The following is a 72,089-nucleotide window of genomic DNA, read 5'->3' as shown; positions in this document are numbered from 1 at the left end:
CTGTTTCTTCGGCATAGTTTAAAGGTCTTCTAACTGTATATTTTTAATCTCATCCATACTTGTTAAAACTGCTGCCCTTTAAGACCCACTTTGAAATGTTTATACCACTTGTATGCCCTTGGTTTACTCATAACAAGTTCACCAAAAGCAATATTCAATATTTCTAAAAATTTCATACATTTTATTCCATTCTTACAACAAAATTTGATACATATTATCTGATCTATTTTTATACAAAACAAATAATCGTTGATGCTACCAAAACACATGTAATCTTTTTGACAACTGACAACAGAGTAAATAGCCAATATGCATAACATTGTACACATACTTTAGAGACATGTTCACGAAGACAGTGACAAAAAAGTAGTGCAAATCGGACTAACACATAAAATTATAAATTTCTGCTTACTTTTTTAACACTCTTCATGTTGCAAGAATTGTTAAGTTTCAACACAGTCCTTCAATGAAAACTTCTACCTTTCAGTAGAAACACAATGTAAGAACAAGCCATAAATTCTACAGATTTATTGAATTATGTGCGGTTCGTTTTACGAATAGCAGTGGAGGAACATATACCATATTCACATGAACAGGCATTCGGTTCTATGTTTGTAGTAGAATCCTGACGTCAGTTCTTATGTTAATATTGTTTACTCTATTGTTGTATTTCGAAAGAAGCTATCGTCTTTTGTATTCCTTATGGTCTTAATGCATTTGTCTGAAAATAAACGCAGCCGAGACGTATCTGAGTACGGTGTCGCCACAGATTTAAATCGCGCGCCGCGGCAGGGCCGGTACTACGTTGTGAAACAGCTTGTAGAAGTGCCTTGTGACGTAGCTGGGTTGGCAGAGTGGGGACTCGCTCGCTCGCTCTTCAGTTTACAGACAGACTATACCACTTTTTCTTTCAGTCGTTGCTCGGGTGCGAAATGGCAGACGTTCAGAAAAGTGATCGAGGAAGGAAACCATGTAAAATGACTCAACAGAGGAACGGGGACTGGGCCTATTGGGATAGCTATGTGATTCTACAGGGTAGGGTGAAGCACCTACAGAAAGCTACCCCAAATATGCCCAGAGCGAGTAAATATTTCGAGGTGCGAGCTTCGCTAAGTCACAGCGGACAACGTGACGAAATTTCTGACATACGCAAGTAACTTCCAATGCTTACAGCTGCGAATTATGACAAAGCCTTTATTCTTTCAACGGAACTACATACTTTCTTACGCGGCATAGGAAACAGCCTTTGAAGATCACTTCTGCGACATTACATACCTGCGGAACTTGTTCAAGTAGTGACAAGGTAACAGCAACGCAAAACGCTGCCCCAGCGTCAGGAGAAGACGTCCCGCAAACGACTGCCCTACTGTACCAAATGTAAACAAACACGAAACTCAGGTATGGTTAGTCGGTTTATTATTATGACTACCAAATCAAGTTCGAAAAATGTTGACCTTGAACACTGATAAATGCTACAAAGTGAATTCAAACTTACAACCAGTAAACTTCTGATTCTCTGAAAAATCGAACTCCCATGTATAAAACAGCTTTAAATACTGATTACTGTGTAAATTAATTGATGTATTGAATATTTGGCGTTAGGCATGTAAGCGACATAAGGTTTTAAATTTATGTTAAAATTTGTTGGCACTTAGTGTGTTCTTTACCAGACACCGCATAAGCTTTAAACAAAAGATAGTTTTTCATGCACCTCAATGTTTATGACATATATCCTAAATTATGCGTGGTGCAATTATATAATTTTGCAGGTGCATTCAATGGTAAATGGGAATACTCTTTGAAAAATATGTTGCGAATATAGTTAGTAGTAAACAAGTAATAAGTTTAAAAAGTCATGCTTGACGTGGTAGTTTTACGGCATGAACAGCGAAAATGTTGAAGACAATAAACTTTTTTTCCTTTAATCATTTTGCGGGGCAGTCAGTGAGAAGAAGTTTCGAAAACATTTGAAATTCTTTGTTTAGTTTGCTGGAAGTCTCTAATTGCTCTCATTTTCCAATACTGGATAAATCAAGTCTGGGTAATTTCGCGCCGCGGGGTTACTCTACCTCCATACTTAACAATTTCTTACTGTAATACCTGACTTTTTGTATCAAACTTTTAACACAGGACTATAAGTTATTAAGGAGTAGATTATGACAGCATTTTACAATTTTAAATTCGGTCAATAATTATGAAATATTAGAATCAAGTTTTTATTGCCCTTATAGCAGTACTGGCGCATATTATACACATTTCATGTCTTTGGGAGTCGTTGCTGTTTCTTTGTAGATCCTTTTTTTTTACTTTCCCCACAGATGAAAGTCCAGAGACATTAAGGACACGTGGTAATGCTGAATGATCGAAAAATCAAAATTTTTTATTACTTTATTAAATTCTATAGTCTTTCGTCATTACACTGATATGTACTTCATTGGGTTTAGAATGAAAAAAGACCACTAGATACTAAATTTCAAAGTCGCAGTCATGTACACTGCCATGCTCCCATTATTTAAATTATAAAGTAGAAAACCATAAGTATTTCATATACAAATGGAAAATTTTTGCTTTCACCGATTCTGTTTGGGGCATATTATGTACGTTGGTGACACTGCTAGTTTCCAACATTTGTAAATAATCATCTTTGCTTGAGTTTATTTTCGCTTTGATGAAGCGTGTTGTTTACATTCTACTGAAAGTTTTTGTCCAGGAGCTACAGATATTTGTGATTCAAGATGTTCATTACTGTTCAAGAATACTAACAATGTCACGCATCAATAAACGCAATAAAAGCAAATTCAGGGATACTAGTTCAGATCTTTGAATTAACAAATGGTTCAAATGGCTCTGAGCACTATGGGACTCAACATCTTAGGTCATAAGTCCCCTATAACTTAGAACTACTTAAACCTAACTAACCTAAGGATATCACACACACCCATGCCCGAGGCAGGATTCGAACCTGCGACCGTAGCAGTCCCGCGGTTCCGGACTGCAGCGCCAGAACCGCTAGACCACCGCGGCCGGCTTGAATTAACAGTGATTCTATTTGTAGTGTAGGCTATTTTAAGTAGTTCTAAGTTCTAGGGCACTGATGACTTCAGAAGTTAAGTCCCATAGCGCTCAGAGCCATTTGAGCCATCTTCCACCTGGATAACTGTCTATAGAATAAGGCCAGAATCCTTCAACGATGTTTTGAAGAGCACTCGCATTGATGCCTTTGCCATCGATTTACCGGATCTAGTCCCAGTGAGATATCAGCTTAACGCTCGCAATTTACTTGAATTTCGTATACATTTAGTGCTACAAATCTCTGGAAGCGTATCAAAAGCTTGTCAAATCAATGCCACGCAGAAAAGCCGCTGTATTGCCTAGTGTTCACTTTGATCCTGACTGCATGTTAATCAGCTACATCTCCACATTCCCCAACTGCCTCCCAAGTCACGAGACTGTGTAATAAAGTTAAGGTCTGCCTGTAAGCGTCCTACAGATTTTTAAGTCATTACCTCGCTAGCTCGGACAGATGGAGTTCAAAAGTACTATAAATTTTGTACTCACTATTCATACGAAATACACTGGTGTCCAAAATTAAAGCAACAAACTGCTATTTTCCGGTCCTGTGTCTAATTCAAGACACAATCGTATAAACTGTCAACAGATGTCGTTACGATCGTGTTCTGCATGGAAGATGGCATTACAATCAACAGACAACAACGCCAGCAATGACGTCAGGGCACCTATCAAGAGGGGTAATGTTTGCAGGGTAGTGACACATCTACAATCGCTGCGTACACAGTCACAGACGGTGCAGTATGGCACAGAGAAGACGTCTACAGACTCTCTGCTGTGGAGGGCCACAGGAAGAACGGAAGTGGGGGAGTCGCAAACTGATGTGACCCGATGACTTAATTTGAATCGTTCTGTTGTTTATCGGATGAGGCGAGGGTGGGGGAGGACTTATCATATCAGATTCGCGTGTTTGGAAAGGTAAATGGATGGTTTTGGGATGTTTGCAGGTCTTGGTTTTGTCTTAATGCTGTTACACATCGAGATAGTATGGGAACGGGAGAGTAAAAAATTTTCTAAGTGCCCAAATCCCAGCACTGTTTCAGCGTAGGGATGTGTCAACACAAGCCAGCCATAAGGTGTAAACATTACAACATGGTTAGTTGGTCACCAGGAGTGTGACATTGACACTTCTGTGACAAGAGTGTTAGCGAGCTCAGTGGAGAAGTGTAAGACGAGCGCACACTGAACTGCCTTCATTGCCATTATCATATTATGTAAGACTATCTAGATAGGACACAGAAATGCCTATCACAGACCTAACAGAGCAGTTACGGTACTGAAACAAACCTATTAAGCAAATGTAGCAGGACTAGAGAGTGCTGACCGGTCGTAATAAACTGGACCGATTTGATCATTACGAATGACATTGCTCAGCAAACCCTCTCCTAAGTTCAATATAAATAAGCCGACCAGCTAGCTTAAAGGCAGACGATCAGTAGGATCGATGGCATCCATGTTGTTCGTGATCAGTTCTCTGATTATTGTATTGTACCGTCTTGGGTAAGACTTTTCCAGTACTGCCACTCTGTGTCAGTCATACTCTCATTGCCTGGCGTAATGACAGCAATTCCGTGACCATTGTAAGACGTGTATAGTTCTATTGTCTATTGTCAAACCACAATTTATGAAAGATGTTTATATTTTATTAATATGATTATGTAGGAATAATTAATATTTGTCGTGTTGGAAATAATTGTGGTAGCAGGGAATGTCTGCACCAAAGTATTGTTAGCAAGAGAGACCGCAAATTGATATAATTTTAAAAAAGGGCGGGAGAGACCGCGTATGGATACATTTTTAGAAAAGAGCGGGAAAGACCGCGCATTGATACATTTTGTAATGGTAGCAGGGATTGTCTGCACCAGAAAGCATTGTTGGCAGGCGAGACCGCACTTTAGCGTTCGTAGGAAGTCAGTAGTAAGCGAGAAGTGAAGCGAGTCGGTAGCAGATCTGAAGCGAGAGGTTGACAGGAGCGGTGTGCCTGCCAGCCACCAGCTATGATTTACAAGAGATTATAAACGGATGTACAGAGACATCAGCTAATTATTATCATAAGAGGAAGTAATATTACTGAATTATTTTCTTTGCGAAACTCAAGACTACCGAAGGTATGTTTGCGCAATGCTAGTTGTAAGATTACTGTAGAAAGTAAGTCCCATTTGAACGTTTGTAAAATCATTTCATTACCAACAGTAAATAGTTCAAACGTTTTCAGAATATAATTAATTTTTGCCAGCAGTATTGCATTACTGATTATAATCCATCCCAAAAACCATCAACGTAAAACTTTGCAAAAAATTTATTGTTGTCAAGAAAACGTGTAACTATGAATTACGTAACTTCAGTCAAATTAATTAAAGAGTAACGTCAGCTTTGCTATTAAAGAAACACGTCAGCTTTGGTAATAAATACAGCCACTTATTATGAAAGCCCACCAGCAGCTAATAGAGTATAGTAAAACAGAGTAAGTATATTCATGTCGCAGTTAGATGTAGCAGTCAGATGGCAATCCAGTAACAGTAAAAAAAAGGTAAGGAACAGTTTTGGGTTATTGCAGATAACGACTGAGGGCCATGACGACGACACATTCTATGTTTCGTCGAAATAATCAGAAAATCACTTTTAATAAGCAGCAATTAAATTTGTATGCGAAGATTGAGAAAGAGAATAAATTTCAAAGGGAAGATTTCATTTGTTATTATTAAGCAAGAGATATAAATCCTAATGGAAGGTTACATAGGTTATTGTAAAAGGGAAGGTTATCATTAACGAAAGAGATATAGGGGAGATGGGAAGGTTTCACCATGGATAACGGATGCTGGATTCCGCGGTGGAAACTACCATTGACGGGTAGTCCATCGCTCCAATGACACTGTTCCAGATCAGGGCCCCAGCTGCTCTGATACTCTGGCACAGTGCAGACAGAGGGTCTACCTAACCAGCAGGCGAAGATCAGCATACATAACGACGTCAAATATCACGGCACCTGGCAGTGCAATCCATCTGATGAGACAACATGGGCAATAGCAGATAGGGACAGAGCACTCTCAGGGCAGCATGTGATTCAATCATGCATGCACCGAGGTCACGCCACCTTCGCAGTGAATCTGCCACATGGGAAGTACCTATGGCTTGGTGCATGCAGCTCGCCGGACACAGGTCACCTGCCTATGATATGGGCTGATGCAGCGACCTCTGAGCAGCCTTGAGCCTGCCACAATGACAGCAGATTCCCCTAAAGCCTGTATAGCAACTGGCCACAGCTATGAGATGTACACTCCTGGAAATTGAAATAAGAACACCGTGAATTCATTGTCCCAGGAAGGGGAAACTTTATTGACACATTCCTGGGGTCAGATACATCACATGATCACACTGACAGAACCACAGGCACATAGACACAGGCAACAGAGCATGCACAATGTCGGCACTAGTACACTGTATATCCACCTTTCGCAGCAATGCAGGCTGCTATTCTCCCATGGAGACGATCGTAGAGATGCTGGATGTAGTCCTGTGGAACGGCTTGCCATGCCATTTCCACCTGGCGCCTCAGTTGGACCAGCGTTCGTGCTGGACGGGCAGACCGCGTGAGACGACGCTTCATCCAGTCCCAAACATGCTCAATGGGGGACAGATCCGGAGATCTTGCTGGCCAGGGTAGTTGACTTACACCTTCTAGAGCACGTTGGGTGGCACGGGATACATGCGGACGTGCATTGTCCTGTTGAACAGCAAGTTCCCTTGCCGGTCTAGGAATGGTAGAACGATGGGTTCGATGACGGTTTGGATGTACCGTGCACTATTCAGTGTCCCCTCGACGATCACCAGTGGTGTACGGCCAGTGTAGGAGATCGCTCCCCACACCATGATGCCGGGTGTTGGCCCTGTGTGCCTCGGTCGTATGCAGTCCTGATTGTGGCGCTCACCTGCACGGCGCCAAACACGCATACGACCATCATTGGCACCAAGGCAGAAGCGACTCTCATCGCTGAAGACGACACGTCTCCATTCGTCCCTCCATTCACGCCTGTCGCGACACCACTGGAGGCGGGCTGCACGATGTTGGGGCGTGAGCGGAAGACGGCCTAACGGTGTGCGGGACCGTAGCCCAGCTTCATGGAGACGGTTGCGAATGGTCCTCGCCGATACCCCAGGAGCAACAGTGTCCCTAATTTGCTGGGAAGTGGCGGTGCGGTCCCCTACGGCACTGCGTAGGATCCTACGGTCTTGGCGTGCATCCGTGCGTCGCTGCGGTCCGATCCCAGGTCGACGGGCACGTGCACCTTCCGCCGACCACTGGCGACAACATCGATGTACTGTGGAGACCTCACGCCCCACGTGTTGAGCAATTCGGCGGTACGTCCACCCGGCCTCCCGCATGCCCACTATACGCCCTCGCTCAAAGTCCGTCAACTGCACATACGGTTCACGTCCACGCTGTAGCGGCATGCTACCAGTGTTAAAGACTGCGATGGAGCTCCGTATGCCACGGCAAACTGGCTGACACTGACGGCGGCGGTGCACAAATGCTGCGCAGCTAGCGCCATTCGACGGCCAACACCGCGGTTCCTGGTGTGTCCGCTGTGGCGTGCGTGTGATCATTGCTTGTACAGCCCTCTCGCAGTGTCCAGAGCAAGTATGGTGGGTCTGACACACCGGTGTCAATGTGTTCTTTTTTCCATTTCCAGGAGTGTATATTGAACAATAAATTGAATAATAACTAATCTTGTTTTATTGCAGTCAAATGGCGCCACACAAGTTCTCGGGCCACCCATCCTGACCAAATAGTAGGAGCTTCCAGCCACAAAGTGGGCAACTGCCACAAACTGAATGTCAAATGTGTTATAGCCCTGAACTGGTATAAACTAGATGGCAAGCAGTGTTGAACTAGCCTAAGAAACACTTCAACCCTGGAAGTGGTTGCGACCCAACACACCAATGGAGGGTTTTCAGCAACCAACAGCTGTGACAGTCAGATAGGGTGAGTTGGAAAGAATCATTGTTATTTGTTCACAAGAAATTGTGTTTTTGCCATGTCCAGAATAGCACTCAAGGACTGGAAAGTAATTTTTGCAAGGACAAGTGAACCAGTGGATATGTTTCAGTTTATGGGAAACAGTTGTGAGGAGCATCTTGTTCTGGCACGTTGCAGAATTTCGAGTTTAACAGCTCACAGTGCACCTTGCAGTAAATTCATACCTACATACAGGAGGTATGGTCACACATCAGATGATTCACAGAGTGCAATTTCAAATCGTAGGAGGGCAGAGTCATGCTCAGGGAACCAGAAAAGAAGACATTGGGAGTTTTCTTATGAGAAATCCTCCAAGACTATGTGCCTGACGAAGGTTGCTGACGCGGGAAACTGCTCTTCTGTATTATTGTTAATGTATTCGACAGTTAATGCGATTTTATGGTTCGACATAATTGACACGTGACTTGATTAGTCAATTTTTCGTGGCATATGATAGTCATTGACTGAAGCTGGTAGCAAATTAACAAATTGTTTTAATGCAGTCAAGTGCCATGAGTTTCCTGAAACGTGCATCAGATGCTGAAAATAGCCTGAAGAAAGGACTTGACCTGATATATCCCTAATTTTCTTGGGACCACAACTGAATTGGGTGGTAGATCAGTTCAAGAAGAGGAAAACGTCACAAGGAAGTTGGATAAGATAAGAGGCTTGTCTGGGGCTCAGAGGAGAAAATTCTCAGGGAATAAAAGGAAAAGGAAGACAAAGAAGGGCTTTCTGGATATAAATGGCGAAAATTAAAAAGTCTCGAACCTAGGATCTCCAGAAAAAACTGTCTCAGAATGATAGAGATACGCAGACCCCTTCCATCTTTGAGACAGGAAGCAAGAGAACAAGGGAGGAGTCTATTACATCCACTTTTCAGCATAATCAGATCCTGAAAACGCTGAGGCAAGAAATAGGGAAACGAACTTATAGAACTGCAGTCTAGGTTTTTAGGATGACATTTATCCAGCAAGGATATCCACTAGTCAACGTTACCATGCAAAGGAGGAGCTAGTTCAGATGACTTTCAGAACATTACACAAGACTAGGAATAAAATTCAGGAGGGTCTGTCTGGACAAATGTGCTTGGCTTTTGATCAAGGCAACAGCTGAGTTCTCCAAGACCACAATGATATCAGTTTAGGTTCCAAAACTTCTTAAGGACGTTTCTCTAAAGACTCTATCTTAAAAAGTGCGGTTGCAGAGGTAGAAGGTCTCGACAAAGGACTGGAGGGTAATCAAGTGGAAGGTTGTATCTGCAGGCCAAACGCTTACGGTGGAAGACGGCGAAGAACCCCTCAGGGAACTGCAAGAACAGGCCCTGAAACCGTATTTAGGGTTTTATTAGATTAGATTAGATTTACTTCATTCCAATTGATCCGTAGTGAGGAGGTCCTCCAGGATGTGGAACATGTTACTGTCCAAGGTAACTGAGGACATCGTAAACGACAAAACTTCTACACAATAAGGGGCAAGCGTCACCCTAAGTTGTTTTCTGGGCAGACAGCAAGTGGACATAGCCGTTATTCAGAAACCCTGTTTATGTGAAGGGGCCATGCCAACTCTCAGAGAAACTGGAGTCGATATATCCTAGAAATTTAAAAATCACAGAATATGTTTTTACATCAAGAATGGAATTTCATTCAGGTCGATGGTGTACGTTTGTTCCAGGAATCGTCAAGGTGACGCAGCATAAGTAAGGAAGCAGAAGGGAATTTGTATTGGCCTCAGCTTACCTTCTTTATGAGCACAGTGCTCCTTCTCCTGAGGAAGTGAGGAGACTAGTTGGCTTCCGCTCGCAGCTGAATGACAACCGTTTGTTGGTTGTGATGCAAATGAACAGCGATACTAACAGTAGGGGCGAGTACCTAATTGAATATATATTTGAGAGCAGTTTAGAGAACTTGAATTGGGTGGGAAACTACCATCAGCAATAGAAGAAGGAAAGAAGTAAATGACATGACTTTTGGGTCCATCGTAATGGGTGGCTATGTCAATAAAGGCATGTTGCATTAGAGCTGTCCTTATGTAACCACATGTATATTAAGTTTGGAGTTGTTGGGTGTTAAACAGACCATGACCTATAGGTATCCTAGGATAACAGACTGGGACTAATATAGTAAAGACCTAAACTCACGCCTATCTGAAGTCGAAACTTCGATAAGAAATCCAGTAGCTCTTGAGGAAATGGCAGGTGAAGTGACATCTGACATTATGATCTTGTACTTAGAAAACTGTCCAGTCATTAAAAAGTGCACAATCGTGAATGTACCTTGTGGAACAATAAATTAGAATTGCAAAGGGAGTAGATAATAAGACTGTTCAACTTTGCAAGAAAGAAACAACAGTGGCCAAAATATCAGGAGGCCCTTGCCAAATATTGCCTTGTGATTAAGCAAGCAAAACTATTATCTTGAAAGATATTCGGTGAGGACGTGGAAGGTACAGCTACTAGGGCCATAAAGTACTAACACGAATACCAACTAATCCAGGAGATACTTTAAAGAAGTACTATGGCTGTTATACAGGGGCATGGCATGAGACACTGGTTGTTTTCTCAAGACTCACTTCCCTCAGTGTACTCTGACAGATAAAGACCAAGGTTCAGTCCTTTAGAGGTACTGGTTTACATGTATCCAAAGAAAGAATTGGGAATCTGGCAGAGAATGCATTGATTTTTTAAAAAAATCCGTTGGGTGGTGGGAATGTTTCAACCATTCAAGAGACCAAGCCCAGATAGAATCTTTCCACCTCTACTGAAACAAACAGGAGAAGGATTAATCAGATTCCTATGTAGGGGTCACTCCTAATGCTTGGAGGAGAGTGAAGGTTGTTTTTATTCCTAAACTGTGGAGAACAGTCTGTCCTCCATTCCCCAAAAGACATTATAAAAACTGGTTAATGTACACATTAGGAACAGAAGGTTAACTTTGGTCCCTAAACTTGAAAACCAACAAGCCTATCAACCAGGCAAATCGTGTGAAACAGCAACTTGTTGGACAGATGAAAAAGCTCTTCGCTGATAAAGCTCAACACTTTCAGGGAATTGCTGTCTGCTTCTTCCTGAATGCTGGGGCGGCTATTAGCAATACGACCTTCGAATCTATGGTCAGAGCTGCAGAAGAGCATGGCGTTAAGAGCATTAGGCCTATATGCAGCTGGATTATAACAATGCTAAGTAGAAGAAAGGTAGAAGCTTCCATGATGAATGAGAAAATGGCGATCACCACCATCAGCAGGTGTCTGCAAGGGGTTTTGTCCCCAATACTGTGCAACCTAGTGGTGAATGAAATCATTGAAGAGTTAAATACTAGAGACTGCTTTTGCCAAGAATACACAGACGATTTAGTCATAGTAATAATTCGTACATTAGCAATTACCGCTACAACAATGGCTCAATGCTCCCTGAACGTCATGCAAAATTAACCTATCTTCGAAACTTCCACTGTGGGGAGCTTCTGTGAAGTTTGGAAGGTAGGAGACGAGGTACTGGCAGAATTAAAGATGTGAGGCATGTTGTGAGCTGTGCTTGGTTGGCTCAGTCAGTAGAGCACTTGCCCATGAAAGGCAAAGGTTCCGAGTTTGAGTCTCAGTCCGCCACATAGTTTCAATCTACCAGGAAGTTTCATATCAGCGCACACTCTGCTGCAGAGTGAAAATTTCATTCTGGAGACCTATGGCAGTTATGGGGCTCAGTATAGTGAAATTAAGTACAGCAGAAAGGGGCCAGTAAGGAGCTTAGAAAGGTCCAGAGACTGGCCTGCTTAGCGATGGCAAGCGAAATTTCACCTACTGCTAGCATGGAGATCATGCTGGACATGTCTCCATTACATTTTTGGGTTACAATGGTGGTAGTAGCAGTAACAGGAAACCTTTCTTATATCCAGAACCCCACACCATTATCATGAAAGTGGTAAACAACGGAATAGTTGGGAAAATGGCAGCTGACTATATGATAACTTTCAGCTGCTTCAATAAACCTTGCAAGGTAACAATTGTAATTAGAGAGCAATGGAGGAAGGAACCACAATACCGTTACGGCGACATAATCTGGTTTATTGACAGGTCGGAAACAGACGAAGGTGCTGGGTTCAGGTATACAGGGTACAGTCTAGAATACAGAGATTAATCTCTCTAGAGAAGCCGGCCACAGTATTCCAGGCGGAGATCTTTGTTATCAGAGTGTGCAAGGAGGAGAATCTGTGCAGGTGTTACAAGGATCACAGCATCTATATTCATTTAGACAACAAAGCAGCTCGAAAATCTGTTATCCTCCGCAACGAGATCGAAAGATCCTTACGAAATGTCATGAAGCCCTTGGGCAGCTAGGGAAAAGCAACAGGGTAACCCTGTTATGCGTTCCTGGTCGCTCAGGAATTAGTGGCAATGAATAAGCTGACAGGCTTGACTGCACAGGACTGATGACTCCATCTGTTAGAGCAGAAGGTGCCTAATCATACAAAGGCGATGGTAAAATCAAAACTATGTAAATGGATCAGTAAGCACAACACAGGATATTGGACTGAGATCCAAAAACAAAGACATGGCAGCCTAATGATGCTGAAGTTCTATAATTCTGGCTTTGAACAGCTGACAGATTGAAATAGTGGTAAGGCTACTGGCAGGCCATAGGAACTTCAGGAAACACCTATAAGCGATGGCTATAGAGGAAGAAGCTCCTAATCGTAAATTGTGAGGCGAGGGGGATGAAATTGCATCACATTTAATCTTCCAATGTGAAATACTAAACGCCACAAGAATGAATATTTGGAATAATTAATTCCCGAAGAAATTGTGTCTAATAAATAATTAGTAAAGGGTCTCCAACCACTCTTTAAGGTTGCTGACTGGCTTCACTATGATGACAGAGAGAGAAAAACCACACAGTAAACTCAGCTTTGGGAAATAGCAGGCTAAGACCACTGCTCTTTTGTCTCCCTGAATAAATCAAATCGAATCAAATGCATACAGAGGCTTTCAGATTAGACAGTACAACCTTCAAAAAGTGGAAGGCCCAAATTGAAAATGATTCTGTTCCAAGTTTATAAAGCAGCATGCTTCAAGAGCAATTAAAGAACACATCTACAAAGGAGACTGCTTACAAAAGAGACCTGTGTGTTCCATCTTTGTACATTCGTTGAGCATGCGGGACTAATACCACATAGGACTAACAGGGGATATTAACCTAACCTTAGAACTGGCGTGTCCAGTTGAATGAGGACTCTGTACCCTGGTGCAGCTTGTCATTTTTCTTATTAAATTGTTGCCAGAGGTGGAAGACAAGATAAATGACAAAAAAATATATCATAGCATGAATGTTTGATTTAACTGAAGACCTTTAGTTAATTTTCCAGTATCTACTGACTGTACCACCAAATCCACCAGTTAAATATATAAATAGAGAATTTTGCTAATGAAGAATTTGTTCAAACCATAATCTCACGTAAGTCACAAGATAGAAGCCGGCAGGATCTCAGTTATGAAGTAAGGAAAGGCAATAACACTTTTCAGAACTGGAAGTGGCGCCAGAAACTATAAGGAGCTGCAGCTGTACTTTATCTGCTAGAATGGCTACCACCATTAGGATAATGATACCCTGATCGTAGACATATCTATTGGTTAGTGCTTAAAACCAAACTGCCTTTCCTATGACTCCTGAATGTTAGCCAATTAGCAACACCTGTCCTGCAGGGAAGGTAGCAGTGAGAGCTTATTTTCACAGTATTTCTGTTCATGTGTTCCATGTTGGTTCTTATATCACAAAAGTTACATCTGTAGTACAGTAGGGTTTGGATCAATGAACATCCATGACCTACACTGGGATTATTAAGTATGAAAAATCCCAGTAACAGAAATTATATCCACACTGAGAAAGCAATTTGCATAAGACTGGTACAATAAATGGATAAAACATTTAAAAACAAAGGTAATCAAATGCATTAATTCATGAAATAATTCCATCAGTACAATGGTTTGATAAGATGAAAAATCACAAAAGTTTGCAACAGCTTTTGAAAAACTAAAGGTTAATCACCAGAACTACAAGATACACCTCTATATAATCAGTCTTAGGACTACATTCCATATGTATGTGAAAAGAAGAGGATCAAAATAAATATAATTTTATAATGTGTTAGGAATACAAAGTACATGAAAATACTTGATAATAATGTTAGAGAATTTGGTCTTCAATTTACAACCAGTTAGTTCCTAACAATACTGCAGTGTATGCAGACTGTAATCAATGCAAACATCTCACTAAAGGAAACTGAACTACTAAACTAAAAAAATTGCGATGCTCACTAAAATTTGTAACCTTTTTAGAAGCAGAACCATTCCTATAATATTTGATAGATTTATAATTTTGGTTTATTCTTGCCTGAGATGGAAAAAGCTTGGCAATATAAAACAAGAGTTTTATCACTTTATGTTGCACTGCAGCTCAGACTACTCCATATGTGACATATCCTTCATCTTGTATGCAAAAATTTTTACATGTAATTCATATTTTTATGTAACTTTGAACTGTAAAAATGTTAAAAGACTATATAATTTTGAACTGTTCAGAATAGAAGAACAACAAAGCTAGGTGTGAGATGGCAGTTTGGGTAAGTTCTGAAAGACAATAAAAAGACATCACTTTTACAAGTTTTGTAACTAAATAGTTGCAGGTGAAATCCCTTTCCTTGCTGTAGTTGTAGACTGTTTAAGTGGATGGTTGTGGAGAAATCAACAGTTAAATAATCAAATGTTGTTCAGCTGAACTCTGCAATACATGAAGTTGCTTATGTAATGAATCTTTTCACACTGATACATTCCCAGTGAGATTTAAATTTGCTCTTTTTAAGCCACTTCTTAAAAAAAGATGTAAAAAATTAGTACAAGTTATTGACTTATCTCATCATTGTCAGTATTTTTAAAAGTTTAGAATAGACTTTAAAGCACTTAGTAGTAGAAAAAACTGCTCAGTGACAAACAAGACTATTAACTGAACAGATAGATGATATACTGGGATCAATAAATTTATCAATTATTACCAGTGGAAGTATTTTGTGTCTTGGATACAGTTTTTTAATGTGTGAAGCATGATATACTCAGGCAATAGTTAAAATATTGTGGAATAGTAGACACACCAGGTTCATGGCTTTTATCTTATTTGGTTGAATAAAGCAAAGTATATTGGTTCCATATCGATCAAATAATAATAGGTACTCAGAATTTGAAGCAATCAAATGTGATGTACCACATGATTCTTTTTTGATCCTCTGCTTCTTCCCATTCAAAAGTCGCAAATTTTATTCCTTTTGAAGATGATACAAGTTTAGGGAAAAAATACAGTAACAGGTCCCTTACTGAAAACATAGCTAACAAAATATTTGAAAACACCAAAGGTGGTCCAACGATAGCTGAATTGCTACAAGTAGATTAGATTAGATTAGATTAATACTAGTTCCATGGATCATGAATACAATATTTCGTAATGATGTGGAATGAGTCAAATTTTCCAATACATGACATAATTAAGTTAATTTAACAACTTTTTCATTTTTTTGTGTTTTTTTATTTTTATTTTTTAATTTTTTTAAAATTTATATCTAAAAATTCCTCTATGGAGTAGAAGGAGTTGTCATTCAGAAATTCTTTTAATTTCTTCTTAAATACTTGTTGGTTATCTGTCAGACTTTTCATACTATTTGGTAAGTGACCAAAGACTTTAGTGCCAGTATAATTCACCCCTTTCTGTGCCAAAGTTAGATTTAATCTTGAATAGTGAAGATCATCCTTTCTCCTAGTATTGTAGTCATGCACACTGCTATTACTTTTGAATTGCGTTTGGTTGTTAATAACAAATTTCATAAGAGAGTATATATACTGAGAAGCTACTGTGAATATCCCTAGATCCTTAAATAAATGTCTGCAGGATGATCTTGGGTGGACTCCAGCTATTATTCTGATTCCACGCTTTTGTGCAATAAATACTTTATTCCTCAGTGATGAATTACCCCAAAATATGATGCCATATGAAAGCAACGAGTGAAAATAGGCGTAGTAAGCTAATTTACTAAGATGTTTATCACCAAAATTTGCAATGACCCTTATTGCATAAGTAGCTGAACTCAAACGTTTCAGCAGATCATCAATGTGTTTCTTCCAATTTAATCTCTCATCAATGGACACACCTAAAAATTTGGAATATTCTACCTTAGCTATAGACTTCTGATTAAGGTCTATATTTATTAATGGCGTCATACCATTCACTGTACGGAACTGTATGTACTGTGTCTTATCAAAATTCAGTGAGAGTCTGTTTACAAGGAACCACTTAGTAATTTTCTGAAAGACAGTGTTGACAATTTCATCAGTTAATTCTTGTTTGTCAGGTGTGATTACTATACTTGTATCACCAGCAAAGAGAACTAACTTTGCCTCTTCATGAATATAGAATGGCAAGTCATTAATATATATTAAGAACAACAAAGGACCCAAGACTGACCCTTGTGGAACCCCATTCTTGATAGTTCCCCAGTTTGAGGAATGTGCTGATCTTTGCATATTATGAGAACTACTTATTTCAACTTTCTGCACTCTTCCAGTTAGGTACGAATTAAACCATTTGTGCACTGTCCCACTCATGCCACAATACTTGAGCTTGTCTAGCAGAATTTCATGATTTACACAATCAAAAGCCTTTGAGAGATCACAAAAAATCCCAATGGGTGGTGTTCGGTTATTCAGATCATTCAAAATTTGATCGGTGAAAGCATATATGGCATTTTCTGTTGAAAAACCTTTCTGGAAACCAAACTGACATTTTGTTAGTACTTCATTGTTACAGATATGTGAAGCTACTCTTGAATACATTACTTTCTCAAAAATTTTGGATAAAGCTGTTAGTACATACAAGTACATACAGTTCAGGGCTTCTCAGAGCACTTCACAAACTACAAAAATTATCTTCTCAAATAATGAAACAGAAGAAGTAGAAAGGGTACATCATAATGTTAACTGAAAAACGCACTACCTAGAGTTAATGAAGTACCCTATTTCATCTACATTTGCAGTACACATTATGCCTGCTGTAAGTTATTTAAGAATAAATAAACCAATATTATTCTGCATATTTCCATTCCTCAGTGCATTATAGAATGCGTTTTTGGATCCACTCATCTTACAGAGATAGCATTTTCAGAATGCAGTAACATATTATAAGAATTATATTTTGTGTTAACACTAGAATATGCTGCACACGTTTCTTCTAAGTGCTTGGTATTTTAACAACTGCTTCACAAGACATATATCCATTAATGTATTTCATCATTATCAATATTTATCTGTCCTCAAAAATAGTGAAACACATCAATTTAACACTAGAACCGTAATTACTTATGAAAAGGCTTCAAGGAGTTAATACTAGTTCAGAAAGGAGTCAGACATCTTGGGTGCACATGTATTCAACGCGAATTTGATATGTCATGTAGGATGGAGTTTAAGACTCAAAGAACTTCTGTTGGCTAACTGCTCTCCATTGTTAACAACTTGAAAGCAAATTGTAAAATTAATGTTTATACATTATTTTATATGTTCATTATCGCTATATTACAATAATGTTTTGAAATATTAAGACATTTCATTGTATTGTACTCATATTACATGTACATGTTTGACTTCTTTCCAGATTCAAGAGATCTCTTTCTTTGAGATCTGTGGAATACAAGTGTTGTAATATAACAGAAATCGTGAACTGTTCAAATGATTAAACATAAACAACATGAATGAATTTTCATATGGTTCCATGACTGCCTGTTGGTGATGGGAATAAGATGATGATATGATTCTTATAAGTTTCTTACTTTTCTGCCATGTCAGGTTCCCATGGGAAAAGCCAGCAGAATACTTCCACATGCAAACATCTTGGCACAAGCCTTGAATTCTGCAGTGTTGTGCGAGTTACGAGTGTTTTCACGATGTATTCCGTGTAGAGACAGGTGATGAATACTTTGCAAGATTCCAGTGCGCTCTCCATGCTCTTCCCACACCACACGTTCCCTAAATTTCCTACTCTGACATCTGCAATGCTGGGTATGCTACAAACGGGGATACTTATTTCTGCTTGACAATCAATCTAAAAAAGTTTGGATACTGGTAGTCAGAAAACTATAGCTACTGCTAAGGTGACCAATCGATCCACCTTTAATTTTTTTTTTGTCTGGGACTTTCACGATTATTGTAGCTCTGTCCTAAGCAGATATAACAATTATGAAACGATGTGTGCAAAATTAGATATTTACTCCACTTTTATCTGTAATTGTCAGTGAAAAATTAAATTAGTGTTACTTCTTGTAACAAATTAAAGAGAGAGTTTGCATTTATTAAAAATCAAAATTTTTAGTGTGTCCTGAACTTGTGTAAGAAAACATGCTCACCTTACTAATGCTTGTCAATTAACAGTAGTTGTTCACTTTATATTATCCATAATCAACATACAAAAGTGAAATCGACTCTCCATACATACACAAACATGAAAATCAATGGCTAACGTTCTTTGTGCTTCTTGCAGTTCACAGCAGAGACTGAAAGAGCAGAATGATGTTAGTGGCTTGTCGCACTCTTCCCCTACGCATCGTACCACCCACCCACCTTCTTATACCACTATAGTGTACCCAACATACATGTGCAAATATTCAATGAATGTCGAAATCAAGCTACCACATCCTTCCTCAGCCCCATCTTTCACTCAGAGAAAGTATAAATTGCGTTACAGTAAAGTTCTTATCATTAAATTTTTAAAATAGTTTTTTTATCTACGTTAAAGTTATCCCAAATTGAAAGAAATTCACTAATATTTTGCGACTGGTACTGAGTACATTCGAATAACTAATTTGTTTAAGAGTAAGCTGCTCTTATTTTCCACATAAAATGAGCAAGCAAATATATACGCGGTGCTGAGCGTTAACAGATTTTATTTGTTTTATGTTTATTAAACAAAGGAGAGAGCGCTCTCTTATATTGTTACTACGTTTCTAATGTTCAAAAAGATGTGTGGCTTGCGTAGCTACAAATATTCCTTCTTTATATCTCTTATTCAAAAAGGAAATTTTAAACCGCAGACACAAAAGGGCAAGTGTTTTTTCACATGGCTCAGCTGTGAAGGAAATGCAGAAACCGTTGTACTGAACTGATATTGAAACAACTGCATATTCCATGTATTACGCAATATGAACAGCTGTGGACACATATATTTCACTCAGGGTACCGGTAATCAGTAAGAGGTTTCGAAATACTGAGCGTTTTCAGACAAAACTGCTGCTGCAGAGTTAGTAAACTAAATTTGTTGCTTCTTGTGTTCAAAAAGGCAAAATTTGTTTGAAATATTCGAAATATCTCGTGAGACTACTTCGTTTTGCATTTTGCAAACGCAGATTATCGATATTCTTTTTCTACGATTGACCCGAAGCTTTCTTTATGCCCATAGATATTTACCAGATGAAATGAAGATGTGGAAATTAATTTCGCTCGAAAATGTACTAGGGACGCGTAAGTTTAAGACGTACGGCAAATGCCACAGACTAGCTTCATTTTTACATATGATTACTACACGCAGTAGAGAACAAGTCACTTACTGGAATGTAGTTAGCAAATATAAACATATAGCAAATAAAATCGCTTACCTTTACCGCGGAAAAGCTGTTTCTTCCAATGCGAAACAACGTCTTGAGCGGTATCCGATTTGACTTTGCCTCGTTCGCTCTGATGTTAGAATCGATTGTTGTGAGAAAGATGAAACCAGATATAAATCAGGACTCCCTGAATAATTATATATATGAGCAAAAATATCGAAACGTAAGCAATTGCAAGTATTGCGTAAATTCGCATGGTAAGCTCTGTTTGCAATAGGGCAAGTTTACAGCCTTCATAGTCTCATAATCTCATGTAAAAAGTCATATACACATACTTATGCGGCAATATTTAGTAATAACTATCGTAATATAATTTCATAGATACATTTCGCTTGAAAATGTTTTATTGTAGCAAATCTAAATAATTGTATTTAAGGAACTGCAATATAGCTTTACAATTTTTGAAATGGAATACCAGTGATGCTTGATGGAACCTAGGTCTCTATTTATTTTAAAATCAGAAACTTTGCCAGGAATATTGGAGTGAACACCCATAAATTATAATTCCAAAGTCTACGTCCGAAATGGAATATAGTCTCTGACTTCATGAAATGTGAGTCACGTGTGTTTGTGTCGTCCGTGCGTGATTTAAGTGCTGCGAAAATGGTATGTTGCTGAAAGCGTGTAAACAATTCATTTTCAAACACACTCTGTTAATTAGTTATCTGAAATATTTGCTTAGTAATGAACAATTTAAGCTGAAGGTTTCTGGTAGAGCAAGCTGAACTGAAATGATTGTGATTATTGATGTCAAATTAGAAGAGAGAGACGTAAACGTTTCCATGGCATATTCGTGGTTGTTCATGGCCTTTATTGCTATTTTCACTTATTTCTTGCATGTAATCGGAAGTGATTGGTCGAAGCATTTATTTCGTATCATGTTCAAGGTATTGATGTATAACCCATTTTCGTAGTAATTTCACCAGGGTGGTGGTAGTTAATGTCAGTATTGTACGGAGCAGTGTAGCGATTTAACTATTTCCGGGGTTAGTGTGACATAGAAGCTCCGCAGAAATAGTGGTAGCCTTGCCTTCGTAAGTTTTACCATAAATGGTTTTTGGCTTTGAGACTGCCAGTTTGCGCTATCCAAGCATTTGTTTTGAATCATAATGTTGTGTGCACTTTCCACAATCTTAAAGACCTTTTTCCTATTAAACACTGTGAAGCATGTTACCCATTATAGAGCTTTCGAAAAATGTTCTTCATTTCTTATTAAGTGGCATTTCATTCACACACTGTAACTGTACCATACCTTCATGTGCTCTTCAGTTTCTATCAGACCAGATTCTAATTGATTACTTTCCTGTACACTGTAGTACTAGCGAAATAAGGTCGTCATATATCATGACACACATCATCCGGCCTTTCCTCCGCCAACTTTTAGTTACTGAGTGTTGCTCCTCACACCTACATGCTCAACATTAATTTATTAGGGACTTCTTATGAGGCCGTTTCTGTTTTGTTCCCCATTCCTGGAGTTCTGCGGAATTACCCCCGCCCTTAAGTTTGCGTAGCCATCCTGGTTAAAGTTTAAGTAGAAGAGTTACATTTTGGAAAGAAAAAGTATGAAAGGGAGCATGAGGTTGTTGGGTTTAGGTTTTTTGGATTAATAATTTCTTAATGGGATTGTGCTGATATTGTATTTAGGGTCGTTCCAAATTGTATGAAGGCAGTGCTAGCCTCTCCAATTGAATTTGTAGAAAAAAATTCAATGGTAATGTTAGAAGGGTTTGTTTCCTAGGAGTTTGGTGACAAGTGTTATCATTAGGTTGTAAATCACAACATTGAGTTTAAAGACAAGAAGATGGGGGCAGTTGCAAATACTATTGGGGAGGGGGGGGGGGGGGCTGTAAAATCTGTTGTCGGGTGGGAAAAGAGGAAGATTTCAGTGTTGCGTGGCCATTTGGATAAATACTGTTGGAGGAAGAGCATTTCTAAAGGTTATTGTGTATTTCTAGTATTTATAAAAATGGTCAGCAAAATATGCAAGGCTCGTGTTGTTAGTTAGGTGTGGGTGGGTTTCATATTTTTTCATGATCTGTGGGTTTGGTACTTTTCTAGTTTCTCTGAGGGGGTAAGGTTTTCTGTTGTGTTAATATTTTTTTTGGGTACAATGGTGGGGCGAGGGTCTGCTTGTTGTTCCTTGTGCCTGCAGCTTTATATGATTGACTTGTGATATCATTTGGCTTTTTTATTTTAAAATTTAGCATACGGTTAGGGTCTGATGGTGGGGATGAATTGATTTAGGTGGTGCTTCTTTCGTGGCTGGCAGTTAGTGTTTCTTATTAATTTTTTTTACAAGTTATTCTGGTTTTTGCATATTTTGTTATACTTTGATCCCATGATATAATTATTTCTTGTCATGTCCATTTTTTGTTGTTCTTGTCAGCCTTGATCTTTCACTCCTTTGGAAGTTCATATGTGGTAAGTTTCTTTTCATGTAGCCAATTTTACGTTTTTCATTTTGATGTTTTTGCTGTACTTCTGTAAATTTTATTTTCATTGCTGAGGTACAAATTATATCGTTAGTCATTTTTGAGCAATTGCAGCTGGTGTGGATTATTTTTAGTATAGTTATTGGTTCCAAGGTTCTTTTATTCTTATGTTTTATTTATTTAAGTGTTTTTTTGAAGCTTTTCATTTTTGGAAATGTTTTCTTTACTGCTTTGGGCAATAAGTTCTTTGAAATGGATTAGTAAATTTGTCCTACATGGAGAATTATTTTGTCCATTCCAAGGTATACAAGTTTCTTTCCATTGCTTCTTTCCTCTCTGTACTGCCATGTCAAACAATTTATTTATTGCAGTAGTACAGAGAGTAACAGTGAAATAGAAACCCTACAATGTAATACTGCACAAAATTACTGCAGAGACATTGAAAAATAATGGTTTGTGGAATCAGCGACTGTAGTTGACATATTGATATATTATTTACCAGGGAAAGTGTGGAACTGATAACTGGAATTTAGGTATATAGGTCAGTTGTAGTTACAGATTCCAAACACTCCATGGTTCATTATGTACATTGTTTTTCCATATATAGGTCAATTCCAGTTACAGACTCCCACCATTCTACGGTTGAATAGTTGGAGTCGGTAACTAGAACTGATGACTTGTATAGGTCAATTCTAGCTACCGATTCCAGTTATTCGATGGTTCATTGATTAGATTGTTTCTTCAGGGCGTGTGTTAAATGTAGGCTAATGCAATTCCTGCACTTGCTAATTGTCATCTGAACTTCTGTGAAAAAGGTAATAATATTGGAATCGGTAACTAGAATTGACCTCATATATATAGGTCAGTTCTATTTATCAATTCCAGTATTTGTTACGTTGTATGGATTTTCCTTACTTTTGTAACTGCTTCATTTAGGATTTAGGGTGTTGGTTTCTCCATATTTCATGTTAGTAATTCTTATTTATCATTCGCTTTATTTTCCCATTTTTCTGTTGCAATTTGGTTTCTCCCTGTCCAAAGCCCCAACTTTCCTCTGTTTCTTCCATTTGAGTGAATACTTAATACGAAAATTAATGCAATTTTATGATAGTATGATTTCACCATGCATTGTTCTGTAATGCATTTAATGGCTGTCTGCAGCCCTCTACTCACATCAATTATGGTAATAATTCTAATCTGACATAATTTTTTAAAATCTTGTTCTTATTTATTTTCGTTATCTTAAACTCGTTTGGATGTAATTGTGTGTAAATAATCACGTTAAATGTGAGTAATTTGATCCGTTCCTGTCGTAGATTGCCTCCATGCAGTGTCTTTGTCTTAGGTATGTAGTCATTTGTCAAAACCAACAAGTGGAATCGGACACTAGGATTTATCCTCCCCCCCCTCCCCCCGCCCCCCCCCCCTCTCTCTCTCTCTCTCTCTGAGACTCAGTCCCTTTATGTATGAAGTGAGGTAGCAGCACAGTGGTTAAGACTCTAGATCTGCAATGAAAATGAGTTGTTCAAATCTCCATCCAGTCATCCAAATTTAGATTATATGTGGTTTACCTAGATCATAAGGCAAATGCAAGAATGGATGTTTGAAAAGGAGACAGCCAATTTCCTTTACAAATCCAAGCTTCTGCTTCGTTGTAAATGGGATGCTAGTTAACCACTGTTATTCTGTATTCTCTATTCCTACTGCTGTAACTAGATGCTGACTCATTTAACTAATTTACTTCACCTTCACGCCATTTTTTTTTTTTTTTTTTTTTTTTTTTTTTTTTTTTTTTTTTTTTTTATGTCTTTCATTCTGTGAATGCGTCAGTCTGAAACTGTAGCAATGTCAAAAATACAAAGTGAGTTGATTTCTTTCAGCCTAAATCAATTCAGAATGATCTAAAGAAGCTCACAAAAGTTATCCATCCAAGAAGCCGAAAAGCCCAGCAGCTTACAAAGAAGATAAGCAGGTAACCACTATTTTATTGCAGTGTCAACACTATAATGTATTATTATTTTTGCTGTTGTTGTGTTGCACAAATTATTGAACCTGCCACTTATTTAAAATCAGAATGGTTTCTTAGCTTCTCTCTTCACAGTGTGACCAAATTTATAAGTGTGAAATTAATAAACTTTCAGGTGTGAGATTCTCATACGTCTCTAGAGCAGTCTAGTCTTTCAAACAAACACACGCTTAGATTTTTTCGATAAAGTAGTAGTGTAGCGATGGAGAATCCTTATGGAATTGTTTCAGCTCCATCTGTTTCTGTAATTACCAGTCACAAGGGCCACTTTCTTTGTAACTGGAAGCACTCGAAGAAATCCTGAAGTTATGTAGGCCACTGTTGCTGACTTCTGCCAGCTTACAATACCAAAGCAAAAAAGGCTGCATGTGGTACTGAAGCTATGTGACTAAAAATTGTAGTCACGCATAGAACTGTGGCAAAACAGCAGCACTTCATAGACATTAATACAAAATGACATTACGTGATTGTTTGCGATAGGTGCGCAAAGCAGCAGCTCTAAGAAGCCCACTTTAAATGTCAGGGCTCATGTTCTATCATATGGACTATAGTGCCCTCAGAATGCCGTTGTGATGCAAATTTTTTCACCGAATATAAATGGAGACCAGAAAGTGTTGCCACTATCACAGTCTCTATTCGTACTTACTGAAAACGTTTCTCATGACAAATTGTCCCTCTATTTTGACAACCGGGTAGATACTAAAAGGCGCTAGAAAAGTGGTCTTTTATCAGTATTTGTGTATCCGTCTGTCAGAAAATTAGTGAATTCTGAACTTTCCTACAAATGCATGGACTATGTTTATGCTATCAAACTTTTAGAGTTAGTTTGTTAGTTTCATGTTCCATGTATTATTTTGCATGATAAATCACAATGATGTGAAATGAGTCATTTTACATTCACATCACAAAATTAATTTGTAAATATGGTTGAATGCTGAACATTTCTAAGATGTTTGTTTTTTATAGCTTTCAAAAGTTCCAAATACACTAAACTTTGATCTATTTATTCGTTTAAGGACGCTGTCAGAGTGATACAGCATTTTTCATCAAAATACAGAGGAAGTCAATAACTCAAAATACACCTGCACATAGAATAAATAAGTATTTTTGTGTGAGTGTAGGATAGGTAGTCGACCTTGGCCTTGCTAAAGAAACAGTTCCAGCATTTGCATGAAATAATTAAAGAAAACCAAAATCACGATAGTTAGACAGAGCAGTTGCCATCCTCCTGAATGGGTTCAGTGTCCTCATTTGCTTGGTTCCTATTGTACAGTGTTCTTTAATTTGCGCCAGATAACGTATATTATAAAACAGTCTTGTGCTGCACACACTAGTGACACCCACTGATGATTCCGGGATCACAAACATGCTGTTATGCTCCTTACAGTCCCTCCAGTCTGTTCAGAAAGCTCACTTCAGGCAGTAAAGGTGAAGCTATGCCCTCAGTCTGTCCTGCTCTCAGTCTGCCTGAAAAACTGAGTCAGCATCACCTCATGGTGTGTAATATGTTTAATTTGGGAGAATAATAAATTTTTGTCATCCACTATACATGGGCTAACCAAAGCTTATGATACCACCCATCAAGTTTGATCTACAATGTCGTCAAGGTGGCTGACATTGCTATTTCATGCATACACAGTATAGTGACAGTGTCACACATGACACACACAAACAGCCACAAATAATATGGAACATATTTAATTATATAGACGAGAAGAAACTAATGGGATAGTTGCAGTAATATGGGGGGTTCTTAGGTGTGGACAAACTATATATGACAATTCTAATAATGAAGACATACTGAAACAGATACACAAAAATCAAGAAAATGAAATGCTCAACTGTCAACAAAACCACAATAAAGAAACTTGGAGGGGGAGGGGGAGAAACTAGCATAGGAAGTTTCATTTGACCTATATAGCGTTAATATAGACAGCAAACCCAAACATAGCATCAAAACCCAACACTGAAAATTTCACTTGACCCACTGTATCTGCATCTACTTGGATACTCTGCAAATCACATTTAAGTGTCTGGCAGAGGGTTCATCGAACCACCTTCACAATTCTCTATTGTTCCACTCTTGTACAGTGCACAGAAACAACGAACAACTATATCTTGCCTTATTAGCTCTGATTTCCCTTATTTTATTATGGTGGTTGTTTCTCCCTTTGTAGGTCAGCATAAAAAAAAAATATTTTCACATTCGAAGGAGAAAGTTGGTGATGGGAATTTCGTGAGAAGATTCCTCCGCAACGAAAAACACCTTTGTTTTAATGGTGTCTATCCCAAACCCTGTATTGTTTCAGTGACACTCCTTTCCTTATTTTGCAGTAATACAAAACATGTTGCGCTTGTTTGAACTTTTTTGATGTACTCCGTCAGTCCTATCTGGTAAGGATCCCACACCGTGCAGCAGTATTCTAAAAGAGGACGGACGAGTGTAGTGTAGGCAGTCTCCTTTGTAGATCTGTTACATTTTCTAGGTATCCTGCCAATAAAACAGTCTTTGCTCAGCCTTCCCCACAACATTTTATGTGTGTTTCTTCCAATTTAAGTTGTTTGTAATTGTTATTCCAAGGTATTTAGTTGAAAATATGGCCTTTTAGATTTGACTGGTCTTTCTTGTAACCAGAGTTTAAGGGATTCCTTTTAGCACTTTGCTGGATGACCACACACTTTTTGTTATTTAGGGTCAATTTCCAATTTTTGCGTCATACAGGTATGTTTTATAAATAATTTTGAAATCTATTTTGATCTTCTGATGACTTTTCTAGTCAATAAATGACAGCATCATATGCAGACAACTTAAGACGGCTGCTCAGATTGTCTCTCAGATCATTTATATAGATAAGGAACAGCAAAGGGGAATGCTACAAATCACTTCTGTTTCACTAGATGTCTGTCCAACAATTACTATGAACTGTGACCCCTCTGACAGGAAATCACGAATCCAGGGTCACATAAGTGAGACGTTATTCAAAAGCACGCAATTTCACTACAAGCTGCTTGTGCAGTACAGTGGCAAAAGCCTTCCAGAAATACAAAAATATGGAATCCATTTGAAATCCCGTGTCAGTAGCACTCAATACTTTGTGCGAGTAAAGAGCTAATTATGTTTTGCAAGAACTGTATATAGCTGACACAAATTTCAGAAAACCACACATAGCTCGGCACCTCGGCATTGGACATTTCACTGGACCTATATAGCTAAAATGAAATTCACAGTACCAAAAAACCAAAACTTGCTGATACAGCTGATATTGAAAACTTATCCTTGCAACTTATCCTTGCCAGTGTTGGTGAAACAGACGCCACATATGCACCAGTCAGACTCGTATATAATTACCTACAATGAACGTAACAACCCAAAGACTCATAAAAAATTAATGCACATAAACACATGTATTGCATGTATCACATACCAACCAAACAGGTGACACACAAATCTTAGCTGGCGGCACAAACACATGGTTGTTCTCTCTCTCTCTCTCTCTCTCTCTCTCTCTCTCTCTCTCTCTGCTGAATAACAAAAAACATCAATACCACCCATTTCTCACCCCCCCCCCCCCCCCATCACAAATATCCACTGCGCACCTCAAACTAATACCCATTGTAAACGAAAATACAACTAACAAAAAATTACGTAATTCGTTCCTTCAGAATAAATTTAAAAAACACAGGAAAGTAAAAAAGCCAAAATCTCTCTTACCCCCACACAATTGTAATCAACAAAACTCCCCCCCCCCCCCCCCCCCCAACAAATTCAGCCAACAACCTTTGATTTATACTTTTTCAAATAACCCTCAACAAACTTTTAAATGGAGAAAAATATGTGGAACACTCTTGCTCAGCAGTACTCATCTACATGAGACTGCAAGGTGGAGGAGTGCCTCTTCTCCATCTTTACTGTGGATTTTACTGATAGGTAGTACAAACTCAGGTCAACAATCCTTTCTTACAACACTATGGTTCACAGCTAAAGGCTGATTGTCCCTCTATCCACAATATTAAAAAAACATCATAAAAAAGTCCTCTTGATAACATCACCCCATATTCATGATTGCACAACGCCCTACCCTTGTGATACTTTACCTTTGCAAATGCAGACTTGTCAATTTCAACTACAGCACTGACCCTGTCTCCCCTACACTTAATTAATTAATTCAATGCACACCTTTCTACAGAAAGGAAACCTGTCTAGTCCGGTCACTAATTCCTGTTCCCGTGAGTACAAAATTCTGTCAATGAGTGACAGCAAAAATAATGCCATGAATACATTTTCAAGAATCACCAGCCTAGATTTCTCAAACCAGGAACCCCTTTGAATAGCAAGCCAAAATTTGTCCTGCTGACAATGCCACATCTGTTGGTCCTTGATCTAAGACACAGCAACTTCGGTCATTCTCATACTGCATCTACAAACATCACACTTCACATACTCAGCAGTGAAACCGAACAACTGTAGCAATTTAATTTTGCTTAACAAGTCATCTCATGTTGAACACAGCAACCTGCTTATGAACTTCATTGTCAAATCTATGATTAACAGAAAATGAAACATAAACAACACATTTAACTAATAATACCAAATCCAACAATGAGTCTATAGCTGATAACTGCAGCTCACTAACAAACTGCCATCAACATTTTAGTATCGTTCTCACAAATAGCATTAAAGAAGTCCAGTGAATCACTTACAGTTAATTTAGAACCGTGAGCATCCCACACTTGAGAGCGCCACAGTATACTCCAACCCATTCTCTGTAAATACAATCCATTTTAAATACATTGTTTGACTGTGATGTCACACACAACACATTACATTTATGGCATGGATCAAAGCTGACTGGTGGCACCACAGTCTTCAGTTGACGCCTGTAGAACGCTGTTGCAGAAATAACGAAACAAACATGCCAAATTTAAATGGACGCAAAATCTCCAAGACTGGCAAACTTTTACAGAAGTTCGAAATTTAGTGCGGACTTGATGTGAGATGTTTATAATAGTTTCCACAACGAAACTTTGTCTCGAAACCTGACAGAAAATCCAGAGTCGTATGTGAAATATGCTAGCAGCAAGACACAAGCAATGGGTCATATCATTAACGTCAATATGCAGCAGGATTTTGGAACATATATTGTGTTCTAACATTATGAATTACTTCGTGTATTGACACACAGTCAACATGGGTTTAGAAAACATTGTCCTTGTGAAACACAACTAGCTCTTTACTCACATGAAGTATTGAGTGCTATTGACAAGGAATTTGAAATTATTTTGTATTTCTAGATTTCCAGAAGGCTTTTGACGCTGTACCACACAAGCAGCTTGTAGGGAAATTGCGTGCTTATGGAATATTGTCTGTCGTGTGACTATATTCATGGATTCCTGTAGGATAAAGCACAGTTTGTAGTAATTGATGGAAAGTCTTAGAGTAAAACTGATGTGATTCTGGCATTCCCCAAGTTAGTGTTATAGGCCCTTTGCTGTTCCTTATCTATATGATTAGGAGACAGTCTGAGTAGCCGTCTTACGTTGTTTGCAGACGATGCTGTCATTTATCGTCTAGTAAAGTCATCAGAAGATCAAAACAAATTGCAAACCGATTTAGAAGATATATCTGTATCGTGCAAAAATTGGCAATTGAGCCTAAATAATGAAAAGTGAGGTCATCCTTATGAGTGCTAAAAGGAATCTGTTAAACTTTGGTTGTGTGATAAATCAGTCAGATCTAAAGGCCATAAGTTCAACTAAATACCTTGGAATTACAATTACGAACAACTTAAATTGGAAGGAACACACAGAAAATGCTGTGGGCAAGGCTCACTGAAGACTGTGTGTTATTGGAAGGGCACTTACAAAATGTAACAGATCTACTAAAGAAACTGTCTACACTATGCTTGTCTGTCCTCTTTCAGAATACTGCTGTGTGGTGTGGGATCCTCCCTAAACAGGACTAACAGAGTATATCAAAATAGTTCAAAGAAGGGAAGCACATTTTGTATTATTGTGAAATGATATGGGGTTTGGGGTGGACATCAGTAAAACTAAGACTTTTCACTGTGGCAGAATCTTCTCACAAAATTTCAATCACCAGTTTTCTCCTCCGAATGCAAAAATATTTTGTTGACGCCGACCTACACAGGGAGAAATGATCATAATAATAAAATAAGCGAAATTGGAGCTTGCACAGAAAGCTGTAGGTGTTCATTTTTCCACATGCTGTTAGAGACTGGAGCCAACGGCCTTGCTGCAGTGGTGAAACTGTCAGATCACCGAAGTTAAGCACTGTCGGGCTGGGCTATCACTTGGATGGGTGACCATCCGGTCTGCTGAGCACTGTTGGCAAGTGGGGTGTACTCAGCCCTTGTGACGCAGACTGAGGAGTTACTTGATCGAGAAGTAGTGGCTCCAGTCTCTGAAACTGACATACGGCTGGGAGTGTGGTATGCTGACAACGTGCCCCACCATATCTGCATCCAGTGAGACCTGTGGGATGAGGATGACACGGCAGCCAGTCAGTACCGTTGGGCCTTCATGGCCTGTTCGGGAGGAGTTTTTTTTTTAGTTTGAGATTGGAATAATAGAGAATTGAATCCTGTGCCAGGCACTTAAATGTGATTTGCAGAACATCCACATAGAGGTAGATGTGGAACCCTAACATATACACTGATAAATGATTGTTTTTCCAGTGTCTTTTGCTCACTATGTATTTTTTGTTAAAATATGTGGAAAATAGGTTGTTATAAATTTTTTCAGAAAGTTTGAACAGAGATTGTGGCTTGATCTTCATTTATGTTATTTCTGTGTCAATATCAAACTTAGTCAGTGCGGAATGTTGCAAAAACAATCAGCTGTATTACTTCAAGAACAATAGACTAAAGAAAGTGGCCATTGTGAAAACAGCTGTGGTGCCTACCACAAGGTACAGATAAGTTGAAACTTGGCAAGAAGGCATTGAGATCCCTTAAATAGATTCCATACAAACTAAATTAAAACTGAAGTCGGACAATTTGGGAGCATCTTCCAGTTTGCGCCACCTGACATGGAAAAAGCCTTGCTACTTTTACAGGGTAATCTCAATAGTTAAATATTGGTACATATTCAAGTAATTGAAATACATGGATGAAATATTGAAGAATATGATACTACCTGCCCATTTTAACCAGTGATGCTTTCAAGCAGTATTGTGACTGTTGTGAAGTCTCACATATTTTAACTATCAAAGTGTTGGGATTCCAGCAGGAAATGAAGTGTATAGGTGAGTGTATTCTTGTTATTAATCACATCCAAACATACTACAGACTTAAAAATATCGGGCTGCGATGGGAAAGTAGGGTTTCATCTGGTATTTAAATATTACTACAGAATGCATAATGTAGAGGTAAAATTTTCATGGCATATTCATTGTCTTTCCCAACTCAGACTCCACTACAGATCAGTCTTGTCACTACAACCTCAATTTAGTGATAATGGTGATGTTGGTCAAAGAACAGTTGTACCATGAACTTCAATATATCCTATAATGATTTGTAATCTTCATGTTGTAAACCAACAAAGTTAGGGTATGAATTGGACACACTCACTTTTTCGGAGTGATAGTATTTTGTAATTGGACAATAGTTCTATAATTAAGGGGCTTTTCACTCTGATCTGTAAATACTACCCAGTACAGTAATTGGAGCCTGTAAGCTGGGGGTAGGTGAATTATGAGTGTCTGCACAGTTTGATTTCAGTTGAATGCTGTATTGGTATCAATGAGTATATGTTCACCATCTAAATTATAAAGTTGTCCATTTTGATTTAGAGTGGTTCTGTCTGGTCATTTCTGGTGAATATCTTGACAGTTTATGATAATATGCCATGACTGTCACTTTCCTTCCCATTATTAGCAATTTGAAAGCAATACGTAGTGTAGTCATTGTTCTATGTATGTAGTTAATGATGATGGATAATTATGTGATGTTCTAGTGCTCTCAGAAAACAAAGAAATAATGTGTACTTTAGTATGTGACACTGTGTGTGAAGTGTGATACTGTCATTTGAGGAAGGGCTTGGTACTAGCCCGCTCTTGAATTGAAAATTGTTATAGGGTATTGTCTGTATGACCGAATTTTGTTTCCATAAAAAGAGGTTGCTTTGGTGTCATGTGGGAGGCTACAAATTTTTTGTGGCAACTGAACCTGATGGTAACACGTGTCACCTCCTCCTCCTCCTCCTCCTCCTCCTCCTCCTCCTGATGTGATGCTGTTGTGGCATGTGACATTTTATATGTGCAAGTAGAACACTGGTTATAATTTTTTTTATCTCTGTATTATTTTTTGTAATGTAGGTTTTTGTGACAGACTAATCTGTAGCATACGGAGAAGCGTAGGATAGTTTTAAAGGTGATAGTTTGGTTGAAGTTGGTGAAGCTAACAAATGTGAATTGAGAATCAGTCATACTGATTTGTAGTATTGCCTGAGGTCTTGGTTAAGTTGCAAAGTTTGGTTGAGAGTTTGCAGAGCAATATCAAAGACTTATGTTAATCAGATTTTCTCTTTTTCTTTCTTTTTTTTTATTTGTTAACATAGTAGCTGTTTCAGTCTTTATAGCAAGACAGTACATTTCATTGTATCGTAGTGCTATATGTGTTTTACTTCAGATTAAGCCATATGACTAATCAACTACTAATTTGTGCAGTATACATTTTATTTCTGTTGTGGAGGTGTCTACCAAAACATAGAAGAATAGTAAAGAATGCGGTTTATATTCATACTACCTTCATTTGGAAGCATAGTAGCATGGCAGGAGAAGGCACTCAGCTTTCACCAGAGGATGAATAAATTATTTTTACTAATATGAAGTCTATAATACAGTGAAGCTTAAGATACAGGTTGTTTTTTGGTGTTCAGAATGAATAACTGTCATCAGTTCTAATAGGAAATAATTTTTCTTATCCTACAGGATCTCAGCACGTGAGAAGATTAAGTTAATACATCAAGTAAGGCAGAATTTGCTGGGCGAGAAGTTACAATGGTTCAAAGACAACCTTGATGCAAATGCTGCCCTGTGTACAGCGGAAATGCTTATGGAACTTATTGAACGGTATTGTTTAGTTTGTAGTTGAAATGAAATGTGTAGTATATGGTATGACAGTCATATTTTTTGTCTTGGTGAATGGTTTCTGTACTGTACTTACTAGCAGATCATTTGTCAACCAGCATTGTACACTCTATACTCTTCAGTTAACTGTAATTAAAGTTTACAATAAGAAGGAACCTCTTCCAGATTCCTTGTGGAGAGGTTCCATATAGCTATGAAATAGAAACCATTTGTACATGAACTGGGTGTGGAGTATGGCATGTTAACCTGCTGCATGCAGTACACATTAGATTATAAGAAGCACAGCTGTAGTATTGGCCATGGTTGCCATTGTCAATAAATGTTGTTTGGTGTAAGAGTTGTACAGAGTGTTCAAAAAGTTCTGACACTGATTTTATCCCTGGTGTAAAAGTGACGCCAGTGCAGTAATTGTGATTGCAGCTTAAACCAATAACAGTAAACAATAAATGTCAATTTAACCAGTCATAGTGTGTCAGTGCTCTTGTGTCACAAATCACAGTGGAACAACGAACTGTCGTCTGTAAATCAAATGGTAAATACATTCTTCAAAATGGTTTAAAGAAGAGAAAATTGTTGTTTGCAAGGTTTGGTCCGTACGCTTTGACTTCCATACAAATATGACTTGTGGGTGTCTGATGCGACTAGATTGAAATGCAAAATGCGGACCGTCCTTTCCTCAAAAACATCATTAAAGCTGATGAGATTTGGGTATCAGTAGGAACCTGCCATAAAGGCAAAATGCAGAAATTCACTTGATGTGTCAGTGCTTGAACAACATAAGACATTCAGGTCAATGTAAAGGAGACAGCTCACCTCTACTCCCAAATTATTTATGTTCTGCCAGAACTTCCCATACTATAGTCAAGCCACTGAGAGACACAAGTTGAATGTCCCAAAGAGAGGCTTTTATTGGTAAACACCATTATTTGTGTATACCAGGTGTCTTAGGAAAGAGTCATCGGACACATTGTCTCACGTGTTTTGGCAAATATTTGCAATTTCTTTCTTGCAACTTGTAGCAGGAGTCAGCCACACCAAATGCTACTTTTCACATTTTTCCTGTGACATCCAGTGTTGCTGGAAAGCATCAATTTGTTTCCAGTACAAACAAAATGATTCTTAAAGTTGAATTTTGTGTGTAAGCTTGACAGAATGGTTCCAGATTAGTCTAGAGTGATATTCCTTTGATAGGTGTGAACTAATGGGGACAAGAAAGCACAAAGAATAACCAGTACTCCAGTAGTGACAGCACCGCACTGGTCCATGCTGACTGCTACTGCCATGCAGAAGTGCTGCTGGAGTATTACTTTTTCTTCATGTTATACTGTTCCTATTTATACATTTTGATAAAACAAGTAATGCACTAGACTAATTTAGAACATGCTCTATCAAATGGGCATGTAAAATTCCACCTTAAGATAATTTTGTCGGTAATGAGACACAAGCTAATACTTTCTGTTGACACTTGTGTTGTATGAAAGACCTGTTAGGCTGACTACAGCTACATGTTGCAAAAACGGAATTGCAGATATCTGCTGAAACACCAGAGAAAATATGTCTGATGGCCCATAGGAGAAATACCCACTATAGACAAGGACAAAGCTACTTGCTTTTTTTGTATTTTTGTGGGCCGGTACTGAGCTACATGCTCATCGTCAGTGGTCCCATAGAAGATACATAGTAATTTAATACATAATATTATATGCTACAGGTTACATCTTCTGGGAGTTAGGATGTGTTTATGATTTTACATTTGAATGACTGGTGCTTAGTAGTATTTTATTTTTATGCCTATAGCATTATGTGTGGTGTTAATATGTATCTTCTATAGGACAGCAGAAGACGAGTGTGTAGCTCTGTACTGGTGTGGACAAATAAAAATATGAAAAATAAGTGTGTGTGTGTGTGTGTGTGTGTGTGTGTGTGTGTGTGTGTGTGTGTGTGTGTGTGTTTCTCATTTGCGAACAACATGAAAGCTGTCAGACACCCTGACAGTTTCATATGGGTGTATGAACATGCTGTGCATTGTACTCAAGTGGGGTAAGATGATAAGTCTCAAAACTCTTTGGACTGCTAGGGTACATTGCAGTATTATGTTTATGTTTAGAGATTTGTAGCTCTCACACTGTTATCTGTATTTGCTCAGCAGTAGTGATTGCATTATGGGGGAAGATCTAATCTTTATGTATAGTTTTCTTATACCTTATACAAATAATTGCTAATAAGGTAGATGCTTGTCCAATACATCCAATACAAGGTGAGTCAAGGAGGACTTAACGACTTTGGAAAGATACAGAAATTTATTGAGATAACTTACAAAATTGGTAGATGTGTCATTTTGTAGCAAACAGCCCCAAAGTTTGATTCACGTAGTGCATCAGTATCCCATTCCACCACCAGGAGCACCAGCACAGCGTGCATTTAAAATGGCTATGCCCACTGGTGTGGAGCGTAAAACAAATTCTGCTGCAGCCCTTCGGCATAGATTTCACACCAAATGTGCTAAAGAGCCTCCAAACAGGCCTGCAGTTTACTCTTGGCACAAGAACTTTGTTGAGGTGGGTTGTTTACTGTGACATTATAAATCACCAGATCTTTCTTGTGTAATTGATTACATCGAACAGGTTAGGGAGAGCTTTTCCTGCGGTTCATAAAAATCAATGCGACTTGTCTCTCACGATACTGACCTTCCATAAAAGACTTTGGTGAGTACTGCATAGTCATTTACACTTGAAACCATACAGATTCACAATGGCGCAGCACATTAGCGATGCAAAAGGTTGCGCATGGGGAATTCATTGCGGAAATGTTGCATTGGATAGAGGATGACAAGACATTCCTGAGCACAATAATCTTCAGCAATGAACAAACATTTCATATCAGTCGCATGGTGAACACCCACAACTTCAGAGTATGGGGCAGTAAAACTCCACAGACAATGCTGGAACAAGTTTGTGACAGTCCGAGAGTTAGTGTTTTGTGCCCTTAGCAAATTGATTGTATGGCCTTATTTTTTTCCATGGAGAAAACACTATCTCGTGTTGTTTATGTGGACATGCTTGAAAACTTTTTATTCCGCAGATCGATGAAGATAATAGAGATGGGACAGTTTACTACATGTGAGGTGGTGCACTACCACATTTCCCCATGGAAGCTCAAGATTTCCTTGATAATTGCTTCCCAGGTCAGTGATTGGCCTGGGAGAATCAATCGCATGGCCACCTAGCTCCCCAGACTTGACACAAGTTGATTTCTTTTTCTAGGGTTCCATTAAAGACCCGAAAACTCGTATGTACACTGCCATTGCACAAGTTACACCTGACTTGCTGCAATGAGTGTGCAAACAAATTTATTACCAGTAGGATGTTAGGCGCATCACAAATGGTAGCCACATCAAACCAAAATAACACTTTACACTTTCATGTGAAACTTGAGCTTGTTTGCTACAAAGTGGCACATCTACAGAGTCTATGAGTTATCTCAATTTCTGTATCATTCCAAAGTTGAGAAGTTCTTTTTGACTCGCCCTGTGTGTATAGTGTAGTGTTTGTGTTGCTTGTAAAGGAAATTATTAAGATTTATTATGGCACTACAGAGCATTAAAATGTTCTAAGACTTAATGTTGTATTGAAGGTATTACACATGGTGGGTGCTACTAAAAGTTTAGCTCATCAGCGTGGTTTTGGATGCCTATTTTGTGTGTGTTTGTTGTGCAGAAATTCTCTAATGAAAGTTGTTCCTTTCTGTTGTATTGCAACTTTTTTGGTGAAACTTTTTAAAGTAGAACACTACAATTGATACCACAATCTAGAATTATTTGAGACAATAATCTAAATTAGTTTTTTTGTTAAACTACAGTTTTCCCTGGTAGTCATAGCAATTATTCTTGGTAAACAGAGGCAGTGAAAGAAATGGAAAACTCCTTAATAAACTTCATCTGCTGTCATAGCATCTTTTTAATACTAGTGTACATTGCAGTCACTTTATGATCATGGCTTTCTGATTCTGTTATTTCTAAACTTGCATTTGCATAGTAAAAACACTGTAAACATTGTAGACGGAATTTATTAAGTTTCCCATTTCGAACTAAAGGTGTTTGTAACACCTTGTATCAATTGGAAGATCAGTTTGTTTCTCACTACAAACAAGAAAATTTTTAAAGTGGAATATTTGTACCTGTGCAATAGAATCATTTCAGTTTGTCATAAGTGACATTTGGCTTAGTGATATAAGTTCATAAGGACACACAAATGTGGAGAGTAACCAGTACTCTAACAACTACTTGTAGCATTGCCCCCTGTTAGTATCTGCAGGCTGGTACATGAGGTAGCGTAAGTTTGGCAAACAAGACATGGTGAAAAAGTGTGTACTAATGTTTTGCTGTGTGTTTTTTGTTGACTCCATTGAGACTGAGTGGGAGCAAGACATTTGCTCACAGTAGTAATACAGCCTGGTACTGTATAATTTTAAAGATGTTTTGTAGATCCATCTGGTATTTATTTCCATATCCCTAACACAATAATGTGTGCTGCATTTTACTGTGCTTTACAAAGAACAAAAAGAAAGGAAAAACAGCCACCTCCAGTGATCTCTGGAACGTGTCAGATTGGTAAATACTTTCCTTCTTGTGCCTTCCTTTAACACCCCATGTTGTGCTCCACATTGTGCTGTCTGCTGCTGTGATGCAGGTGTGCTTCTCAGTTATTAATTGTTCTTCTCGTTTTGCTACACCTTTTCAATTATCATTAAATGTCACTAAACCATGTATCTTATTATATCAATTTAAGACCATTCTGTTGAATGTGCTTTCAGAACACTAGTTTAAATACATATTGTTTGTAATAAAACACAAACCAATATTTGACATTGGACATTGTGTGAAATACATTACACATTGTAAAAACAAAATAATAAACATCTTCTGAAACTTCACTGGTTGATTTTTGGGAGAGACTAGAAAAAATTCTACTTACAATGTAAGCAGATTAACTTTAGTTGTAATTTGGTACTACAGTCCGATTAAAATTACTTGATAGTTGACAGCTGTCAGTTGCCGTTACTCTGTTGCCACATCAGCTGATAGCTACTGCTCGGTTATAGGTGACACACAGACACAGCGGGTCACTTCACATATACTGTTAATGTGTAACACAGAGGAATGTTGGAAGCGGCTGCCGTGAGGTATGACGGAAATGCAAGATACTCTGTCAAAAATTGATTTTAAGTGACCCACGCTTGAACAGTGGCAGACAACATATGTTGTAGCCCTAAATTTAAACTCTTGACCTAAACTAACCAAAACCTTGTAATGTGTAATGTATCCAAGAAAACAGTGCTTAACAATCAGCGGTAGAACTAAAATCACAATCGCTTTGTTCACAGTGATTAAAGCCAACCTAAATGAGCAAACTCAAGGCAGAAAAATTTGTTTCAGTACTAGGAAACAAAATGTAATTTTTTGCTATCATTTGCTGGTTATCTGAAACTGTTCTCACACTGGCTACACGAACTACCACTTTTGCAACCAATGAGCATCCTGGTTGGCACTTGGTTGTAGGTTATAGATGATACTGGCAGATTCTGCATGAAAAAAAAAGATAGGAAGAAAAATAAGGGCAAATAAAAAAGTCAATGGAATAATGAAAATGACGTGGCAAAAAAAATACATATGAATCAATTAATTGAATAAAAATAATAATGAAAATCTTTTAATTAGATTTAGAAATAAAAAGAAATTCACTGGGTGGTAAGAATTTCAAATTCTACAAGACAGGTTAATCCACTAACCAGTACGCTACAACGTTGTGCATCAAATCGTTATACTTATGATTAATATACTCCTATAGCAACAATGAATTGCAGCCTTCAAAAATTTGGTCTTGCATAATATTGTGTGAAATTTTTTAAAATCTAAACCCGTATCTGTGATCGTGTTAATGGTATATAAGACACTGAATTGTGTCTAGTATGGAAGTAGTGTTTAGTTAGTGCTGTGTATGAAGTGTGTGTATATCATTAGCATCATTTTTGTGTGTGTGTGTGTGTGTGTGTGTGTGTGTGTGTGTGTGTGTGTGTGTGTGTGTGTGTGTGTGTGTGAGTTGGTTGGTTGTTTTTTTTTCCGTAATTTGTGATGAAATACGAACTTAAAGGGCCATATCAAAGTTTTGGGATCCGAACACAATAAGAAAGAAAGCTGGACAAGGTGAATTGGTCAATTGTTGGGACAGTTTGGCAACGGTGTACAGCTCAAGTGTGACATTGAGCACTCTGATTGGAGGAAACCAGTTCATGCCTGTGAAGTGTGGACTATCAAGTAATTTTAATTGGACTGTAGTGTGGGTTACAGAAGGAGCATACAGGGGTTGCACCAGCTAATTGATAGAGAATTTAATGTGCTCCACATCCCTGTCCTATGATGCGATTCATGAATGTGTCAGTGAATGAATGATTTACTGACTTATTTCCTCTTGCTCTTATGCAGGGCTCTTTTAGAGTGTGTGTCTGATTCAGTTCCACTTCCTTCTCTTGATTTGGATGGTGATTTGTTCTTCTCTAGTTCTGTTCCAAAGATTTTAAGCATTTCTCTATGACATCTACTGACAAAGACTTGCACACTCTTGGTGATTGTAGAGGTAACCTTCTAAGTTTCACATCTGTGTAGCAGTTTACTTGTTATGGAAATCTCTCTTGTGCTCCGTAATGCATACAGCTGGATGAAGGCTTCATTTGCCTTTCGGATTCTTGTTCTGCCATCAGCACCTGCACTTCTCTCTGCGGCAACTACACCCCCAACGTTTGTGAACTCCTTCATATTCTTAACGTCCTCGTTGTTTGCTCTCAGCTTTCTTGTACCCCTTGTATTGATTTTCATAATCTTTGTATTGGTGACATTCACTTTCAATCCAACAATCTTGGCTTCATATCCAAGGTCCTGCAGCTTTCCTTCCATGTCAGTATGGTTCTGCGAGAGGAGGCAGATGTTTCTTGAAAACACACAATCATCCAACCACTCAGTCCATCCTTATTGTATCCTTTCTTCTTGTTCTCCTCCTACTCCTCTGCCACTTTTCTCATAACTTCATCCAGTACAAGTAAAAAGATAGATGGAGATAAAGAATCAAACTCTAGACTTAACGGGCAAAGGCTCCATAACTTTACCCTCATGAATGATTCAGCATTTTTAGTTATTGTAAGCCTCTGTGTTAACCTTCAGTATCTTTTCTGGTATTGTATACTACAGTGAAACCTCTATATAACGTTTTTCAAGGGACCACAAATTCTGAACACTGTATAGAGGAAAACACTATAAAGAGGAAGGCTTGCAAATAATAATTATAGGGCATTACTGAAGATCAGGATACCACTAATCAGCTTTGACAAATGGTGCCATAGATGACGTTTTAAATTTTCACAACATATGATATTCATTACAAATGATCAATGTATCAACTGATTATTTTTTTTTTTTTTTTTTTTTTTAATTAAAACTTGGGGCTCGGTAGGTGGATGGGTGAAAGTAAATGGATCAGTTTGTACAGTAAAAAGTTATAACACATTCTTAAGATTGACGTCATTCTCCAAAGCTGACAGGTGGTATCCCATTCTTCAGTTGACCCAATTATAGAAAATGAGCCAAATTTTGTTTATGATATACTGAACATATTACATAAAAACACAGTAAATGGGACAGATTAAAAAAGAATTAGTTACAGAAAAATTACTTAAATAATTAAATTATCAAATGGAACTTAAATTTGCACAAAACTCTAGGAACCTAAGCAATCTGAAAATAACATACCTATGATTTTTTTAAAATATTCAAGCAGGCTTGCTTGTTTTCTGTTTCTCCTAGACTCTATGGCAATCATTTCTTGCTCCAAATGAGCAAGTTGAGCTACTGTTCTGTCCTCAAGTCTATGGGCCATCATGTACCTCCTGAATGTTTCAAAGGCTTCAGCTGCCTTAGCATATGAGGGCACAGGGTCATCTTCCTTGTCACTGTCACTTTCACTACCACTATTACTCTCCAAGTTTCTCTCTGCAGGCAGCTCCTCAATACTTTGTACTCCTGTGGTTGCCACGTTGTCATCCACAGCCACAAAGTCCTCAAAAGTGACAGAATCACTGCCTATTAATTGGCGAAACTCTTTCAAATCGCTTGCAACTTCTTCCACAGGAGCTGCTATCTCATTCTCACAGAATCCCGCTTTTGTGAAACAGTTTTTAATAGTTTCAGCACTTACTTCCCTCCACGAGTACATAATTAAATTTATTGCCTGTAAAATGTTCAGTTTCAGTTGTGAGCTTTGCTGGCTTCCCGGTTTTCTTTGGTCCATCAAATTCAAGGCCTTTTTTACAAGGGCTATCCTATATTTAACCTTAAGGGCGTGTATTATGCCCAAGTCCAAAGGTTGCAGACGGCTAGTGCAGTTGGGTGGCAGGAAAATTACTTTAACATTTCTCAGAAAGGGTACGTCTGGTGGATGTGCCACACACCTATCCACAAACAGCAGCACTTTTCTTGCAGCACTCACCATTTTGGCGTCAAATTCTCTTAGAAAACGTAAAAATATTTCACTCGTCATCCATGCCTTGGCATTGTTTGTATATTTGCACGGAAACGTGGAAATGTTTTTGAAGCACCTTGGATTTTTTGGCTTCCCGATAACCAAAGGTTTCAGTTTTTCACTGCCATCAGCGTTTGTACACAATAAAACCTTGCTCTTCTTACCGCCATGGCAATTTTCCCCACGAAAAGTAAATGTCTTATCCGGCATTAAATTGAAAAACATGGCGGTTTCGTCAGCGTTATAAATGTCACGCAGTTTGTAGCCCTGTATCAAATTAGGGAGAGTCTGTATCCACTGAGCTACAGTTGGTTCATCCACACATTTACTTTCTCCACGTTACGATTTGTACACAACACCATGACGCTGTCTAAATTTATCAATCCATCCATTGGACGCCTTAAAATTGTCCATTCCTAACTGAAGTGATATTTGAAGCGCCTTCTCCTTCAAAATAGTTCTGTTTATAGGAATGTTTGCAGCACGTGCTTGCTGAAACCAAGTTAATAAAACTTTCTCCATTTCGTCGTAAGTCGATTGTTTCAAACGCATACGTTTCGAATTTCCACAATTCTCAAACCCTTCCATTATTGATGATCTGTTTTTCACAATAGTGTTGAGGGGCCAGTCCCAATTGCTTCGCTAGCTCCACGCGACTCATGCCAGGAGATGCCTCCACTTTTTTAATAATAGAAACCTTCTCTTCCAGAGAAATATTTTCTGCTTTTCACCCATGTCCACTGATGAAAGCTTTAAAAAAACGTTATATCGAAGACACACACTTACTAGGCACACGAACTGTTTTCTGCTCACCTCACACAACACGCTACTATAAGTACTAATACAAAACATCGACTGAAATGGCGCCAAAAAGATTGCAAGCAGAATGTGCGTCACATGTCACGTGACCGGGTTTTGCCGCTGACATATGAAATACGCTGAGCGCGGGCTTTCCGAGTCAGTGCAAACTGTGAAACCACATAACGGAAAACGATGAGTCTACATCCAGTCACTTAAACGTTATAAAGAGGCAAATAATTGACCAGGGTTCCAAAAATATGAGCGTTACATGGAGGAAACTGTAATATAGAGGAAACGCAGTAAAGAGGAATATTTAACATTGTTTATATGGGCTTTGTCGGGACCGAAGAAAACGGACGTAACATAGAGGAAAACATTATATGGAGGAACGTTATAAAGAGGTTTCACTGTACTTCATAGGTTTCCACATATGACTTGTTTTAATGAAGTCAAAGGCCTCTTCAAAGTCTAAAAAAAGACACTGAAGTCTAGTGATGCATACATTTGATTGTTTAATAAAGACTCCTAAGGGTGTTTCTTTGTTCTGTACAAGAATGATTACTTCTAAAACTGGGTTGTTACTTTCTCATATGCAGTTCAACATGCACCTTGATTCTACTAAGGATAATTTGTGCAAACACTTTGCTTGGAATCGTAAGGAAGCCGATTCCCCTCCAGTTATCGTAGTTGGTGATGGCTCCTTTTTCGGGCAATTTGACAAGGAGCCCTTCTCTCCACTCCTGTGGCTCACTCCTCAACTTGTAGTTCTTCATCAAAAGAGGGTAAAGCTGATCAGTGGCTGTGCCTGGGTCAGTGGTCAGAAGTCGTGGAGCAGTGTTATCTGCCGCTGGGGCCTTTCCATTCTTTACTTGCTTGATTGCTAACTTAATCTCTTCCTTTGTAAGTGGCTCTGAACTAATCATATTTTCTATCATTTCAGGATCACCTTCATGATTGGGTTCCCTTTTATCATCATGTGCATTCAGCACCTCCATGAAGTGTTCGCACCATCTACGTCTGCAACCGTACTCTGCAAATCACCTTGAGGTGCATAGCCACCTTGAAAGTTGTGTGTCATTGTTGGCAAGATGCCCTTGTTTGCTTATTACAGGTTGACTGTGGGTGACTTTCTTTTTGTCAAGGATCCTTGTGACATTGTAGAGCTCCTTCACGTCTTCAGCAGCAGTTGCTATATGTACCTTCTCAGCCAATTCTGAGACCCACTTTGCGTGATTGGCTGAAACACTTTTTTTCACCTTCATATAATCATCTTTATGTTCCTCCCATAGTTTAATTCTCCAGAGCCACATCTTGTTACTGTTTAATTTTAGTTTTACTCCTGTCCATAGTCTGAAACAATTTCAAATTGTTTCTGACATCTATTCCTTTCTTCTTGGGTTCCTCAAGCAAACAATTTTTTCAGCTTTGACCTTCACCCAGACTTCATTAATGTCCTCTTCATCATGACCTCTTCATCATCTGTGCAAAGGCCCTTGTACCAGCTTCTCAGTTACAGTTTGAACTCTTATCTGCTATTTTCATTTTTCAACTTCGCAACGTAAAATCTCTTCTTTTGAGTTGGAAACAATTTCTCTTAGTGGCATTCCCCATTGTAGTGTTATAGGCCCTTTGCTGTTCCTTATCTATATAAACGATTTGGGAGACAATCTGAGCATCTGTCTTAGGTTGTTTGCAGATGATGCTGTCGTTTATTGACTAATAGTCGTCAGAAGATCGAAACAAATTGCAAAACAATTTGGAAAAGATATCTGAATGGTGCAAAAATTGGCAGTTGAGCCTAAATAACAAAAATGTGAGGTCATCCACAAAAGTGCTAAAAGGAATTTGTTAAACTTCGATACACGACAAAATCAGTCTAATCTAAAAGCCGTAAATTCAACTAAATACCTACGTATTACAATTACAAATAACTTAAATTGGAAGGAACACACAGAAAATGTTGCCGGGGGAAGGCTGACCAAAGACTGCATTTTATTGGTAGGACACTTAGAAAAAGTAAAAGATCTACTAAGGAGACTGCCTGTGCTAGGCTTGTCCATCCTCTTTTAGAATAATGCTGCACGATGTGGGATCCTTTCCAGATAGGAAAGACGGAGTACATCGAAAAAGTTCAAAGAAGGGCAGCACGTTTTGTATTATTGCGAAATATGGGAGTGTGTGTCACAGAAATGATACAGGATTTGGGCTGGACATCATTAAAATAGAGGCGTTAATTGTTCCAATGGAATATTCTCATGAAATTCCAATCACCAATTTTCTCCGCAAAATGTGAAAATATTTTATTGACACTGAACTACAGAGGGAGAAACAATCACCACGATAAAGTAAGGGAAATCAGAGCTTGTACAGAAAGATATAGGTGTGCATTCTTTCCGTGCGCTATACAAGATTGAAATAATTGTGAGGTTGGTTCGATGAACTCTCTGCCAGGTACTTAAATGTGAATTGCAGAGTATCCATGTAGTTGTAGAAGTATCTTGATGCAAACATGTGCAGACACAAGACAGTGGTCACTGCCTATCTGCTCCCCTTTGGTTTCTCATGTCTGAGAGATTATTCTCCTCTTGTTTCCCCTTAAAATGGTCAATTTGATGTTGAGTGTAACAATTAGGAGACGTGCAAGATATTTTATCACATTCTTTTTGAGGGAAGATGACCCACCAATAATTAGACCATTATTGGACCAGAAATCCACAAAAAGTTCTCCATTATTCATGTTGTCCACACCATATCATCTCATCACTTCCTTCAGTGCAAGAGTGTCTGCACCCACCATTACATTAAAATCATCATCGTAATTAAAATGTGTTTCCTGCATGTGTTCTGGACTGTTTCCTGGAGTACTGCATAGACATTGGCTTTAAACTCTTCAATAGTTTCTTCATTTCTTTTACCTAAGAGCAGTCCCAATCGCTCAAAGAGGGATCATAATTATTTGGATTTTCAGAACACAGGAATATATGCGTAGTCAAATTTGTTCTATTTACAAAGGTTGTTATTAGGTCTGCCTGGCTGCTTCTTAGTTTCTTTAATACTCTCTTTATCAGAAAAGTTCCAGGACAGGTTTTTTGTGTCTGTGTTGCAGTACTAAAAAGGAACAAATGTTTTTTTCATGTTACCTGAATGTGTGCATCCTTGAAATGAACTGGGCCGTGTTTCCGTAAGAACTCACTGGGTGGCAGGGCTATGCTTAGTAAAAGATTGTTTGGATTCTTGGCACACTATTCATGGTGACACAGTTGATGCTGCTTGTGAGCAAAGCCTGAACAATAAGTTCTGTGTTAAGCTCAGAAAAGGACAAAAATTAAGCAAGCATATTCAGACAAGACACTTCGAAGAAGTCAGCTTTTCAAGTGGCACACAATGTTTTGTGAAGGTAGGGATTCAGTGCAAGTTGATCCCAGATATCAGATGATGTATTATATAACAACAACTTTGAATCATAATGTATGTCATAAGATTTTAGACTAAGATTTAAGGAAACGTAATGCAAACCTCATCCCTCACGCACTAACAGATAAACAGAAAGAGGAAATACAAAGAATTTTTGCTGAAGTACTGGATAGAGCCAGACATGATCCCTCATTTCTGTCAAAACTTTTTGCTGGGGATGAAAGGTATGACTCTCACACGAAGCGTCAAAGTGCTGAATAGCGGAGTCCTGCCTCACCAGCCTTGAAAAAAAGTCAAATGACAATCATAGAGAACAAAAACAATGTTGATAGTGTTTGATAGGAAAGGATTAGGTCTCCAAGAGTATTTTCCTCCAGCTCAAGCAGTGAACCAGTGAACCAAACTGTTTACATTGAAATCTTGAAACATTTACGGCAAGCAATTAGGTGTCACCACCCTGATTTGTGGTGTTCTCAGGACTGGTTCGTACTGCATGACAGTGCAAGACCCCATATGGGTTATCTGTACCAAGTATCTGGCCAGACATTGTCACATCAGCCATACTTGCTTGACCTTTCATGCCTTGACATTTTTTCTTGTTTTCGCGAGTGAAAAGGCAAATGAAAAGAAAGCTTCGTCAGCATATCGCAGACATCCAGTAAGCTGTGACAAATGATTTTTTCAAACATTGCAGTTGAAAATTTCTCTACTTGCTTCCAATATCTCCAGAAACATTGGCAAGTGTGTGTATAGATATCCAAGGGGACTACTTCAATAGTTGCTTGGGTCATTACCTGGTAAGTCCAATTTTCTATTTTTTTAAAAAACCAGTCCAGGAACTTTCCTGACAAAGGGGATGTATTGATTTTAAGCAGCTATGGGCTATTGGATATACAGATTTTAAGCAGTTACGGGCTATTAGCATACAACAGTCGATTGCCATGGTGAGCTGCAACCACTGAGCGTTGGCCTTGGCTCCCAACCAAGGTGTTATAAGGGAAGGAATGTATTTCCTAAAATTCCGTTTGTGTGGTTGGGTTATACTGCCATTTCTTGATTGTCATAGCCTCGTCTGTGGTAATGGAGTGTGCCACTGGAATGTGAGGTTGACATTTGCATAAGAGAGGCTGTCCAAGTCGCATCACTGTACTGCACGCCCCGAATGAGTGAATGAATGAATGAATGAATGAATGAATGACAGAAATGATAATTATCGGTGTATAGTGCCATGGATTCTTAGTGAGCAGAAAGGCAGAAGGTTACAAACAGACTCTTGCTTTGAATTGTATATATATATATATATATATATATATATATATATATATATATATATATATATATATATATATATATATATATCCAGTTGCTAATGCAAATGTTGCAGTGTCTGACTGACATTTCATAAAATTTTCTCATCTTTTTTGGTGTCCGAAATAATTACCATATACTAAAAGATTTATATGGTCATAGTTTTATTTAGTTTTGTATATATCTTTTATACATCAAAGAGATTAAATGTAAAATGAGAAGCCATACAGGTTTCTAGTTATACTGGTTCAAACTTGCATTGACCATGAAAATAAGATAAATTTTTGTAACTCTTTCTGTAATAATGAGTAAGTGTGATAATGCAGACACTTTAATCTGCCAGTCAGCTATGAGAGTAAGCAAATGAGAACTTGGACCGCCACAGGAAGAGGAGTGGTGCAGGAAAGAAATCCCACCTCCCACTTGCAGGGCTGACAGCCTGCATCCTAGTCCGTGCTTCTGCGAAAGCAGAACTGACATGCAGTCATAATGAATGCTGAGCATTTTTCCATTACTGGTATCAGTATTCAAATCCATGATTGACCAGGAGTAGCCACTGCATTCATTTCAAAATAACAACGATAACCACAAATAATTCGGTCATGATTCCTGCAACTGCTTCATGAGGCTATTAATGCCATAAACAGTAGCACAGGTCAGACATTTACCAGTATCTTATGCAACCGTAGTTCAAAACACATTCTCCTAAAACTGCTACATCAAAATGTCTACCTATTATAAATTTATTTCAAGCCCTCACACCCAAAAAAGGCTCTTTTACTTCATCTCACGAATACTTTTACTTTATACCTCCATAGCTAGAAATTCTGTGATGTGCTTTATAATTTTACATTAGTATTTCAGTTTGTAATAAGCCCAACATCTTCAAAAATTCTACAAAATAGCTGTTTGTTCAAAACAAAAATGAACTTCAGTGCTTATAGAAAAAGTTGCTTATGTATGTTTTGTAAAGCTTCAAAAATGTTAATGATTCAGAAGTATAAAGAACATAACATGTCTAAAGTGTTATTTGCAGGTATCTTCACAGATTTGATGATGAGTTAGAACAAATAGAACTTAAAAGAACCATTGGTGGACATAGATCACGGCAGCATGCCAGCCGTGAGGATATAATTCGTATGACAATACTGAAAGATAGAGAGGATTATGAAACTGGAGGTATAGGTGAGTTTTACAACTAAACCTGTCCTAGCCATTCTACTGGCTTTTCACATATATGATCCTGTTTATTATAATGTGTAAAATGTTTTTCGTGGTAATAACCTGCTTTAAGAAAGATTTGGAACATAATCTGCAAGCTATTTGTTACTGTCAAGATGAATACAGTGCAGTTTTCTTTCACCCCAATTCATTTGAAATTAGATTCCATATTAAATCTTTCTGTAAAGGAAAGTAGTTCTCAAACTGAATATGATCTGTGGATCACAGAACTAACTAATATGTAGATGTTTGTGGTAAGCTTTTTAATATGTAAGTGAAAAGTGCGGCTCACAAGTTGTGACATGGTAGTGAATAAAACAGTGACCGAAATATAGAATAAATTTCCTTCACTTCACATCTATGGTGACAATTTTTTTTGTCATCAGACTACCAGTTTTTCTAGAATGGCCATCTTCAGATTTGCAGCAAAATATGAGAAAAAATACAAATACAACAGCAGATTGTCTACAGCTTAAAATAATAAAATAAACCATAATGAAAAGTACAGCTGACATACGTGTGCATTTGTGCACTTCAAATATGAAGAGGCATATCTGCTTTATAAAAACACGTCCTCATGTACTGGAGCCATAGTGCCATCGTCAAATGTTAAACATGAAATCAGCACCAGCATTGTCAAATATGTGTAAATAACAGCATATGCAAGAGTCATCTTGTCAGCAGCACTACTGTTCAAAGCAAACAACTGTACAGTAGCCACAAAACGTTTGTGTTGCAAGTTCACCAGGTGTCTCTACTGTAGGCATACACACATTCTTCAATGATTAATTGTGCAATGTAAAATAAAGGGGAATACAATCACTTAAGCCTGTGAAGGGCTTATTAGGTGTAAGAGGAATTACAGTAATAAAAAGGGATAAAATAAAACATGACAGAAGTTAGATTGTTATAAAGGGGAAGAATTAAGAGACAGTAATTGACGTATGCTCAGGTGCCAAGATTACAGATAATGACATAAATAGTAAACAGCTTTCAGAGTGCACAGAATAATATAAAAATTATAAAACAGATAGCAGCTAAAGAAGCCACAATGAAATAAAACAGACTGCCACACATAATCAGCGCCCTCTATTATTGCTAATGAAAGAACACTGCGTAGGCGAGTAGTAGTTAGAGGAACGTGACTGCCAGAGGTACCCCCGTACCCTGCGGCACACCGTTGCAAGAAAAGAATGATAAAACCCCATACCAGTGCAAGAGAAAAATTACCTAGTTAATGAAATATATTATATAAACACAGAAGGAACAAGAAAACACAAGAGTTGTGTGGACAATGTAAGAAAATTAAGTAAATATGTAAGGCATTCTGTGCTGGGTGAAACCATCGGCAAGCTATATAAAATAGAGGCATTCAGTGACTAAAGCGGAACATTGTCAAACAAAGCAAAGTAGGCGTTGGGCACGAAATCGCTCTGCCTATTAAGCAGTTTTGTTAATTATTTCTTTTTTGCTTTATAAATGTCAAGCTCCTCTAACAAATTAAGAATGCAGCCTTCTTCCACCCTGTGGAGAATCCACATACTTTTTTCAGTGTTCCCTATATAATGACCAGTTTCAGATAAATGCTGTCCCACAGCAGTTTTGTTCCATGGTGTGATAGCTCTTTAAACCTTAAGTTAAAAGAGTGGCACATTTGACCATTATAATATTTGTCACAGTTACTGCAACCAATCCTGTATACTCCAGAGCCATCAAATTTGTCACACGTCCTTTTCAGTTTGTGTTTTATTCACAGCTTTAGGGTGCTGTTAACTTGAAAGGGTAGCTAACTTACAAAGCATTGTTCTTGTTAACAGAATCTTCGGTCGGTTCTTGGTAGAACAACGTTATAATAAATGAAAAGCATTGTTCTGTGTACTGAGGAAAATATTTTACTGAATTAAGGTTTACAACACATCACTTCACGTGTTGGTAAGGCGGATGTTCAGTGAGTAATTGTTGAAACTAAAATGGAATGTGAAGCGGCTGGGATGACAAAATTAGAAATTGTGGACACCGCTGTTAAGGTCAATAAAGCTTTATCTGTTCAAAATGGTTCTAGTAAAGTGGTGAATCATGAGAGCCGTATTTTAAAGGGTCTTAATACCAAGTTAGAGAAGGAGAAAGCATTGGATATCCGAGCTGACAATGGGAGTACGGCAGTTCTTGTATGTGAAGATGACTACATTAGGAAAACAGAACAGCTTCTTGCAGAAAACGATATTATAGAGATTGACAGAGACCCAACTGAAAACTTTGTCTGGTTTACGAATAAAGATTGACAGCTCCCAGTTTCTTCTTAACAAATATGGAAAGAAATCACTTAAAATGATGAATTGCAAACTTCCCTAGCTTCGGTCTCAAGTTAAGATTCACAAAGATGTGAAATCTGGTTCATCTGATCATGAAAAATATGTCATCACCATCCTATAAATTAAATAAGTTTCTTAACAACGATCTTAAATCAGTTTACTCATTAGATAATTATTTTGGGGTCAAAAACAGTCTGGAGCTAGCAAATGCGATCACGGATGTACAATGTCCCAGTAAAAGAAAGTATTGACTTCGCAGACATAATCTCCTATCCCATAGTAAGATTAGTACTGCAGAGTGTACTCAACTAATTGATTTTCTAGAATTTGTTTTAGCTTACTATCAGTTTAATAAGTCACAGCTGCTAAATACTAACGTGAATTCTGTACAGACAAATGGAAAGACTGGTACAAGCGGACCTCGGGGAAGATCAGTTTGGATTCCGTAGATATATTGGAACACGTGAGGCAATACTGACGTTACGACTTACCTTAGAAGAAAGATTAAGAAAAGGCAAACCTACATTTCTAGCATTTGTAGACTTAGAGAAAGCTTTTGACAATGTTGAGTGGAATACTCTCTTCCAAATTCTGAAGCTGGCAGGGGTAAAATACAGGGAGCGAAAGGCTATTTACAATTTGTACAGAAACCAGATGGCAGTTATAAGAGTCGAGGAGCACGAAAGGGAAGCAGTGGTTGGGAAGGTAGTGAGACAGGGTTGTAGCCTCTCCCCAATGTTATTCAATCGGTATATTGAGCAAGCAGTAAAGGAAACAAAAGAAAAATTCGGAGTAGGTATTAAAATCCATGGAGAAGAAATAAAAACTTTGAGGTTCGCCGATGACATTGTAATTGTGTCAGAGACAGCAAAGGAGTTGGAAGAGCAGTTGAACAGACTGGACAGTGTCTTGCAAGGAGGATATAAGATGAACATCAACAAAAGCAAAACAAGGATAATGGAATGTAGTCGAATTAAGTCGGGTGATGCTGAGGGAATTAGATTAGGAAATGAGGCACTTAAAGGAGTTTTGCTATTTGGGGAGCAAAATAACTGATGATGGTCGAAGTAGAGAAGATATAAAATGTAGACTGGCAATGGCAAGGAAAGCATTTCTGAAGAAGAGAAATTTGTTAACATCGAGTATAGATTTAAGTGTCAGGAAGTCGATTCTGAAAGTATTTGTATGGAGTGTAGCCATGTATGGAAGTGAAACATTGACGATAAATAGTTTGGACAGGAAGAGAATAGAAGCTTTCGAAATGTGGTGCTACAGACGAATGCTGAAGATTAGATGGGTAGATCACACAAATAATGAGAAAGTATTGAATAGAATTGGGGAGAAGAGGAGTTTGTGGCACAACTTGATGAGAAGAAGGGACTGGTTGATAGGACATGTTCTAAGGCATCAAGGGATCACAAATTTAGCATTGGAGGGCAGCGTGGAGGGTAAAAATTGTAGAGGGAGACCAAGAGATGAATACACTAAGCAGATTCAGAAGGATGTAGGTTGCAGTAGGTACTTGGAGATGAAGGAGCTTGCATAGGATAGGGTAGCATGGAGAGCTGCATCAAACAAGTCTCAGGACTGAAGACAACAACAACAACAACAACAATTACTATTTTTTACTTCAATGACAAAATATATTTTCAAAAAGATGGGCTTGGTTGGGTAATAGCCTAGCTGGTACTTAAACAGATATTTTTGTGAATGATTTAGAATGTAAATTTTTGCCATGTTTCCACATCTAAAAGATAAAGTGATTTATTATAAATGTTATGTTGATGACATTTACAAGGTGACACCAGTGAGGTCAATGCATTTGCCCAAGCCATTGGTAGCATGCACCCAAAAATAACTTTTCCTACTGAAGTTGAAAAAGAGAGCTCTATTAAGTACAATGACCTTGCCCTTAGGAATCTTGATAAAAACTAGTTTTCGATTTTCAGGGGATAGTTTCATCATTGCCAGTTCATATCATCCACCCTGATACAAAAAAAAGGCCTCCTTCACCTCCATGATTCACCGGCTCCTTCATCTACGTTTGGCCGAAAGCGAAACTCGTAAAGAACTCAGCATTTTGTGGTAGCTAACAGCTTTTCCGTAAATGATGTCACACGTCCTTCCAGTAGGCTAAAGAAATGTATAACAAACAGCAGGCGCACACACACTCACACATAAAATAGAACCAGTAAAGAAAGAACGAAAAACATTCCTATGAAATTTAATGTCAAAATGCCCCTGAAAATAGAAAAATGTTTGAACACCACCCTAAAACTGTGAGTAAAACATAAACTGAAAAGGACGTATGACAAACTTGATGGCTCTGGAGTATACAGGATTGATTGCAGTAACTGTGACAAATATTATATCGGTCAAATGTTCTGCTCTTTTAACTTAAGGTTTAAATGGCTTTCACAGCCACGGAACAAAACTGCTTTGGAACAGCATTTATCTGAAACTGACCATTATGTAGTGAACATTGGGAAAAGTATGTTAATTCTCCACACGGGTGGAAAAAGGCCGCATTCTTAATTTGTTAGAAGAGCTTGAAATTTATAAAGCGAAAAAGAAATAATTAACAAAACTGCTTAATAGGCTGAGCAATTTCGTGCCCACTGCCTACTTTGCTTTGTTTGACAATGTTCTGCTTTAATCACTGAATGCCTCCATTTTGTATAGTTTGCTGATAGTTTCACCCAGTACAGAGTGCCTTACATATTTACTTAATTTTCTTACATTGTCCACACAATTCTTGCGTTTTCTTGTTCCTTCTGTTTTTATATAGTATACTTCATTAACTAGATAATCTTGCTCTTGCTCTGGTATGGGGTTTTATCATTCTTTTCTTGCAATGGTGTGCCGCAGGGTACGAGGGTCATTCTGGCAGTCACGTTTCTCTAATCCATTCTCATCTATGCAGCTTTCTGACGTTAGCAATAACCGAGGGCACTGATTATGAGTGGCAGTCTTTTTTATTTCATTGTGGCTTCTTTAGCTATTTGTTTTATAATTTTTATATTATTCTGTGCACTCTGAAAGCTGTTCATTATTTATGTCATTATCTATACCTGTAATCTTGGCACGTGAGCCTATGTCAATTACTTTCTCTTAGCTTTTCCCCATTTAACAATATAACTTTTGTCATGTTTTATTTCATCACTTTTTATTACTGTAATACATGTTACACCTTATAAGGCCATTACAGACTTTGCTGATTGTATTCCCCTTTATTTTACGTTGTACAATTAATCATTGAAGAAAGTGTGTGCGCCTACAGAAGCAACTTCTGGTGAACTTGCAACACAAACATTTTGTGGCTGCTGTACAGCTGTTTGTTTTGAACAGCAGTGTTGCTGTCAAGATGACTCTTGCATATGCTGTTATTTATATATATATATTTGATGACACTGATGCTAATTTTGTGTTTAATATTTGACATTGTCTCTACGGCTTCAGTATATTAGGATGTGTTTTACAAAAACAGATATGCCTCTTCATATCTGAAGTGCACAAATGCACATGTATGTCGGTAGTACTTTTCATTATGGTTTATTTTATTGTTTTAGGCTGTATACAATCTGCTAATGTATTCGTATTTTCCCCCATATTTTGCTGCAGATCTGAAGATGGTCATTATGGACCGAAACCGGTAGTCTGATGGAAAAAAGTGACCATAGACATGAATTAAAGGAAGAAGAGTATGTCTTTACTACAGCCTTGAGAATTTTTTCACTTAATATCAGTTCACTTTTCACCTAATTCTTTTGTAAACAGGTATGGTGTACTTTTGTTTTTCTGACATGTTCCACCCATCTTTAAAGATCTTACTTTCAATGTAGGGAACAAAATCTGTAGATTTACAAGACAATTCCATTTTCATTATTTTTTCACTAAATTTCGTTCAGCAGTAATGAATTTTGAATTCCAGAGTTTCATTTCTTTGTACAGCACTGACTGGTGGTTGTAATTTGCTTGGAGACGTTAATTAAATTTTTAGCATGTACAAGGTTTTCCATAAGCATCTCTGAGGTTTCAGATGATTGTGCGGAAACTAGAAGACATTCAGTAAGAAACACATTACTGGATAGAGCATCTCCCCAAGTTTCAATGTGCGTCAGAACATGTAGGCAAATCATCCACTACGTCGTATCTATTTGGTTGGCATCTACAGATAAGCAATTCAATGAACAGGTTTCCAAAGAGGGCTGCTGTCGCACCTCTTGCGCGACACCAGTGGCGGTGGCGGCAGCAACAGCAGTGTCAATAAATTGCTCACACATCTTGCCTTCTGCCACATCACAAATGATGCCCATATTGAGTACCTGCAGTGTGGGTTTAAAACTTAGAGATATGCTCTATCTAGTGATATGCGTCTTTATTTTCTGTGTGTCTCTTAGTTTTCGCACAGTCATCTTTTGAAATCCTGGAGGCACTAATGAATAACACTTTATATTTGATGTCATCATCTGGAAATAGATGTCAGTTGGTATTTAATTGGTGGGATTTTTTTTTCTTCATTAATATTAAAGCTTTCTCAGCTCAGTCCACGTACCTTACCCCATTTTCTCCAAGAAGTACAAAAGTCTCTGCCCCAAGTTACGGAACACCACAGGGATAAAAATACACTGATATACTCTTCCACTCGCGTATTTCCATTGTAAATTAGTTTTCCAACACTGTGTATAGTTTTAAAGTCTTATTTATCCCCTGGGTGAACATGCCTCAGTCAACACAAAGAAATAGTACAGCAGCTCTGTAGTCAGTTCACTTAAGGGGGATTCTGATACAGTGAAACCTCTATATAACGTTTTTCAAGGGACCACAAATTCTGAATACTGTATAGAGGAAAACGCTATAAAGAGGAAGGCTTCCAAATAATAATTATAGGGCATTACTGAAGATCAGGATACCATCAATCAGCTTTGACAAATGGTGCCATAAATGACATTTTAAATTTTCACAACACTGTAGTATGATATTCATTGCAAATGATAAATGTATAAAATGATTAGTTTTTTGTAATTAAAACATGGGGCCCGGTAGGTGGATGGGTGAAAGTAAATGGCGCCAAAAAGATCGCAAGCAGAATGTGCGTCACATGTCACGTGACCAGGTTCTGCCGCTGACATGCGAAACACGCTGAGCGTGGGCTTTCAGAGCCGGTGCAAACTGTGAATCCACAGAACGGAAAACAATGCATCTACATCCAGTCACTTAAACATTATAAAGAGGTAAATAATTGACCAAGGTTTCAAAAATATGAGCATTACATCGAGGAAATTGAAATATAGAGGAAACACAGTAAAGAGGAAAATTTAACATTGTTTAAATGGGCTTTTAGTTGGGACCGAAAAAAACAGATGTAACATAGAGGAAAACAGTATATGGAGGAAAGTTATAGAGAGGTTTCACTGTATTGGTATCTTACATGTGAAGAAGAGCAGTGATGTGGTTGTGTTGACAAGCAGGATTATGTTCAAAAGATGCAGTGATTACTATCTATTCCAGTGTATCACACTATGCCGACCCAACAAGAAGGGTGAAGAGGAAGACTGACAATCTCCTGGAAAAAAAAGGAAAAAAATATGGAAAAAAAGTTCCATGTTACAAGAGGCTGTCAGGACTCTTAGCTCTTATTTTGCTGTCCCCCTTTGATTGTAAGGCCTTCCAAAGATAAGCAAGGAAGGCGTTCCTCTTGGGCCTGTTGTCAGTAACATTGGCATTCGAGCATACCGTGTAGCAAAAAACCTTGCTACTCATGTCGATTAGATGGATTGCTTTTGAATTACTCTGGCATTTTAGTAAGTTTTGATGTATCTCCATGTTCCTTTGTCTAATTTGTTACAGTTAATTGAGGTTAGGTTTTGTGTTGAATTACTAACCGTTTCAACATGTATTGACTTCCACTTACCTTTTATTCAATGACCAGTTCTAAGAGCAGACAGCTAGAGTCCAATGTGGAACCTGTTGTCACATTAATGTGACCACCTTTCAAAACTCTTAAGAAAACACCTTTGGCATCTTGGACTGCTGCGAGACATGCAGGAAAAGTCAGTGAGGTTCTGGAAGGTACCAAGAGGGTTGTGGAACCATACCAACTCCAGTGCCGTGGCCAGTTCAGTAGGTTTCGCTGCTGAGGCTCCATGGTGTGATCTGTAGTCCTACAGAATTTAGATTGTGTTTAAATCCAGGGAGTTAGATGGCTAGAGGAGTAAGGTAAACTCACCCTGGTGCTTTTCAAGCCACACATGTACACTGTGAGATGTGTGATATGTTGCATTGTCTTCCTGGTAGATGCCATGTCACCGAGGAAAAACAAACTGCATATGGGGCGGACGTAGTCCGCAAGGATAAGTGCATACTTGTGTTGATCCAATGTGCCATCAGGAGTAAGGAGATCACCCAGGAAATGCCATATCATCTTTCCACAGACCTTAACATTGTTGCAGATTGTTTGCTTTCAGACATTTCACACCACACACTTCAACTGGCACTTTTCTGACTAAGCATAAAATGTGATTCACCTGTTCATCTGGCCAGTCAATTGCTCAACAGTTGCATGTCTATTCACCTGTACATCTTTGCAGCCATTGTCCACCTCTATAATCTTGGCCCATGTTCACCACACTTGCCTCGGCAGTTGCCCTGCACGGTATACATTAACCACTGTGGCATGAGAACAGTTAACAAACTTAGCCATTTTGGAAATGCTCCTGCCCTTGGTCTGAAAGCCAGTGACCTTTGGATATCTGATAAATTGCTCCATCTCGGCATCATGACAAATGCACTGTTTTTCTCCACATCCCCCCCTGACACGATTTATATACCCTCCTTTGCTAGTGCTGCCACTTGCTGTCTGTGAGTGGTTATTACAATTGATGTTGAACATTGATGGTGGTCACACTAGTGTGACTGAGCTGTGTATTATTGCCACTCTGTAATAAATATTTAAATGGTTGTGTGGACTGAGGTTGTTGGCCTTGAAACTTGCATGTTGTTTTAGATATGCAGATGAAATTTTTGTTGTTTGGGTGTGTGGAAGCTAGAATTTAAACAACTTTTTAGATGATCTGAATGCAATCCTCCCAAAATAATTGCTTCATGTTGGAAGTGGAATAAGATGGTTGCTTTCCCTTCCTTGATGTGTTGAGCAGGAGGAAAGTTAGAAAGTTTCAGGGTGTTAGTTGTCACTATTCGACTCAATGTGAAGGTACCTTCGTTCATAGTGCCCACGTCATCTTATACACTGAAACTTTGTCAGCAGAATTAGAGCTCCTCAAAGTCACTTTTTGCCAGAATGACTGTAGTGAAGACAGATCAGATGCATATTGCGTGAGTGATGAAAATGAGGAGACATCTGAGTCATTTGGCTTTTTGCATTGTGCGGGTAGCTTTTCCAGTAGGGTTGCTCATATTCTATGTAAATACGGTGTAGAGTGTGTAATGTAAGATTTGGATCCTTTTAGGGTCTGTGCCTAAGGTGGCCATCTACTGTATCCCTTGCAGTAGTGGCATATCATACATTAGTACTGTGAGGAGCAGAAGTACCGTACATACTTCTAACAGCCAAGCAAATCTGCTATAACAGAATATTGCCTTGGCACTGGTATTCTTATGGAATAGAACAACACAAAGATTCTGGCTTATGCTTTCAGCTATTGGGATAGTGTTGTTAAGGAAGCAGTTAAGATTAAAGGAGGAGGCTATCTTATAAATAGAGACACAGGTTTTTGCTTAAGTTCTGCTGGTATTCCTGCTCACTCCCTGGTTAAACGAGAGGGACAGAGCTAATCCTATTCATTATTCCTTAGTGATTAATACTCACTATTAACTCCCTGCACTAGTCATTTTTGTTTGTTGTGGCACTAGGTTGTGTGTGTAGTCATGCATACACATCCTGTAAAGTGGCTCATTTTACATCCGTTTGATAAAAGAATTGTTCAAATGATCTATGGAATACTTAACTAAGTAACTAACTGTTCATTGTATGGATCTGTAAACCTTGAAAATGTTTGAAAAAGTATTCTCTAGCAAAGTTACTAATCAGTGGTATAATTTTCTTTTCAATTGTTGAATTCTTCTTGATATTGTAATTTCAATAAACATTATTGTAGTTGCCAACATCGGATTCATTGATAAAATAAAGATTAAAATTAATGCAGAATGTAATATTATTTGGGCCTACTGTGTGTTTTAAAAGAAGTGACAAAATTATAAACTCATACTTGTGTCACCTGATAATTTAGTGTATTTCTAAAATATGAGCAGAAATGACAAGCTGAAATTCACCTTCCGTTTGTGACGAGGTAATACAATGAAAGTAATATATTTGATGAGTTACAGGATGTTAATAATGTGCTGTCTTTGACATTTTGTACAAATGAATTCACTGTTTCTGGTGGTGATAATTTCACAGATCTAATTGTTTTCTTTCTTTCTGATGCAGAACTACCTGATATTCTTGCAACCAGCCAGTTGGCATTGTTACGTCAGTGGCAAGGCGAGTTACGCTTCCTACAAAAGTTCAGACTTAGACTGTTTTCAAAACGTTTCTTGTCCTCCATCGTAGGAAAATCAGTGTCAAAGGAGAAACCTAACTCAGAGGTATGTCAAATAAATTTTTAACTTTACTAGATTTTTCAGTTACAGGTAGGAGGGCATTTCATTCATATTGCAGTTATTACAGGTGGAAATGGTTGGTCAGAATTAATGTCCGGGTTCACACTGACAGTAAATAAGAATTTCTCTGAGTATTACTTTGCCTTTTTTTTTTCTCGGAATGATGTGGATGAAAAATATAATGTACCGTAAGTGAGAGATACAGTCGGAAAAGTCTTTTATTTTCTCAACACAGCCATAATACACTAATCTATGCTGATGGTTATAAGCGAGTTGACAACCTAGGATGCCTGTTTTATGTCCTTTAGACTCAATGAATGAATGAATGAATGAATTCATTCTCTCTGGTTGCAGAGGCATAGTTAATCCTGAGGACATGGGATCTCACTGTGAGTACACTTAAAGCCATTCAGGTTATATGCCCATCGAGAAATAAATCCAGAATAACCTCAGTAACAGAGGTTGATAAAGTTGGTGATATTCTGATACCAGACTTCGTGGAATTTGGGCCATTGACTGGGGGACTGGAGCACCCAAGGAGTGGTACAACTTCATATTGTTGCACACTGTGCTGTTTCCCTTGCTGCTCATTGGTGAGATTCACCTTCTCCTATCCTTCCTCTGCTTTAGGCTTTGAGATTCCTCTTTTTCTTCATGCTTCCTGTGCACTCCCGAATGCTGGCCCATGCTTCCTACATGCAACAGGTAACTGGGTAACGCGTAATTCCCAGCAGCGGGTCAACAGGTAGGGTTCGCACGTGCACCCTGGTACAGGCCATGCCTAGGGAGGGGTGATTACCTGAGCTGCTACCTTCCAAAATTGCTGATTGGTCCCTCTGTCAGGTGTTCAGGAGGTGTGACCTGAGGTTTGAACAATTACGTAAGATGGATGAGCCCCCTCTGAGGGAGACACTGGCAATCATGAGGCATTTTCTCGCAATGAGTCATTGTCTTCACAGCCCATGTCTACCAAATGTAAACGAAATGAAACTCCCAATTCAAAGACCCTCCCAGCTGCAGCATGGTTCCTCGTGGTTTCATGGTTAGTCCTTTACAAAGGTAAATCTGTTTCTTATTCAGAAAAGTGTTGATGCAGTTGTTGGCCCTGTGAAATCTTGCTCTCATTTACACAATGACACTTTGCTTTTGGAGACTACTCCGGATTCTCAAGTACAAAAACTGCTTGCCCCTTCACTTCTCCATGGCTGTCCTGTTCATGTTGAGCCCCTTAGAACCCTTAATTCATGCCATGGTGTTGTTTACACTAGGCTGCTCAATGGTCTGACCAAGGCAGAAATCCAAACATACCTCTCGAATCAGGGTGCCATTGCCGTCCATAGGGTTATGAAAAAGGTACAGGCATCCTTAGCGCCCACACACACACACACACACACACACACACACACACACACACACACACACACACACACTTTTTCTCACCTTTGATAGAGTGGTGCTTCTGTCAAAGATCAAACCAGGCTACGAAGTTATCACAGTCCGACAGTACACTCTTAACGCAATGTGCTGCTAGCTGCATCATTATTTGAACCATACTCAAATGTCTTGTTGACACCCCGGCCAAACAAATGTGTAACCTGTGGTAGGATGTGCATCAGAACGACTGCCCCCCCCCCTCCGCCCCCGCTGTATCAACTGCAATGGTGACCATACCGCCTCCTCTCGAGACTGGCCCATGCATCTCGATGAGTGGGCTATCAAGGATATCTGGGTAAAAAGTGACTTATGCGGTCGCTCAATGGTTATTGGTTAGTCTCAAATCCTGCACTCTACCATCTGGCACTTACAGTACTGTTCTTGTTACATATTGCTCCATGAAGAACATGGCCATGCAGATGTGCGAGCTCAAATTCAGCATTGTCCAGTGTCATGGTAGCATTGCTGTCTCCTCTTCCAGCTGTGCAGCAAGCCACCAAACATTCACTTCCCTGGGCGAAGTCATCTGCTACATAACAAGCAGGCTGGAAAGGATAGAAGGAATACTCCTGCGAAGACTTTCTACGTCCCTCCAGCCAACAAACATACGAGTCTTCCTCTACCAACTGGAAACGCTCAAAGAAGTCAAACAAAGGCAAAAGTTCTTCTCCTTCACCAACTCTGAGATCCTCTTTGACGGTGTCGTCACGTGATACTCTTGCCCAGGCAACTCCGTGTTGCTGGTGTGCACTACCGACCGTTTTTCTGTGCTGGACCCTGCAGATAGACAGGGGGAGAATACAGACACCTCTGTGGATATCATGGTGCTGGATCCTCGAGCCTCTGCACGCTGTGGTAGTGAGTCTTTGAAGGCCGGCACTCGGCAGCCGCTGAGGTGACACCCCTTCAACTTTTCCCCTCTCTCCTTTCCTCATTATGACTCTCCTTCAATGGATCATTCGTGGCCTTCGATCAAACAGAGGATTTACAGTTGCTATTAGAATTGCAGCGTCTGCTTGTTCTCTGCCTCCAGGAAACAAAATTGTGTCCTCAAGACTGCTTTGAGCTCTCGCATTTCTTTCCAGTCCATTTTGACACCCCACCCCCGAGATAACATTAAGTCTCGTGGGCGACTCATGCTGCTCATACGGGATAACATTCATAGTCGACCCATCTCCCTGACTAGCCCCCTTCAAGCTGTTGCAGTCTGCCTTTTCCTTCCTCACTTGACCTTTTCCCTTTGTATTGTTTACATTCCTCTATCATTTGATGTCATCAGGACAGACTTCTTCCAGCTTATTGGGCAGCTACCTCACCACTTTCTGCTGCTTGGTGACTTTAATGCATAAAGGTTATTAGTTTGATTAATTTAAGTCTTTAGGGTTGATGTTGAAATTAATAGTCATCCTATGATGGCAAACTGTGTTCATTATAAACAATTGTTTGCACAATGTCGTTACATTCTTTGGGACAGCTAGCTGGATTTCATTCACTAGATCTTTTAACAGTTCGACTCCCTCTTCCACCGTGTGGCTCTCTGTGACCCAAGATCCATTCACCAATTTCTAGCCTGGCAGTAGCAGATTATATCACAGTGGGCCCTGTTGCTATACCTTGGACTGGCATTTTTTGAAGATTTCTAGCTCCTCCCACTATCACTGTGCCTTCCTCCATTGGAAACGAGTCCGCAGATCGTGGTCTCGCGGTCGTGTTCTTGCTTCCCGAGTACGGGGTCCCAGGTTCAATTCCCAGCTGGGTCAGGGATTTTCATCTGCCTCGAGATGTCCTCATCATTTCATCATCATTCATGAAAGTGGTGAGATTGGACTGAGCAAAGGTTGGGAATTTGTACCTGCACTTATAACCGTGCAATTGAGCGCCCACAAAATCATCATCCAGACGATGTTCACATTCGGATCTCGGCAGAGGGCACATTTCCCAGATACTGGTGTGAAGCGACTATCGTACCCATACCAAAGCCTGGTAAGGACAAACACCTTCCTTCTAGCTACTGCACTATTTCTCTCACCAGCTGTTTTTGCAAGGTGATGGAACGTATGATTCCTGTCCAGCTGTTTTGGTGGCTCAAGTCTCGCAGTTTACTAACCACTGCACAGTGTGGATTTCGAGTACGCCGTTCTGCTGTTTGCCATCTCTTCGCTTTGTTGATCAATGTCGCAAATGTTTTCTTGCGGAAATCCCAGACAGTGGCCATGTTTTTCTGTTTGGAGAAAGCCTACAACCCCTGCTGGAGGACTGGTATCCTCTGTACTTGTGGGGCTTCCGTGGCCTTGTTTCCTTCAGGCATTTTTAAACGAACGAGTTTTCCAGGTGCTTATCATTACATCTTGAGTCTGTTGCTCTTCCATTCGTTGAAACTAAGAAATTCATAGGATTCGTGTTTGGCCATTGGCGCCTTTTGTACTAGCCCAGTTGAGAGTCTGTATGTGGTAGCTGCTGAACTACCGCTGTCCTACTGTATTTACATTCTCCTCACCAGATATGCATGCAGTTTATCTGCCATGCAAGACCATCCACCCTATGCCGCCTCCTTTGATGACTCCTTTGATCACCAGTATGGTGTGCATCCTTCTTCTATTACTTCCTGGAGTTCGCTTTCAGCTCGTGCTCCGGCAGCTTAACTTCACTCAACCTGCAACCTTTCACCACCTTGGCTTCGTGTGGTAGCCTGTGTTCACCTTGGCCTTCGCTCACTTCCTAAGGACACTACTCCAGCCTCGCTCTATCACCTTCAGTTTCACGACCTTTGCGTGGAACTTGGCAATAGTACCTTCGTGTACACAGATGACTATCTGACTGTGGTGTCGCGTATGCCGTCACCATTGGCACCAGTGTTTTTTGGTGTCTGCTTCCGGAACACTGCTCAGTATTTACAGCAGAGCTCTTCGCCCTGTATTAGGCCACGCTGTACATCTGGCGACAGGCTTTTCAATTGCGTCATCTGTTCCGACTCTCTCAGTGCCTTTCAAAGCCTCTGTGTGCTGTACACCTTGCATACCTTAGTGCAGCGGGTTCAAGAAAGCTGTCACTTGCTCAGTCTTGATGGAGCCACTGTGATGTTTCTATGGGTTCCTGGTCACATTCTTACATTCCCTTCAGTCTCTGTGTTGCCGTCTGTCAGCAGATAGTGTCGCCTTGTCATCACCACTGGTCCTCCCTTTATGGGAACAAGCTCGGAGTTACTAAGCCTCTTCCAGTGGCATGGACGACCTCCACTCGGCACTCTCGCCGTGAGGAGATCGTTTTAGCTAGGTTGCACTGTTGACCACGTTCCACTGTTTATCCATTGTAGCAATATGGCAAAGGACATTTGATTTTTAGTTCAGGACCTCCGTTTGTCTATGATATATTTTATAGACCTTTTTCCATGTCCCTGTTTTTAGCTGTCTTCTCTTCCATCGATTCGGGTTAACGTGTAGTTGTTTTTAACTCTTCTCTTTGTCTTCATGTTCTACAGTTCTGACATGGGCGCATATGACTCTAGTTGTTTTCACTCACTAAAATCAACCAAACAAAAAAACCATTACTAAGTTTCTTGATAGCAAAAACAGCAAAAAATTGCTTGTTACTAAAAAATTATCACTTTAAGATTTCCTTTTTTGCCAGACATGATGTTGCTTAGCTTTTTGTGTAACATATTTTTCTGCCATGTTCTTTCTTTAATATGTGCTCATGTTGCCAAAATCTTGGTCAGTCAGCAAACATTTCTCCTGTTTTTGAATGACCTTTATTTTGCTATATCCAGGTTATAATCTTTATAATTACATAAAATAGTAGATATGTAGAAAATATGACAATTCCTGGTAGAATGCTAAAATATTTTTCAGCTTTCAAGGTTCATACATGTATAAGTTTTAAACATGTATCTGTAACTTACTGTTGCAGAATCAAAGTGACTCATCAGAAAGTACCAGTATAAATATCCTCCCTGAAGAAGACAAAGATTCAACATTACCAGCAAATGATGGAAATGAGATTGCATCAAATAAAACAGAGGCTGCAGAGGAACATATGGAAACTGACACTTGAACCTCGTGCAGGATCTGAAACATGCTGCTACATTCTGTGTTACACCAGGATAATCTTGGTATGCTCCATGAAGACAGACACAACTCATCAGTACAGTTATTATTCATGTCATTGTGGGCAGACAATGTCGTGATATTATTAAAGATATGCATGTTTGAGTTTGTGACTCTGGGCGTCCTGTGATTCCTGCTTTCAGTATATATAGTATTTATTTGTTCAAGGTTGAAATGTTAATAGCTACTGTAAATAAATGTTTATTTTTTAAATGTTATATATCTTTTATTTTATTAGTACCTTTAAACTTTTACTCATTGCTTCAAATACTATACTCACAGCTCTGTTCTTACTGTTTATTATCTATGTAATGTCAGAACTGTGTGTGTTTTGGGTGGTGTGGTGTGGTGTGTGTGTGTGTGTGTGTGTGTGTGTGTGTGTGTGTGTGTGTGTGTGTTGTCTGTAACTTGTGTTTATAAATGATTAGATGCACAAAATTAAAAGTTTGTCACACTATACACTTGAAGACACTACCATAGTGCTTTGAAACTGACTCTTAAAAAAATTAAAAGAAAGTGTTGAAGTATTTTGACTGGAGTATTTGTTTTTTGCAAAAAGTTCAACAGTTATTTTAAATGGTCTTCGATGGTTTTCTTCTTTTGGCTGCATTTAAGCTTTCAAAAAATTGTTTCTGTTGAGCAGCATCAGCATTTTCCTCGCAGTGCACTGAGTGCTTCTCTGATTTAAGGTGTTTCTTGACATCATTTTTCTTTTCCAACCCAATTTGATATTTACAGAATCTGAAAAACATTAATTTGGACCTTTTTTGGGCATTCATAGGCAAGTGACACATACTTCACAATACTAAAGGTAGAATCAAAAAATCACTTAATGCAAAACTAGAATCAAAAACTATTCACATGTTACAGGAAGACTTTAGGTGTGATTAAAATATATGGAGATGTTTTGTTTACCAATAGCTACAGAGCAGTGTGTGGACAGTACAAACTGGCAGTTGGTTGCAGATGTAAACAAACTAGAATTACGAGTGATAGAGAGGATGGTCATAGCGATTGTCGATTTGTTGTGGTGTTGTGAGGGTCATAATTGAACTCTGTGATGGACCAAGATTAGTAAAAAAAAAAAAAAAAAAAAAATCACAAGGAGTAAAGCACAACACAGAGTATTCAGTAATGGCTACCACGCACTTGCTTGCTGAGGTTGACAGTGCCGTAAATGACATATTAAGGCCCGACCTCTATCTGCATTTCATGCAACAACAATTAAAGACTTTTGAACTTTATTTAGCATGCAAACATATGTCTTTCTTCTAAGATGCTAGGTTCTATGGCAGAGTCTTGCATTGCATTAACCCTTTGAGTGCTGCACCAGCGCGTGCGGCTGGCCGTGTCAAGCCTGCCCTTGGGGTCCCTGATCTGTGTACCTGCGCTGGCAGCAACTTCCGCAGACTACTGTGTGTGCCTGAGCTCTCCAATCGGCCATCCTCGCCCTGGCCTGAGTATTTCTGGAACCACAGCGATCGTGACAGTCTTGCAGTTAGTATGATCGCCAACATTAAAAATAAACGCAGGATATCTGGATACTTATTCCATAGCTCTGAATCTGGAGATGAATTGCTCGACAGACCTAATGTACACTGAAACTGCTTACACTGCTAACGTGTAACTCATCGAAGGCTTTCTTTCATTTGCAATTAGTTCTTGAGAATCGTGATAGTCTCAGTATACAGCTGTGTCTTATTTGGCATACTGATACTTAATTATACGATTTTTGTATGCAACTTACGATGTAAACACTGTAGAATCCGTAACGACCAAACGTCGACATTCTTCTGTACTAGCGCAATAATTCACCCGCAAACAACCTTCGAGGGAAGTGTCTGGATGCCGAGACACACTTTTGAACCATATCACTATATTTTGAGAGCATTAACCCAATAAATTATCCCCAAGGAAACTTCAAAATAAAAAAATTCAATTCTGAATTCTTTTTATATGGGATGCTATTGCTATTGTACAGTAGAAATAAACAATGATTTATAACTTTTGTTTATAAAAAATTCAATTCTGAATTCTTTTTATATGGGATGCTATTGCTATTGTACAGTAGAAATAAACAATGATTTATAACTTTTGTTTAAGGATTAGATAAGGAAATACTCATCTTAACTGTTGTTGTTGTTGTGGTCTTCAGTCCTGAGACTGGTTTGATGCAGCTCTCCATGCTACTCTATCCTGTGCAAGCTTCTTCATCTCCCAGTATCTACTGCAACCTACATCCTTCTGAATCTGCTTAGTGTATTCATCTCTTGGTCTCCCTCTACGATTTTTACCCTCCACACTGCCCTCCAATGCTAAATTTGTGATCCCTTGATGCCTCAAAACATGTCCTACCAACCGATCCCTTCTTCTAGTCAAGTTGTGCCACAAACTTCTCTTCTCCCCAATCCTATTCAATACCTCCTCATTAGTTACGTGATCTACCCACCTTATCTTCAGCATTCTTCTGTAGCACCACATTTCGAAAGCTTCTATTCTCTTCTTGTCCAAACTAGTTATCGTCCATGTTTCACTTCCATACATGGCTACACTCCATACAAATACTTTTAGAAACGACTTCCTGACACTTAAATCTATACTCGATGTTAACAGATTCCTCTTCTTGAGAAACGCTTTCCTTGCCATTGCCAGTCTACATTTTATATCCTCTCTACTTCGACCATCATCGGTTATTTTACTCCCTAAATAGCAAAACTCCTTTACTACTTTAAGTGTCTCATTTCCTAATCTAATTCCCTCAGCATCACCCGACTTAATTTGACTACATTCCATTATCCTCGTTTTGCTTTTGTTGATGTTCATCTTATATCCTCCTTTCAAGACACAGTCCATTCCATTCAACTGCTCTTCCAAGTCCTTTGCTGTCTCTGACAGAATTACAATGTCATCGGCAAACCTCAAAGTTTTTATTTCTTCTCCATGAATTTTAATACCTACTCCGAATTTTTCTTTTGTTTCCTTTACTGCTTGCTCAATATACAGATTGAATAACATCGGGGAGAGGCTACAACCCTGTCTTACTCCTTTCCCAACCACTGCTTCTCTTTCATGCCCCTCGACTCTTATAACTGCCATCTGGTTTCTGTACAAACTGTAAATAGCCTTTCGCTCCCTGTATTTTACCCCTGCCACCTTCAGAATTTGAAAGAGAGTATTCCAGTTAACATTGTCAAAAGCTTTCTCTAAGTCTACAAATGCCAGAAACGTAGGTTTGCCTTTTCTTAATCTTTCTTCTAAGATAAGTCGTAAGGTCAGTATTGCCTCACGTGTTCCAACATTTCTACGGAATCCAAACTGATCTTCCCCGAGGTCAGCTTCTACCAGTTTTTCCATTCGTCTGTATAGAATTCGCGTTAGTATTTTGCAGCTGTGACTTATTAAACTGATAGTTCGGTAATTTTCACATCTGTCAACACCTGCTTTCTTTGGGATTGGAATTATTATATTCTTCTTGAAGTCTGAGGGTATTTCGCCTGTTTCATACATCGTGCTCACCAGATGGTAGAGTTTTGTCATGACTGGCTCTCCCGAGGCCATCAGTAGTTCAAATGGAATGTTGTCTACTCCCGGGGCCTTGTTTCGACTCAGGTCTTTCAGTGCTCTGTCAAACTCTTCACGCAGTATCTTATCTCCCATTTCGTCTTCATCTACATCCTCTTCCATTTCCATAATATTATCCTCAAGTACATCGCCCTTGTATAAACCCTCTATATACTCCTTCCACCTTTCTGCCTTCCCTTCTTTGCTTAGAACTGGGTTGCCATCTGAGCTCTTGATATTCATACAAGTGGTTCTCTTCTCTCCAAAGGTCTCTTTAATTTTCCTGTAAGCAGTATCTATCTTACCCCTAGCGAGACAAGCCTCTACATCCTTACATTTGTCCTCTAGCCATCCCTGCTTAGCCATTTTGCACTTCCTGTCGATCTCATTTTTGAGACGTTTGTATTCCTTTTTGCCTGCTTCATTTACTGCATTTTTGTATTTTCTCCTTTCATCAATTAAATTCAATATTTCTTCTGTTACCCAAGGATTTCTATTAGCCCTCGTCTTTTTACCTACTTGATCCTCTGCTGCCTTCACTACTTCATCCCTCAGAGCTACCCATTCTTCTTCTACTGTATTTCTTTCCCCTATTCCTGTCAATTGTTCCCTTATGCTCTCCCTGAAACTCTCTACAACCTCTGGTTCTTTCAGTTTATCCAGGTCCCATCTCCTTAAATTCCCACCTTTTTGCAGTTTCTTCAGTTTCAATCTGCAGTTCATAACCAATAGATTGTGGTCAGAATCCACATCTGCCCCAGGAAATGTCTTACAATTTAAAACCTGGTTCCTAAATCTCTGTCTTACCATTATATAATCTATCTGATACCTACTAGTATCTCCAGGATTCTTCCAGGTATACAACCTTCTTTTATGATTCTTGAACCAAGTGTTGGCTATGATTAAGTTATGCTCTGTGCAAAATTCTACAAGGCGGCTTCCTCTTTCATTCCTTCCCCCCAATCCATATTCACCTACTATGTTTCCTTCTCTCCCTTTTCCTACTGACGAATTCCAGTCACCCATGACTATTAAATTTTCGTCTCCTTTCACTACCTTAATAATTTCTTTTATCTCGTCATACATTTCATCTATTTCTTCAGCATCTGCAGAGGTAGTTGGCATATAAACTTGTACTACTGTAGTAGGCATGGGCTTTGTGTCTATCTTGGCCACAATAATGCGTTCACTATGCTGTTTGTAGTAGCTAACCCGCACTCCTATTTTTTTATTCATTATTAAACCTACTCCTGCATTACCCCTATTTGATTTTGTATTTATAACCCTGTAATCACCTGACCAAAAGTCTTGTTCCTCCTGCCACCGAACTTCACTAATTCCCACTATATCTAACTTTAACCTATCCATTTCCCTTTTTAAATTTTCTAATCTACCTGCCCGATTAAGGGATCTGACATTCCACGCTCCGATCCGTAGAACGCCAGTTTTCTTTCTCCTGATAACGACGTCCTCCTGAGCAGTCCCCGCCCGGAGATCCGAATGGGGGACTATTTTACCTCCGGAATATTTTACCCAAGAGGACGCCATCATCATTTAATCATACAGTAGAGCTGCATGTCCTCGGGAAAAATTACGGCCGTAGTTTCCCCTTGCTTTCAGCCGTTCGCAGTACCAGCACAGCAAGGCCGTTTTGGTTAATGTTACAAGGCCAGATCAGTCAATCATCCAGACTGTTGCCCCTGCAACTACTGAAAAGGCTGCTGCCCCTCTTCAGGAACCACATGTTTGTCTGGCCTCTCAACAGATACCCCTCCGTTGTGGTTGCACCTACGGTACGGCCATCTGTATCGCTGAGGCACGCAAGCCTCCCCACCAGCGGCAAGGTCCATGGTTCATGGGGGGGTCATCTTAACTATGTAATTAAATGTCACCTTTAATTCCTAATGACCTTTTGTGCTTCAGAAACAGGCGAGTGTGTGCCGAGACGCCCTTTCCAAGTGTAGGCCTAGAATTTTTTTACAAATCCAGTGTCCTGGAAAAATAGGACAGCAATCCATTACTGAATATTACTAGAAAGTTGCAGCCTGGGTTGCGATAAAAGATATTTATTTAAGCGGCGACTAGTTTCGGGCAAATCTCATTTTCAGACAACCATATCAAAAACGAATGTGACAAACACATTATAGCTGTTAATAAAACCATAAAATACCGATAGCTATCAATCTCCTATGGTTTTATTAACAGCTATAATGTGGTTGTCACAGTCTTTGTTTTACATGGTAGTTTGAAAATGGGATTTGCTTGAAACTAGTTACCACTTAAATAAATATCTTTTACCACAACCCAGGCTACAATTCTGTAGTAATAATAATGCTAGAATTGTTTGTTTAATTAATGATATTTGGACTTAGTTTAAGGTTTAACTTCTACCAAAAAGTTATGGAAGAATCCATAAATTTGTATTAAGTTTTCATTTTTGCACCTTCTGGATGAACGTTTGAAGCATCCAGTCTGTGTTTGTCAGCACAGACTGGATGTTTCACATGTTCGTACATAAGGTGTTTGTCAGCAAAGCAATTCATCTGGAGAGTCTCTTCAAGCTCAGATAATTTGCAGATTTTTGCACAGTTATATTTCCCATCCTTCTTTCTCATCCGGGCTTTGGACCGGCAATGGCGAAGTTAAATTTTTTTTAAATTTTTGTGATTATTTTTATATATTTAATTTTTAAGTAATTTTTTTCAGAAGTAAGGGCTTCATTTCGTCTTCCAGCTGTCACAACTTGGCTAAAAGTTCTTTGTGTGGTATGTTTCAAAACCTGGGTCAACGCACAAAGGTACATTGCATGTTTTGCATTCATATTTCATTTCTCGACGAACATTCTGTTTCGAGCAGACTGCACATCTACGCCATAATCCGCAATTCTTGGACTGGTCACTTGGAATGACATGTGGAAAGTGCCTCCCAGTAAAGTGAAGAGGGTTCTTGTCATCAGAGCGTCTTCCTTTTCTATATTCTGTAGCAAATTTTTCCACAAGTTCTTGTACCAGACGTAAATGGAAATCTGCTAATGATATTTTGCTCCCTGTCACCGATCTGTGAAGTGTTAGCATTCTAAACACAAAGGTCCACAACATGGAAAAAAAAAGAATTTTTGTACCATTTAACAGATTTACACACAGATGCAACAGAGCTTAATAGCATATTGGAGTGCTCTGCTGCTCCCATATTTGCATTGTAATCAGCTACACATTGCGGCTTCATTACTTTTTCCCCAGTCATCCTGTTTGTCTTTCCCGTGTCACGCATTTCTGTAGTCTTGCAGGTAGTCATCATGAACACTTCTCTTTTGTTGCACCACTTGATGGCAAGCATTGCGTCAGTAGACATAAACTCAGCTTCTCCTCATTTCAGTTTCTTTTGTAGCTTCGGAAATTGGTGCCTGTTC

General features: G+C 38.9%; 1 protein-coding gene across 2 annotated transcripts; it reads left to right on the top strand.

Annotated features, from left to right (window-relative positions):
• The first annotated feature begins 20,226 nt into the window (after positions 1-20,226).
• On the top strand, positions 20,227-65,332 carry LOC126161879 (translation machinery-associated protein 16 homolog). 2 transcript variants are annotated; one of them, XM_049918009.1, is made up of 6 exons: positions 20,227-20,373; positions 24,083-24,174; positions 33,179-33,319; positions 48,464-48,612; positions 59,410-59,567; positions 64,923-65,332. In XM_049918009.1, exons 1-6 carry the CDS (start codon positions 20,314-20,316, stop codon positions 65,064-65,066), a joined length of 744 nt encoding a protein of 247 aa, XP_049773966.1. In that variant the 5' UTR covers positions 20,227-20,313; the 3' UTR covers positions 65,067-65,332. The 2 variants fall into 2 exon arrangements, with proteins under 2 accessions (XP_049773966.1, XP_049773965.1); XM_049918008.1 differs by lacking the exon at positions 20,227-20,373 and adding an exon at positions 20,631-20,654.
• Positions 65,333-72,089: the final 6,757 nt, after the last annotated feature.

The sequence above is a fragment of the Schistocerca cancellata genome, chromosome 2, assembly GCF_023864275.1.
Source record: "Schistocerca cancellata isolate TAMUIC-IGC-003103 chromosome 2, iqSchCanc2.1, whole genome shotgun sequence".
Lineage (NCBI taxonomy): Eukaryota > Metazoa > Arthropoda > Insecta > Orthoptera > Acrididae > Schistocerca > Schistocerca cancellata.
This window is presented reverse-complemented; position numbering and strand designations above follow the sequence as displayed.

Excerpts from the sequence above, each read along its gene's own strand:
- LOC126161879 (XM_049918009.1), top strand. The coding sequence starts at position 20,314 with ATGAAATGTGAGTCACGTGTGTTTGTGTCGTCCGTGCGTGATTTAAGT. Across the intron at positions 24,175-33,178 it reads CTTACAAAGAAGATAAGCAG|GATCTCAGCACGTGAGAAGA; the intron begins GTAACCACTATT and ends CTTATCCTACAG. Across the intron at positions 48,613-59,409 it reads TTATGAAACTGGAGGTATAG|AACTACCTGATATTCTTGCA; the intron begins GTGAGTTTTACA and ends TTTCTGATGCAG.